Source organism: Coregonus clupeaformis, chromosome 9 (assembly GCF_020615455.1).
Source record: "Coregonus clupeaformis isolate EN_2021a chromosome 9, ASM2061545v1, whole genome shotgun sequence".
NCBI classification, from domain to species: domain Eukaryota; kingdom Metazoa; phylum Chordata; class Actinopteri; order Salmoniformes; family Salmonidae; genus Coregonus; species Coregonus clupeaformis.
This window is the reverse complement of record NC_059200.1, coordinates 147643-218922: the sequence shown is the minus strand read 5'-3', so window position 1 is coordinate 218922 and position 71280 is coordinate 147643. Positions and strand designations below refer to the sequence as shown.

Genomic DNA, 71280 nt, shown 5'->3' with positions numbered 1-71280 from the left:
CTTTTTAAGTTACATCTCAATCCACTGCACACACACACACACACACACACGTGACGGGTGTACACACACACACACCCTACTTCCCTGCTCAAGTTGAACGAGCATGTTTCTTTTGAAACTCAGGCAGAGCTCTTAATTCACGGAGCAAATGAGTGGCCTTCTCCCACACAAAGAGGTTAGTGTAAAATGAACGTCAGCTCAGGGGCTGATGAAGTGCTTTGGGATGGGTCTCTGCAGTGGCGTGTGGTTTTAAAAGAAGGAGAAGGAATCCATGTTCTCAGTCTTTCAGCATCTCTGGCTGATAGAAGGGTCTATTATTCTGTGTATATACAGTATTTATACCCCCTCCAAGATCTTTCTTTCTTTCTTTCTCCCTCTCTCTGTGTCTCTCTCTCTCCCTCCCCTCTCTCTCCATTCTATTGTCTTCTCTGTGGAGGCTGAAGCATTCCTTCCTCTCCCATCAGTTCTAATAATAACTCCAATCTGTCTAACAGTAAGGTCTCCCATGGTTCAGTAAGACTCACAGACAGAGACACAAGGGGCCAGGTTGGGACACTGTCACCAACATCAAATAATCCCCTGTGGATTGTTGTGTTACACTCTTTCTTGCAAAACACAAATACGTATTTCCTCCTTGTCTCCTATCACTAGGGCCCTGTGTTTGGACTATCATGTCACATGACCTGGATTTTAACCTTTATTTGAAGCCTTTTCCAGAAATGTGAATTACACCAAAAATGAAAGCAATTGTCTGAGGATGGTGCTGGACCAATTGACATCAAAAGAAAAGGGGTACCATTTGATGAAAAAGCTTTAAATAAAGGTTCAAATCCAGGTCATCATCACTTCTAATCAAGGATCATATCCATTTTATGACTTAATCTGATGGCTGATAAAAAACCAAGGGACCCAATCAAACAATGTTATTTTGTTTATGCCTTCCCCCCCCCCCCATCATAATACCAATATGTTATATCTTAGCAATAAAATTGGTTATTGCAAAGTATTCAAATATATATTATGACTACAAAATGATGTCTATGCAGAGAAAGCAGGACCCACCTGGGCTGGCTTGTTCTGCATGCTGATCCTGGGGTCCAGGTGGGGTAGCACCAGCAGCATAGCTGTAGCTTCCTGCTATACTTCCTTTACTCTGGCCCTCTGTACTGTAGAAGCTGGCGGGCTGGGACAGGCTCTGGTCCCGGCTCTGGTCCGCCCAGGTCTCCCCCAAGGAGAAGGAGCTTCCCTTGGCTGAGAAGAAGGAGGAGGTGGGGTCCTCCATGGAGGTGGTGGTCTGGATAGTGTCCTGGGTTGAGGCCTTCATAGCAGGGCTGCCGTAGTGGCTGGCCCTGGCAGAGGAAGGGCCTTCCATGGTGGGGTCCTAAAAACAGAGGGAGATGTATTGACCCTATGGCGGGGCCTGAAAGCTGATTGATTGATTACCCTAGACTTTAAAAACATGTTCATCATACATCAACATATTTAAATAAATCTTAAAAGACATTAAAATCCCAAACCTTGTTGCCCGGGTGACTGGGTAGAGGTGTATCCCTGTGGTTGAAGGTAAAGTGTCGGTCAGTCCCATCTTGCCCTGGGGAACCATGGACGGGCGTATGGACGGGCGTACTGGTGGAGGGAGCTAATTGGCCAGCCAGCTGGACCACATGATCACTACCACACTCAGGACAGATGACAGTACTTCCTGAAGTAACAGAAAATAAATACATTTAGTGTCAAAAAAAGTGTTATACTTCAGTGTGAATTCATACGTATTGGTAAATTAATGTATTTTGTAATAGGTTTTTTACACAAAAGGCTTGTTTTAAAAGGCAAAATTCTGTCCATAATCTTTTATCTATCACTCTTTAAAACAGAGTTAATGACTAGGCACTTCAGCCTTTCCTTGGTGTAGATGTCATAGTCAGCATATGAAGGCATATGGCTAACTACACTCCAACTAGAAGGTACAACTGCCAAAAGCCATAGACATCTGTAGAACAAACTCTCCCTGAGCTCTGGGCATGTCAGAGCATGTTGTCATTTCAGCTCTGGGTTGTTGAGGACCGGGAGAGGAGGGCTAAGCTGATAGCCTGAAGCCATCTGTATCTGTCTCCGCTAATTATAGTGGTTAGTTAGTCGTCTGTGGGACAAACAGCCAAGCGTTAAAAGACAAATAGGACTGAAAAGCTCAATTTGGCCTGTTCAAATGTTTCTTTTCAGCGATTTTCTGGTCAATTAGTACTTGAGAAAGAGAGTTGATTAAAAGAGTTGATAGAAGAACCTCACAAGCACCTTCGACAAAGTTATGACAACCAATTTAGAAGGGAAAAATATGTTTGGTCGCTTGGACCATAGCCGTTATATCTGTTGCCATGGTAACTTCAAGAGGTTTTAGAACAACTCGTCATCGGAGCTCCGCCCACATCCGTGTGACGTCTGTCAAGGCATGATCCTGCACGCTCCCAGCAGAGCCCTGTCCTTAAGATCTCTATCAGAGGGATGGAGATGACTGAACATGAACAAAGTAAAGGAAACACCCACATAAAGTGTCTTAATAGGGCGTTGGGCCACCGCGATGCGCCAGAACAGCTTCAAAGCGCCTTGGCATAGATTCTACAACTGTCTGGAACTCTATTGGAGGAATGTGACACAATTCTTCCACGAGAAATGGCATAATTTGGTGTTTTATTGAAGGTGGTAGAGAACGCTGTCTCAGGCGCTGCTCCAGAATCTCCCATAAGTGTAGGCCTGGGCGATATGGCCTAAAAATCATATCTCAATTTTTTCAAACTTATGGGCTGATTTACCATATATAGCTCAATGTTTTTTTTTTTATAGATGTTCTCTAAATAAGCTTTTTGTACAATTAAAGGTCAAATACACTGCATTTCAAACAGTCCCTTTTTTCTGCAATAATCACTGATCTGGTGTCCAAGTCTGTCTATTAAAATGTCATTTTTGTTAAAATGTTTACCAGAACTATGCATTATGCACATTCACTAATAATGACTAACTTCTTGTAGCAGTCATTATAGAACTCAGGTCTCATACAGTAAGCAATCTCTCAAGCACAAGCCCACATGCTAATGAGTAGCCAGCTAGTCTTTACATTTGATGTTTAACCAACTTGGATCGATTTGCTAGACAACAAGGCAGAATAGTTTAATTGTTATGAACACACCCTTCTGTCCATCTCCAACTGTTTGATCAGCATGCTACCTGGTCCACTTTGTTCAGGTTGAAATCAAGTGGCCTATCTTATTTCTCAGAATGAGAACGAGTTGCCAATTCCTTGTGTAATTGTGCTTTATGCTTATTGCACATTTATAAAACAGACTAGAGAGCTAGTATAACGGTCTTTGGCTAAAATGCTGGTACCAAACTGAGCAAACAGCATTAATTTTCCAGAAACAATGTTCATTGATACTCCTGTTTTAGTAGGGTCTGCTCTGCACGCAATTTGAGGAGTTGACACAGGTTAACTTCTCCTCTATTACAGTAAAATAATGTCTCAATGTGTTTCGGTGTCCATATGACCGATTCTGTTGGACTAAACCTGCGTTTCTATGGGCTTATTTTGGACTTAAGCTTGTCGCCTGCCTTCCCGACTTTGGGACAACGACTCCCATTGTTAGGGCGGAGACATGAGCATCTCGTCATTATATACAGATCTCTGGTGTAAATAGGAAGGTGCACAGCACAGAGGAGCGAAGGAGACGAGACCAAAAACACATGAGAACAAGCAGACATAAACGCTCATAAAAACTAAAATAAAAACTGGATTCTTGCGACACAGGCATTTGGAATATCCTGCAAAAACATACATTTGAATTAATCAAATTAATTCAATATAAATCGCCCTACATAAGTGTTCGATTGGGTTGAGATTTGGTGACAGACACAGACACCCTTTAAAACCCCCTATGCTCCTTTGAGACACCTCTTTCAAAGTCACTGAGATCTCTTCTTCTAGCCATGGTAGCCAAAATAATGGGCAACTGGGCATTTTTATACATGACCCTAAGCATGATGGGATATTTTAATTGCTTAATTAACTCAGGAACCACACCTGTGTGGAAGCACCTGCTTTCAATATACTTTGTATCCCTCATTTACTTAAGTGTTTCCTTTATTTTGGCAGTTACCTGTATGTATGTATGTATGTATGTATGTATGCATGTATGCATGCATGATTGTATGTACACTACTGTTAAAAAGTTTGGGGTCACTTAGAAATGTCCTTGTTTTCGAAAGAAAAGCAATTTTTTGGTCCATTAAAATAACATCAAATTGATCAGAAATACAGGATGCTGACCTTCAGAGTTGCAAAGAAAAAGCCATATCTCAGACTGGCCAATAAAAAGAAAAGATTAAGATGGGCAAAAGAACACAGACACTATACTTTTTTTCTTTGCAACTCTGCCTAGAAGGTCAGCATCCCGGAGTCGCCTCTTCACTGTTGACGTTGAGACTGGTGTTTTGCGGGTACTATTTAATGAAGCTGCCAGTTGAGGACCTGTGTGGCGTCTGTTTCTCAAACTAGACACTAATGTATTTGTCCTCTTGCTCAGTTGTGCACCGGGGCCTCCCACTCCTCTTTCTATTCTGGTTAGAGCCAGTTTGCGCTGTTCTGTGAAGGGAGTAGTACAGCGTCGTACGAGATCTACAGTTTCTTGGCAATTTCTCGCATGGAATAGCCTTCATTTCTCAGAACAAGAATAGACTGAGTTCTTTGTTTCTGGCCATTTTGAGCCTGTAATCGAACCCACAATTGCTGATGCTCCAGATACTCAACTAGTCTCAAGAAGGCCAGTTTTATTGCTTCTTTAAATCAGCACAACAGTTTTTAGCTGTGCTAACATAACTGCAAAAGGGTTTTCTAATGATCAATTAGCCTTTTAAAATGATAAACTTGGATTAGCAAACACAACGTGCCATTGGAACACAGGACTGATGGTTGCTAATAATGGGCCTCTGTACGCCTATGTAGATATTCCATAAATAAATCAGCTGTTTCCAGCTACAATAGCCATTTACAACATTAACAATGTCTACACTGTATTTCTGATCAATTTGATGTTATTTTAATAGACAAGGACATTTCTAAGCGACCCCAAACTTTTGAACGGTAGTGTATATATGTATGTGTGTGTGTCTATGTGTTAGGTATGGGCATTTTAAATGATTTCAGCATTCAAATAATATCATGATATTTTTTTCGGATATCCAGATAGTCGAAATACATGTTTTTGAAACTTCAACGGAGACTTGCTCGCGCGACGAGAGAGAGCTGCGCTCTGCTTGTTTCAAGGGGAGGAGCGAGAGCGAATCAGGGGCCAGTGTGTGTGATGGTCTGTCTGTGTGGCACGGAGGGAAAGAGAAGAAAAAATGAATAATCTCCCAAGCAATCGAATACTGAAATCCGTTTGGATATTAGAATATTCGAATAACCGTGCCCATCCCTAGCATGCATGTACGTGTGCTCCTGTACGAGTGTGCCTCTCTCACCCACTCCATCTTCTCTGCACTCATTCTTCCCCTCCTCCTCATCCTGCTCTTCCAGTCCTGTCCATCCTCTCAATCTCCCTCCGTCCTCCTGCTCCTTCCCTCTCCGCTGTGTGAACTCTGACCCACAGCGTAGACACTGCAGGCGGACACAGCTGGGACGACCCTCCATGACCCGGCGCTCGTTCTCCTCCACCACCCGCGACAGGACCTCTGCCAGTGCCTAGCAACAACACAACACCCGCCGTATTTACAATCATGTATTTTCCCAGACATTCTTTGAAACTTTAAGAACAGTCCTTCTATTTTCTGATAGAACAGTTATGTTGTATGATGACTGGCTACTTCAAATTTGTATTGTACCCACATACAAGCCCAAACAAGAAAACAGAACATTCAGAATACAGAACATTCAGAAAACAGAACATTCAGAATACAGAACATTCAGAATACAGAACATTCCGAATACAGAACATTCCAATGGCTGCTTACGCAAAACACACAAACTACAAGAAAACGATAGATATCATTGGGCCTAATGAGCAAGACCAGAGCTGTTGGACTGATGGCAACATCAGTCCAACAGCCTGGTGGACATTTTGCAACTGTTTGGACTAATGATTACACCTCTGCTCTTTCTCTTCGCTAATGATGCAAGTGTGTGTTCAGTCTTCGGTCTGTTCCGTGTAGAACATCCTAGCCTATTCATTGATAATAGGCCCTGCTTTACTGAAGTTGCAAGCCAAGAAATTGTGAGATACAGCATTCCATTGAGAGATACAGCTTTTCATTGCCGATAGATAGGCCTAGTGCACGGTTCTGACTCCGTCTGCCTGGTGGCTGACCTGCCTATACTGATAGATAGGGCACGGTTCTGACTCCGTCTGCCTGGTGGCTGACCTGCCTATACTGATAGATAGGGCACGGTTCTGACTCCGTCTGCCTGGTGGCTGACCTGCCTATACTGTGCCCCTCCCCTCTCTCTCCGTCCCTCGCTAGCTCGCTATGAAATATGCAAGAGTTTGTGTTATAATAATAATAATAATATGCCATTTAGCAGACACTTTTATCCAAAGCGACTTACAGTCATGCGTGCATACATTTTTGTGTATGGGTGGTCCTGGGGATCGAACCCACTACCCTGGCTTACAAGCGCCGTGCTCCGCTGAGCTACGAAGTACGGCACAATCGTCTTCCGTTCCAAGTATTAATCTTAAGTCAATCTTGACACTCAGAAATGGGAGTCGACGCAGAGAGTCGACAGGCAAGTAGTCGAGGTACCAATTCTATTGGAGTCGACACTCTCCACCACTACGTCATCAACAGTTTGCATGTGACAGCAGCGTAGTCCTGTATGGTAATACTTTGAGAAGTTAAATGAGAAGGAAATACAAACTTTGCGAGGTGGAATTGAGGTACAGTAACGGTAGTACAGGTGCAATGCTTAACCATCTGAAAGGGACGTACCGTGATGAGACCCAAACCGTTGCTGGCAGCAGCGTAGCTGCATTGTGAATTCACGTGGAATTCATGTGGAGTTTTAATGGAAAACTTTATTTTTATGTCTGTTACCTGCAGTGCCTCCTGGGGGTCATCATCCAGCATTACATAGCGTCTCCTCCTCCTCTCTCTGCTGATGTAACGGAAGTGAAGCTCTACGGCAGGAAGAATCCGCTCCACCTCCTAGAGAGAGAAAGAGAGAGAGAGAACTATCTTTAGAACAAATATAAAACATATACTTCTTTCATTTCAGGCAACAACAAAAAAAAAATCCCCCCTTCCTCTCACCATGATTTCCCTCCACCTGCCCCACCATTCCTCCCCTCCCCTCCCTCTCTACATCATTCCCCTCTGCATCCTCCCTCCCTCCCCCACATACCTCCTCCCCTCCCTCTCTACATCATTCCCCTCTCCTCCCTCCCTCGCCCACCTTCCCTCCTCCCCTCCCTCTCTACATCATTCCCCTCTCCTCCCTCCCTCGCCCACCTTCCCTCCTCCCCTCCCTCTCTACATCATTCCCCTCTCCTCCCTCCCTCCCCCACATCTCCTCCCCCTCCCTCTCTACATCATTCCCCTCTCCTCCCTCCCTCCCCCACATCTCCTCCCCCTCCCTCTCTACATCATTCCCCTCTCCTCCCTCCCTCACATCTCCTCCCCTCCCTCTCTACATCATTCCCCTCTCCTCCCTCCCCCACCATCCCTCTCTACATCATTCCCTTCTCCTCCCTCCCTCCCCCCACATACCTCCTCCCCTCCCTCTCTACATCATTCCCCTCTCCTCCCTCCCTCCCCCCACATCCCTCCTCCCCTCCCTCTCTACATCATTCCCCTCTCCTCCCTCCCTCCCCCCACCATCCCTCCCCCTCTTTCCTTCCTTCCTCCCTCCCCCTCCCCCTCCTCACCCTCTCAGTCCAGGTGGCCTGGGACATGGTGAAACTCCCCAGACTGTCCAACTCTAGCCGGGCCTGCAACTGACCCCTGCTCATGTCCACCTCCAGGATGTGGCCTGGCTTGACCCTCAGGAACACTGGACACTTGGCCCTGCTCTTCCTCCTCAGCCCACCCTCCTCCTCCTCTTCTGATGATGATGATAGTACTCCCACAAGCAGGGGGTGACACAGGTCAACTAGAGACAGAAGACAGAGAGAGGTCAAAGGTTGGCTCAGCATTGCCCAATCAGTTCCTTTGGAACACCCCAGTCGTTGGTTGTATTCCAGCTCTTGCACAGCTGGTTGGACTAGTTGAGGGCTGGATCATTAGTTGGCTACTTGAAATCAGGTGTGCTACTGCTAGTTCTGAAGTGCTCCTACCTCCCAAGTCCTCCTCCTCTTCTTCTCTGGTGTCTGTGGGTGTCGCCGGTGACCCCTCTATCCCCTGACCCAGTCCCTGTCCCTCTGCCATAGTAGTCTCCAGGGTGGACTCTGTGTGCCCGAGGCTGTGGTCAGGCCACTGGAGGGTGGACTCGGTCTCCAGATCTGCATCCCAGTCTGAGGCCTCCTCCTTGGGCTCAGACGAGAGCAGTGGTGGGGGTAGAACCTCTGGGACTTCCAGCGCTGGAGATGGGGGCTCAAAGGTGGCGGGGCTGGCCTGGACAGGGCTGGGGTTGGGTGGGGAGGGGGTGCCACGGAGACCGTTAGTGAGGTGTTGAGGAGCTGGCTTGTCTAGGGTGGCAATTGGCGCCCCCTCTAGGTGATGTTGGTAGCGCAGCCAATCCTCGCCCAGTTGGTCCCTGAAACTGTCCATGCGTTCAATCTCCTTCTGGTGAGGGAGAACGATGTCTGAGGGGAGAGAGGAGGTTTCTTTAGACACACACACACACACACACACACACACTCACACAGACACACACTCACACAGACACACACTCACACAGACACACTGTAATAGTTTACCTTGTACAGAGGACTGTGGTCTGGGTTCATAGTCATAGTCACTGGGCTCTGAGATGCTAGCCCGTCTCACTCTCACCTTACTCTGAAACAACATAGACGGATATTATATAACACACACACACACACACACACGCCACACACAACATTCCAGAAACGTGTTCCTTCTTCTCTGCCTGTATTGATTTGTCAATTCCAAATGGACCCCTAGCCCCTTATCCCCATAGCCCCCTTACCCCGTAGTCACTTCTATAGATCTTGATCCTATCAGAGGGTTATTTCAAGCTATTAACATGTATTGCTTATACCTAGCCAGTATTTTAAGATGTACACAGCGAGGCTAGGGGGTGGGACAGAACCCCCCAGCCACTCAGTGAGGTGTGTAGCTGACTTACTTTGGTTTTCTTCTTGCGTTGTCGCGTCACTCCCACCTCACTGACCGACAGGCTGTCACTCAAATCCCCGCCCCCGCTGGACACTACTTCCTGGTTACCCCGCTCTGGAGCCCTGGTGACCAAGGGCGAGGCCTGGGACTGGAACTGGCCAATCAGCTGTCCCAGTTTGGGTAGCACCTGTGAAGGGGGGGCGGTCCCATGTTAGACTATCTGGTACAAAAGTGGTGAATCCCACGAATGGACTTGAAGTGCACATCAACAAGTGACCCAACAAGACTAGAGAAGTGTAGAGTATATGCCTGCTGACCCATACAGGACTGGCCTACTCACTGACAACTCTGAGGAGGAGAGAGGGCTGCTGTCCAGTCTGAGCTAGGGGGGAGAGAGGGGGAGAGACAATATTAAACTCAAAGAGAAGACAGAGAAATCATGAAAAAAAGACTGGGTCCAAATTCAGCTTTCCGCTTTTCTCCTCCTCCCTCCCTCCCTCCCTCCCTCCCTCCCTCCCTCCCTCCTCCTCTCACTCACTCACTCTGAGGTAGGCAGCCTTGGGGGAGAGGTGGCGGACAGTGCATGTTCTGTGGGTCTTCTGGAAGAACAGTGGGTTGCCCTCCAGATTCAGCTAAAAAAAGAGAGAGAGGCTACAGGTCAGTGGGTCTGGGATAACACAGAGGCTATGTCACACAGTAAACTCCTGAAACTCTCTCCCTCCCTCACCGTGTTGAGACTGTGCAGCATAGACAGAGGAGCCAGCTGGGAGTGATCCAGTAGTAGGTTGTAGGCCAAGTCCAGGTGCTGTAGGGATGACAACTGCTCCACTCCTGCATAGGATCACACACACACACACACACACACACACACACCACACAGTCTCAGGTGTCACCCAAGGTAAACCAGTAACCACCAAATCAGACATCTAGGTATCTCATACTGAGACAGAGACAGACAGTCAGCCAACCACACTGCACAATAGGGAGGGAGATGGGCAGATAGGCAGTACTGGCAAAGAAACTACACAGGCTTACCAAACAATAAGCATTGTAGAGTTGGAGTATGCCAGTATATTAATATATTCCTAGCTTCCTGTTTATCTATAGCCCCCAACTGTTTGTGGACACAAGGCGGTAAACAGATCCAAGGCTTTGATTGGCTGATATCCCTGTCTTGTCCAAGGCTTTGATTGGCTGAAGTCCCTCTCTGTTCCAATACTGAGAGGTCAGTTCAAGGGGTCGTGCATAACAGGTAGTCTTGAGGGAGTCTGCAGATGGAATACTATTGCTAACTATTTGGTATTGATGATTTTTGGCATACGTTTAGGGATAATATCAATATGGGAGAAAAAAAAGAAAAGAAAAAAAAATCAGTAGAGAAACCATCATACTATCATCCATTCTAGCATGACCAGATGGTGTCTATCAGAGGCGAGGTGTTACGGTACCGTTGATGGTCTCCAGCTCATTGTTTCTGAGGATGAGAGTGAGGAGCTTGGCTCTGGAGCTCAGGCCCAGCGTTGGTGCTCTCTGGAGGTTGTTATAGCCCAGGTTGAGGTGCTCTAGTTCACTCAGAGGCTGAGAGAGAGGGGAGAGAGGAGGAGAGAGACAGTAGATATGGAGATAGCCCAGTACAGTAAGTTACTGCCTCTCCCTGCTGTATGTCTCCAACTCTGAACCCTTCTCAACACACAGACACAAAACCTAGCCAGAAATAGAATATTGTAAGTCATGCCACCCTACCTTGAGAAAGTCAGCACACTCCTGGATTTTATTGTGACTAAGATCCAGAGACTTCAGAACATTCAGTAAACTCTAAAAAAGGCAGAGTGACTCACATTAAAACATGGCCAAAAAAAGTGATTAACATTATTATTAAAAACATGGCCAAAAAAAGCGACTCACATTAAAATCGACAAAAAAAGTGATTCACATTAAAAACATGACAAAAAAGTGATTCACATTCAAAACAAATGTCAGTCAGTGAATAAATAAACCAGTAAGCAGCAGCATGTGTGAGTGTCTTACCAGTGACTCATCCAGGCAGACTATAGTGTTGTAGCTGAAGTTGAGGGTGTGCAGCTCCAGCCAGGGCAGTGCAGAGCTGAGGTCTCCTCCACACAGAGACAGTAGCTCCTGTAACAATAACACTGGCTCAAACTCCAACACAAAGGGGTCTGTTATTGAGAAAGACAAAAATGTGATGTGTGTGTGTGTTACCTCCAGGGAGCTGAGGCTCTTGGAGCAGGTGAAGACCTCTAACTGAGAATAGACTCCCCTCAGGTCCTCCAGACAGTGAGGGGGGATACGCTTCAACTTGGAGACAGAAAAACAGGCCCAGAGTAAGCCATCAGACTCATCTATATTGATATTCATACTGTTTTGTTACAAAGGAGAAGCGGACACATTTTCATCCCATACCTCTAAGGACTTGAGAGACTTGAAAGGAAAGATCTTGACCACTGACTGAAGCCTCGACCCAGGTGGGTTGATGAGCTAGGAATGAAAAACCAAAGGCCAAAGAACATTATACAGAATGCTATAGCTCCACCTAGTGGCTCAATGAAATTCCCTCAGACGTCCACATAATTCACAGTTTTCCTTGGAACATTTTGTGTTTATGCAGTGCTGAGTAAGTTATGCATACATCTACCACAAAACTGTTTACAAATACAGCAGGACACACACACACACACAAACAGACCTTGAGGGAGACGGTCTTCTGCAGCACGTCGAACAGGAACTGGAGCTGCAGTAGGGAGGTGGTGTCAGCAGGGTGTGAGGGCAGAGCCAGGAAGCCATGTTGGTGAGTCCTGGAGAGGAGGTACTGCTCAAACAGACGACCTAGGTGCTGCAGAGAGTCTGACTGTAGAGTCAGGGTACTGCTGCCGTCCAGCACAGAGGCACCTGGAGAGAGAGGAGAGACAATGGTCACACACCACTTAAAACCAACAGTTACAATGCAATATAACATGTATTAAGCATGTAGCTACAGTATAGCTATGAGCCCCTAATAATTTCCAACAACCTCAAAAGGTCTGATCACAATTTAGGAGAGGGAACAGATTAGCAGGTCTGGGATAACACAGGGGCTATGTCTAGAATATGTTTTGGGAGACAGACGGTGGTGATGTTACTATACCATGATTCCGAAGCAGAGTGGCTAAGCTGTTGACAAGGGTGGATTGGCCACTGTGACATCCAGCCATCCTGCAGGTAAACAAAGCAGGATAAAATAGATGAGGAGACCGAGACAGATGATGCTGGGGAAATGTGACACATGCAGACAACCCAAACAATACCCCAAATTGTTAAAATAAAAATACGTTCTCAACTTACAGTATAGAGATGATGGAAGCTAACATGCAGGATACTAGTTAAATACCACCTAGCTAGTTATGTAGAGTAAATTGCAATGCAGGACCTGCAGTTGTTTGTGAACTTTAAACTGGGCTACTCACAAAGCCAACACGAATCTCTAGCTAGCTAGCTGTTGTAGCTTGTCTTGGATAGCATTCCACAGACTATTTCTTGAGACAGCAACATACCTTAGCTATCTTATGTGACAGTCAAGCAGTGGTCAACATCGACATTCCCTTCTGATTGCCAGCAATACGATAAAAGCATCAGTCAAATAACTTCAAGTGTACTCAGTGGTTGATGTTGACATCTTCACTTGGACTGATATCACGTGAGGAAGTTTCGAAAAAAATATACAGTGGCCCGGAGATACCAAATTTAAAAAAGACGAAACAGGCGTTTTCGTAACTTGTGCCAGTCAATATATATTGAAATATTATAGATTAGCAATACATCTCTAAACAATGAGTGTGCCTGTACAAAATATGATTCAAATGTCAGATTCAGTCTGATTTCTTGGCCATAGCCAACACTAGATGGCTCCCTACCCCAAGAAGCAGGATCAAATCATTGGGGATCAACTATATTTACTTTAAGGTTTATGACAGTGACAACGCATTGGGGCATTTCCAATTTGCTCATCTTTATCAAGTGCATTCTGAGAACACTCAGCACATCTTTCTGGTATGCTTTATCAACCTTTTATAATTTTCTGGATGTTATCTTTACAATGGAGTGGAAATTCAATGCACAGTTTTCAACACTGCAAGAGGTAGCTAGATGTAACTATGCAGCGCACACAAAGTAATATCGTTTAGCCTACTAAAGACTTTTATCAAATCTGTAATTGTGAGTAAGTAAGTAAAGTAAGCATTTTTATAAATAGGTTTACTACCAATACTTTTGGGGGGATACATTAAGTTTCCACCTTTTATACCAAATGTCCAAAACTAAGTGGTTTCTCTAATTAAGCCTGTACACATTCATGTCTTGTTGCTAGGTAACACACACACGTACACGCACACACAAGACAATCTTTTTCCATTCGGGACTGGGGATGTTTCCATGTAAGGATTTATGTACGGTAATTTGGTAAACATTTCCATCCACTGAGATGCTGAACGAGCAGCACTGCTCTGGCAGGAAAGGTTCTCTGCAGACCAGCATACACTGAAAGCATGTTGCGACTGTTTCAAATCCTCTGATCTTTGGGATTGCATTAAAATCAAGCAACATTATTTATGTTATGGAAAACATGGACCAACTAAACAATGTGGATTAGTTGGTTGCATTTTTATGGGGGAAATGTCTTCTAAAAAAATCTATAATTGTGTGACCTTGATTTTCCATTTCAGTTCTTCTGTTTGGGATTCTCAATGTCCGAACATATGGTTACATAAGTAAACAAAAACACAATGCTTAGGTTATGTTTAGATGTTTAGATGTCTTTGCATGTATGAATTGAAGGATTATGTTTATATGGGCCCATAGATCTGAGAATAAAAAGTTTTCCACAATCCCCACCATTTCTCTATTTATCCAATCAGTGACTCAGTCAAAGGAAAGTCAATTAAGTCTTATCAACACACTAAATAAACCATGTGCTCTTTCACTGTCCAAATCCTGCCCTCAAAATGGAAGAGCAATACTTGAACATGCCCCAACAAGCACAGGGAACCTAGCCTAGAACCTAGCCTGGAACCTAGCCTGGAACCTAGCCTGAAACCTAGCCTGGAACTTTGCCTGGAACCTAACCTAGTCCCACATCTGTTTGGGCTATTTTTTGGCGTGACATTGACCAAAAGAGTTGGCAAGACAGCACAAACAGATCTGGGACCAGGCTACAGGAATCCTCCTCCTTTGTGGCCTTTTGCACAAGTCAGAGCCTTACAGCACAGTAGGCTACATGTAAATACAATATGGTTGTAAAATGATTCCTCTTTTGGCTCATAATTGGCAGAGAACGGAGGGATGATTCGGGATCGGGACATGTCAAGTCAAGGCTTTTCTTCTTCCAGAACAAGGTCAAAGGAGCGCCTAAGAACACTATATCACTGTCCCTTTTGCCTTCACTGTGTTCAAAGGGCTTGTTTTCATTGTTGCAGGTGAACCAGCACTGTTTACTTTTAGCCCTGAACAAAGCAGGCCTGTTAGAAGGCTTTGGTAGGTTGGATTAAACCCTTTCTTGGTTCTGTGATTCAGCGTACTGTACTGTATGTCAAAGAGAGAGAGAGAGAGAGAGAGAGAGAGAGAGAGAGAGAGAGAGAGAAACCTCACTAGTAAAATATATCATGTGAGTCAGTAAACTTCTCAGGTCACAGTTCATCCCAATACAAACACAGGGTCTGCCTCGGGATCAGGCCAGGATACTGTTCTAGTACATTATAGTCATTATAGCCAGGATACTGTTCTAATACATTATAGTCATTATAGCCAGGATACTGTTCTAATACATTATAGTCATTATAGCCAGGATACTGTTCTAATACATTATAGTCATTATAGCCAGGATACTGTTCTAATACATTATAGTCATTATAGCCAGGATACTGTTCTAAAACATTATAGTCATTATAGCCAGGATACTGTTCTAATGCATTATAGTCATTATAGCCAGGATACTGTTCTAATACATTATAGTCATTATAGCCAGGATACTGTTCTAATACATTATAGTCATTAAAGCCAGGATACTATTCTAATACATTATAGTCATTATAGCCAGGATACTGTTCTAATACATTATAGTCATTATAGCCAGGATACTGTTCTAATACATTATAGTCATTATGCCAGGATACTGTTCTAATACATTATAGTCATTATAGCCAGGATACTGTTCTAATACATTATAGTCATTATAGCCAGGATACTGTTCTAATACATTATAGTCATTATAGCCAGGATACTGTTCTAATACATTATAGTCATTATAGCCAGGATACTGTTCTAATACATTATAGTCATTATAGCCAGGATACTGTTCTAATACATTATAGTCATTAAAGCCAGGATACTATTCTAATACATTATAGTCATTATAGCCAGGATACTGTTGTAATACATTATAGTCATTATAGCCAGGATACTGTTCTAATACATTATAGTCATTATAGCCAGGATACTGTTGTAATACATTATAGTCATTATAGCCAGGATACTGTTCTAATACATTATAGTCATTATAGCCAGGATACTGTTCTAATACATTATAGTCATTAAAGCCAGGATACTGTTGTAATACATTATAGTCATTATAGCCAGGATACTGTCTAATACATACAAATATAAACAGGTCATCCAACTGTGCTAGGCCCATATCTGAAATATGCCCTTTTATAATCAAGGGGAATTCTGCTCAGTGTTGTAATGTTGCACTTCAAATCAATCAAATCAAATGTTATTTGTCACATGCTTCGTAAACAACAGGTGTGGACTAACAGTGAAATGCCTACTTACACATATTGAAATGAACTGTAGCTCTCTTTACATATGCATAGGAACAGATAATGTATGCATTCACTGCATTAGGAGATCTCACCCAGCGCTCGCTATCAATGTGGACCTGTGCTTTATCTAGTGTGTATATTGACTTAATTCTGGGGGGAATGTTAGGTAGCTGAACTTGATGGGAATGGCATTGCAATAACCGCTGGCCAGATATTGTGGCCTGTTACTCCGTTACCTGGTGGCCATCCCCAGACACTGGGCAAACTCTAGCCCCAGGCCTTGTTTATAAACCAGGCCTTCTCTGCTTCTCCTCCCCAATGTTGCTTTTTATAAAATGACATATGAGGTTCTACGCAAACACCCCCAGCATCATCCAGATGCCCCCGAGATACTGGCCCCTTCAGAAGGGCCCTTTCTCCTCGCGACCGCCCCCAAGGCAAGCCGGGATGCCGACCGTAAATAGGTGAAATACCATGAAATCAGAGGGCACCCACAAAACAAAATAATCCACATTTATATCTGTGACTCCCTGCCTGGCTGGAGAGTATGGTTACAGTATATATGCAATGTCTATTTCTGTGCCCTTAAATAAACAGCAATTAGTCTCACCACACTCACTGGACGGGTTAATGGGAGCTTGTTTGGTATGTAAGCACAACACCTCAGCGCCTGGCTCCAGCTGATCAATAGGCAACATACACAGTGCCCACCAGGTAGGGTACGGCATGCAGCCTCGGGGCAGGTCTTTCATTAAGTGTCAATGGACATGGCAGGAACGTTGCAGCGTTCCATGAAAGGAACACTTTTTGTTTATGTTTGTTTATTTATTTATTTTCGGGGAGAGGGTGCATGCTGATAAAAATAAACATGCTAGAGTATGTAATATTGCCTCTCTCAGTCTCAGGCCCAGCCAAGGGAATGATGCCTCGTTTTCCTCCATTGAGTTGCATGATACTACCACATAAAACACTGTATCCTTGCCTTTCCCTATTCTAGCATGTACAGTGTCTTTTTTGCACATTTGCAACAATAGTAGTATTAGAAATAGGCTACATAGCCTATAATGAGGATAGTATTTAGAACTTACATTTCATAGTTTCCATTGCTCAGAATAATTGTAAAAATAACGTTTATAGGGTATTGCTTCAGTGTAGCCTATGTGTGTTTGGGTTTGTCTGACAGTTATTTCTGCTTGTTGTAATAAATCATCAGATCTATCTATATACAGGCCTCATCAACATCAACAGTTGGCCAGAGACACCTGGCTGTGTCCCATAATGTAAGTTGATTACAAAATAACAAGTCATTTGGACTGGTCTTAGGTATACTTGTGCATGAAAACTTGAGATGCTATACAATATTTGGTCATAGCACAAAATTGCCTGTTGGGCTTGCCTGCTGCTCTGCCATACGCACCACTGGTCTGACGAGCTGTCAGTAAATCCTGCCGTTGGTAGGACCCTGCAGAAATCAACCCAGCAGCTGGCTTCACCTGTTAGCATGCGCAGTTATTTTACCTGGAGTTGCGTTCCATCGCTCCACTAAATGACAAGAAGTTCCATGCCGAGAATGATATCGTATTTAAGCTGCAGCTTGCTGCTGCTTTCGGTGGCTTTCGTGGGCGCTTCACTCGCGGAGATGGTCTTCCGTTGCCCGAGTTGCACCGCCGAACGTCAGGCTGCGTGCCCGAAGCTCACCGAGACCTGTGCGGAGATAGTGCGCGAACCGGGCTGCGGTTGCTGCCCCGTTTGCGCCCGGCAAGAGGGTGAGTTATGCGGCGTGTACACCCCGAGATGCTCCAGCGGGCTCCGCTGTTACCCGAAGCCGGACTCCGATCTGCCTCTCGAGCAGCTGGTCCAGGGGCTGGGGCTGTGCGGACACAAAGTGGTCACCGAGCCCACGGGGAGCCAGGAGCACCGGGAGCAACTTAGCGGTCAGTTTCAACAAGCCTGATATACTTACAATGTTATAATGGAACAGAGGATGTTTGGGAAGTATGCTCATTAGTAGTCGTAAATTAATAATTACACTGTCATTGGGATGGCTTATAGCCCTTAGCATGTACCGTATTGTGATTTATTTAATTCGCAGCAGTCTAAGCTAATGATTTTTGCGTCCATTTGCTCATAGAAACATAGAAACTGTAAATTAACCCTGCTCTAAAACCCCTATTTATTGGAATTATTTGTTATTACACAGTTGTAACACTTTTATAACACCATTTTTACAAGGTACTTTTGCCTTTAATATGTACCGAATTGAACTGCAAATATGCTATAAGCCTATATTTGGCTTTGGGCTATATGTCCTAATCACAAATGAAAGAAACGTTTGCAGGTAGTATCATCCAACAGAAACAACCAGAAATACACTGGACTAGTTTGACTTATTGATCTCCATGTGTTGACTTATTGGGCCCTTGCTGGAATACAATAGGCTCCCTTACCTAACAATATTATTCCTGTATAACATATCTTACACTGTATAAGCAAGCGTATACTGTAAGACATACTGTATGCTTGCTTATACCCAGAAATAATATTCAGAACGTGTATTTTACACAGAAATCCCAAATACATTCCTCTTTAATTGGATAAAATGAGAGAGGAGAGAGAAGTAAAATAATGCCACATTGATTGGCAATTTGGACTTTGTCCTTTGACCCCAACCACTGTAAACTAGTCATGGAGTGTGTGTTGAAGCTTGTTCAGTATGGTGTGATTTCTACTAAACCTAATGTCAATGTCCCCATCTGCCAAATGTATCGTTTGATTCGATTATAAAGGAGAACCTGTGATTCCTGAAAAGATCAAATGGATTAGGGCCAGGACAACACAGACAGTAGGACTATAAATGCACGTGGAGTAGCCTACACATGCACATGTAGCCAGAGATAAGTTGGGAATTAGGAGGTAGTGGAACTCTTAAATAGTGTTCTAATACTATTTGTATGGTGGAACTCTTCCTGAAATAGCTACTTGCAGTATGCTTTGCTACAGCCAGATTCCACAGTCCTATCCTACAGTACAGTGAATTGCCATGACGCCATCCTATATTTCTCTGCTCAAACTGTTTCTCATCTACTCTGACTGTTTCTATGTATCCACAGCCTGGCATATAAGGGATGGGTTACACAGTACTATTATGTACACCTGGGTTACACATTACTATTATGTACACCTGGATTACATGGTACTATTATGTACACCTGGGTTACACATTACTATTATGTACACCTGGATTACATGGTACTATTATGTACACCTGGGTTACACAGTACTATTATGTAAACCTGAGTTACACAGTACTATTATGTACACATGGGTTACACAGTACTATTATGTACACATGGGTTACACAGTACTATTATGTACACATGGGTTACACAGTACTGTTGTGTACACCTGGGTTACAAAGTACTGTTATGTACACCTGGGTTACACAGTACTATTATGTACACATGGGTTACACAGTATTATTATATACACATGGGGTTACACAGTACTAATATGTACACCGGGGTTACACAGTACTATTATGTACACATGGGTTACACAGTACTATTATGTACACATGGGTTACACAGTACTATTATGTACATCTGGGTTACACAGTATTGTTATGTACACCTGGGTTACACAGTACTATTATGTACACCTGGGTTACACAGTACTATTATGTACACCTGAATTACATGGTACTATTATGTACACATGGGTTACACAGTATTGTTATGTACACCTGGGTTACACAGTACTATTATGTACACCTGGGTTACACAGTACTATTATGTACACCTGAGTTACACAGTACTATTATGTACACCTGGGTTACACAGTACTATTATGTACACCTGAATTACATGGTACTATTATGTACACATGGGTTACACAGTACTATTATGTACACCTGGATTACATGGGACTATTATGTACACCTAGATTACACAGTACTATTATGTACACCTGGATTACATGGGACTATTATGTACACCTAGATTACACAGTACTATTATGTACTTCAGACAGAATTCCCTGTATATTACCTTAAAAAAGAAAGAAAAAGGAGGCAATGTTTACATGACCCCCTTTCAAACAGTCCCTTATTAACCACTTTCTTGCAGGTATACCCCCTTTTAAACATCCCAGTATACGGAGTGATATACACAGATTATACAAAAAGCAGCCCTGGTTACACACGTTTCCTACACATTGTCATTGTCTAAATAGGCCGACGTGCTAAACCACTATCTATAACAACCAGATGAGACAACTCAGACCATGGTAGCCTAGCTACATCACATATCCTGTTTGTTGAAACAGAGTAAACCTTAGGATAATTAATAGCAGTAACACTAATGAAGGTATAGTTTACAAAGGGCTTGTTTAATAAAGGCTTTGTAGGGAGTTTATAGGATCAGTTTATAAGTCAAACTAAAATGCATTGGTTAGCAGTCACATCCGCTCATGTATCAAAATAATAATCACTTAACTTACCTGTCTTTCTCGTCCGGCGGAACACTCATAATACGTACAAAATGTAATGAGTTATCGCATAAAGCTTACTTCTTACTATTATTATGTGAACACACGTTATAACCAAGGAAAAATTGGTCTGCATTCTCCAAGATTGTAATTGCACTGGGAAAAGTAGAGCACCCTATATGCATTCCTTCATGCTACTCATCTCATGCTATACAGGCCTTGATGGATGACTAGCATGTAGCCTTTCATCAATGGAAGACTTGATAAGAAAACCCTCCAAAATGTCTGTGGTGCACCCGTGTCTCCTCATTATCTGAACCCTGTGGTGGATGGGCATCTTTATCAGCCCTTAATACCAGCCTACAGCTAGACAGTAACCCCCTCATTGACAATATCAACTGGACAACTACAGTCCATTTACTGTGACACGTCAGAGAATTATGTAAATAGAGATGTTGGTGTGAGATTGATTCCACAAAAGGCAGAAGGGGTGTATATCATATTATATAATATTAGTATGTAAAGACACATCATAGTCAATAATACATCATGCTAATGCAAAAACATACTAATAAAAATATTTAAGAGAAGGGTTGCTTCCCAAATGGTACACTATAATGGTCCCTGGTCAAAAGTAGTGCACTCCCTTGCAAAAGAGCCCCTGCTAAAATTAAGGGAATAGGGTGCCATTTGAGACACGACCGAGGTTCATCACTCATCCTGCCAGCAGGGTCACATCGTTGGGCTGCCACTTATCCAACAAAGAGAGGGTTACCCAACCCCCAACCCAACAAAAGACTCCCAAAAAAACTCTCAAAGCTTTACAAGGAAAACAGATCCTGACCATCTGGCTGCATCTGGGCGGTGAAATAACACGGCTCCCTAACGAGGGGCATTCATCTGTACCTGCCTGGGTCCACTGCCAGGGTGCCCAGCCCTCTAGACGGTGCCCGCGGGCCCGAAATAGCCCCAGATAATCCCCACTGCTTCTCTAAAACACAGGCATCGCTGCCTTCCACCCCTGGGGCTGCAACTTCACCCAAAGCCATGCTAAGAATCTCAGCGTGCCTCAGACGCTTTCCAGAATAAACTTCTCCCTTTCTCTTTCTCTCTCTCCCTTTCTCTCTCACTCTGCTTTTCTCTCTCTCTCTTTCTTTCTTTCTCTCTCTCTTTCTTTCTTTCTTTCTTTCTTTCTTTCTTTCTTTCTTTCTTTCTTTCTTTCTTTCTTTCTTTCTTTCTTTCTTTCTTTCTTTCTTTCTTTCTTTCTTTCTCTCTCCCTCTCTCTCCCTGGGCTTCGGTGCTTGGAGAAAACACAAACTATGTCTGAAATGTTACTGAGCTGAGTGGGGTGGAAGGGGACCTGTGAAAGGGCTTTGCAGGGGATAGGGCTGGCTTCGCCAGATGGTTTGATGTTTCTTCACGGAAGATAATGGAGTTGAAGGGGATTTGAGTGTTGCGTATGTGTGTACAGACTGAGGCCTATGCATTTGGCTGCTGCAATCACCCAAGATCTGTTGTTCATGGCTAGCCCGATGGCTGCAGGCAGAGCTACTGTCTTAGGAATTGATCCTTGTATGGTGGTGGTCTGTGTATCAAGGCCAGTTGACTTGTTACGTTGGTGCCATGACTTGGATCACATGTCTGGTGTAGGGTTGCAAAATTCCTTTAACTTTCAATAAATTCCCTGGTTTTCCAGAAATCCTGGTTGGAGGATTCCGGATTTCCTGCTTATTCCCCCCTGATTCTGGGGTCCTCCAACCGGGATTTCAGGAAAGCCAGAGAAAGTATTGAACGTTAAAGGAATTTTGCAACCCTAGTCTGGTGTCCTATCATCTCTGTTAATAAAGGAGCTATGGAACATCTTCACTCTTCTCAGATGACTCCAAAATCAAAGTTAATCGGGTCTTTTCAGACCTCAAATGTGGTCTAATGTCAAGGCCACCTCTACATGCCTCAATCCCAAATGAATGGGAAAGATGGGCACCATCTCTCCTCTCTCTCTCTATTCTCTGTATGTGTGTGCTGTAATTGTCCGTGCTGCTCTGCAGGTTTGATGGGCTCCGGCTTGCCTCCGTCTCCCTGTCTCTCTGTCCTCCAGAGCCAGGTGTGTACCAAATGGCAAAATATTCCCTTTTCCCTATATAGTGCACTACTTTTGGCCAGAGTCATATAGGGATATGTAGGGGATACAGTGTCGTTTGGGACATATCCAGAGTGCCAGGTTTAGCCTGCAGTCAGTCAGTTCAGTGGTGGATAGATGCCTGGCTGGGTGCAGTCAGTGTCTACTTGTCAGGACCTGCCCAGCCCCAGCTAGCTGCACACTGTGGAGGAGCCTCTCAGGCCAGATAGCCTGGCTGTGAGGTAAACACACTTGCTCTGTGCTGACTGTGTGATTCTAGGAGGAGAGTCCTAGCAGGCCTTGTAAAGGATAATGGGAAGCAGTTATGAAGCTGGCTCTTTTTAACTACAGCTCCCCAAAGTGCTTTACTGTACAATCAATTGTGAAGGAGATACATTATGTATACACATAAACACAGTAAAATACAGTATCGTTGTCACTATACTGGCCCTAGATTGAGGTAATATTCATTTATTACACAAGAAGTCACATTGAGATTAAAGGGACAGTTAAAGGGATGAATTTAACCATAAATGTGTGTTGGTTGGACCTATCCAGTCTCCCATTCTCCATCCATGGGCCATCTGATCAGTTGACTGGAGTCTAGACTGTCAGACATGAACCTTCTCTCCTTTGTGCTGTTCTGGGAATTTGACAAGCATCAGCTATTAAAAAAGCAAAGAAGCCACTCGTCCCTTTTGTCTGCTGTATTAATTCAAGCAGTGGACCGGACAAAAAAAACAACAATGGGGCTGCAGCTCTGTTGACGTTGCAAAGCCCAGGTCCACCTCTGTGGATCGGTGGAACAGAGTGTACTGGAGGAACGGGGCCCTCTTAGAGTGGGGTCCTGACCCTGTCCGTGTGTGTCTGTGTGTGTGTGTCTCTCTCTGTGTGTGTGTGTGTGTGTCTGTGTGTTTTAATAGACTCAGACCTTCTCAGGTTTCTTCCATGAAGCTGGAATCAGTATATTACAGTTGGAGACAGTGGGGATTATCTAATAGATGAAAACAAAACAGTGTGTGTGCCTGTCTGTCTGTGTGTGTGTGTTTGAGTATGTAAGTGTGTATAAGTGTGTGTGTGTGTGTCTCACACCTGATTCCAGTTGACTTCTGCCCTCTGTTCTGCAACTCTGTCTTCAAAGGAAACTGAGAGCACAATACCTTTTCATGAGGAGAGCTGAAGTTAGATGTCTAGATCTGATAGTTTCATGAGGAGAGCTGAAGTTAGATGTTTAGATCTGATAGTTTCATGAGGAGAGCTGAAGTTAGATGTTTAGATCTGAGTTTCATGAGGAGAGCTGAAGTTAGATGTTTAGATCTGATAGTTTCATGAGGAGAGCTGAAGTTAGATGTTTAGATCTGAGTTTCATGAGGAGAGCTGAAGTTATATGTCTAGATCTGATAGTTTCATGAGGAGAGCTGAAGTTAGATGTTTAGATCTGATAGTTTCATGAGGAGAGCTGAAGTTAGATGTCTAGATCTGATAGTTTCATGAGGAGAGCTGAAGTTAGATGTTTAGATCTGAGTTTCATGAGGAGAGCTGAAGCTAGATGTCTAGATCTGATAGTTTCATGAGGAGAGCTGAAGTTAGATGTTTAGATCTGAGTTTCATGAGGAGAGCTGAAGTTATATGTCTAGATCTGATAGTTTCATGAGGAGAGCTGAAGTTAGATGTTTAGATCTGATAGTTTCATGAGGAGAGCTGAAGTTAGATGTCTAGATCTGATAGTTTCATGAGGAGAGCTGAAGTTAGATGTTTAGATCTGAGTTTCATGAGGAGAGCTGAAGCTAGATGTCTAGATCTGATAGTTTCATGAGGAGAGCTGAAGCTAGATGTCTAGATCTGATAGTTTCATGAGGAGAGCTGAAGTTAGATGTCTAGATCTGATAGTTTCATGAGGAGAGCTGAAGTTAGATGTCTAGATCTGATAGTTTCATGAGGAGAGCTGAAGTTAGATGTTTAGATCTGATAGTTTCATGAGGAGAGCTGAAGTTAGATGTTTAGATCTGAGTTTCATGAGGAGAGCTGAAGTTAGATGTCTAGATCTGATAGTTGCCTTTCCCCCTCTCCTTCTCCGTTCAGTCTTTTGTCATCATATTCTATGTCTACTGGATTGTAAACGTCAGAGGGACCCCTCTTGCTCCTTCCTTAGTGTAGAATACACTTCACTTAAGGGCCGGCCAACCCTGTTATATCTTATTTCTATCTTATAACCTATCCCTCCTCTGTCGTTAATAGTGGTATGTCACTGGATAGCCTGACAGGACAGAGAGAGTGTAAACAATACATTACTCTGAAATGTTATTAATCTAAGATTTCCTCAAAGCAAAGTCCAGCCAACTGTTTCCTCCGCCCCTGCTGTTTCTGTTATTCTGACCATTTTGATGGTCCCAGAGCCCTGGGAGAGCTGCTAGTGGGCCCTCAGCCTCCACTCTGTCTGTTGTCAAGAATAGCATGGACAGCTAGTGGATTCGCAGAGCCAGGTCCCCTGCATTGTTTGTTCTCATATCTGTGTGGAAAGTGGCTTTCAGAGGTTGATGTTTAACCACGCGTTATCTGGTCAAACTGCTGAGGACTTCTCCCTCCCTTCCCCAGATAGTGTGGTGTGTCAGTTCTGGGTTGTTGCTGTTCGAACTTTCGTTCTAAGCAGTCGAACAGGAAAGTGAGCTAGAGCCCTTTCATGACATGCCGTGACTTTGGAGGTGAGGAGGACACTCGTCATAACGGGTGAAGGTGCCCCATAGTTAACTAAATCTGCAGTGTACACAGACATAAGCATGTGTTCACTATTGGTTATCATCATTCTTGGAAGTTAAAATGGAAAAAACAATCCCAAAAATTATAAGTAACAATATTTCACAATATTTTGGCGTTTATGGAAGTTTGAAAGTATTATTATTATTATTATTTTTTTAAAGGAAAGGTCCAAAATCATAACTAAAATATTACACCTTTAAAGATGTATCTATCTATTTCCGCTGAAGAATTCACCATGTATGCCATTGCCAACTGTACGAAAGCCAAGCTGCTGGCCCTACCATTTCTCATTTCATGGAGGAATGTGCAGTATACTTAATCATTAAAATGGGTTGAGCGTTTCTGTGATGTAATGACAATATAACGACAATGTTATGACAGTGTCGTAATGAGCGATCAATTACTTTAGTGCATCTGGTTTCCATAGAGCTGTTTTGACTGTGTTTGTGTATGTGTGTGTGTGTGTATGTGCATGTGTGTGAATCTGTGCATGCGTCTGTGTGTGCGTGCGTGTTTGTCCCTCAGGGGAGGTGGTCGACCTCCTGGACACGGGCCTGACGGAGATCCCCCCGGTGAGGAAGGCCACTAAGGACAGCCCGTGGCTGGGGCCCAAGGAGAGTGCCATGCGTCAGCACCGACAGGAGATGAAGACCAAGATGAAGAGTAACAAGGCGGAGGATCCCAAAACACCCCGCGCCAAGCAGGTTAGTAAACACCTAGTAGTAAACAGTTAGGCCACACCCCTTATCCCTTTATATGGGCCCTGATTTAAAAGTAGTGCATTATATAGGGAATAGGGTGCCATTTGGGATGCAGCCTTAGTAAACCGTGACCATTGGTGGGTCACCTCTCTTAGTAAACAGTTAGTGAACCTGGGATCATGATTGGCAGTGGCCATGTCCCTTTAGGAAGGTGAGAGTCAGTCTTAACATAACCTAGTGCACTGCTGCCATCTTCTGGAGCGTACCTGATGGTGTCAAGCAACTAACAATGTCTTACTGCCAATTTGGACAATTAAGGCCAAGGCCAGCGTTTTCAAGCGGAAAATGTAGATAAGCATTTCTATTGGACAAGATAGCACCTTCGTTTGACAACGTTTGCCCTCATTTGAGGCTTATTGAACGTGACCATGGGAAGATGTAAATGTTTCACATGACAGTTCAAGACCCTACTGTTGAAAATTCGGTATTGTTTCCTTGAAGTCGAGCCTGGTGTCCCGTTGTTGACTGACCTAGGAAAATACTTTGGTAGCACTTTATAATAACACCTTGTAATAAAGCATTTATAATGGATTAGTAAATAATTTATTCATCATTACTCCCACATTTGTAAATGTTATTAAGACAGGTATTCACACATTTATGAATAACTATGTCATAATAATTAATAAGATCGTTGGTAAGACGTTTAATATCGGTCCTTATAAACCATTTACTAATCATTAGTTAAGTATTTTTGTGTGGCCTCATTTAAAGTAAGGGCTATTTATACTTTATAAATGCTTTATAAATGTTTTGAGTGACAGTGTAATTTCTCACAAAATGATGGACATGCCATTGGTAGACATTCCAGCAGTACCTGAATAAACGATTTACTAATCTATTATAAATGCTTTTATTACAAGGTGTTATTATAAACTGCTACCAGTACTTATTTTCCCACATTTAGTGATTTTCCTTGAGGATAATGATTTTGGCATTTCACGGATGCCAAGTTTAAAATAGAACAATTTGCCCTGGATATTAGCTAGTCTTGGTGACAATCAGGTGCTTTGGCAATAATCCATAAATGGTATTAGTAATGAAAATATAATTTATTTTCAGTTATACCCTTTCTGAGTTATTCTCAGAAACATTATTCATTTTCATGTGAATTAATAATAGTATTTTATCTTTTGGTAGTGCTGTTCATTTAATTTCCTATGGATTATTATTCCTCAGAGAATCCAGCTCCCAACCTTTGGAGATCATTTTGGAGCATGTTATCTTCATTTTATCAACCAGTGGTCTGTAGGCATTGCTGGGTCATTAATCATGTAGTCTCCCTCGGCAGACGGTTTGCCTCCCACAATGTATCCGATGTTCCAGCGCACACGTCTGCTGACAATACCAGCGTTGGTTGGACAGGAGGCGGAAATGGGTCTCGCGCAGGAAATCAGTCCAGAGCCTTTCCGTACATGTCCTGCCGCAAACATTAGCCTACCACCGGACTCAAAATTGGTATCTTAGCTAGATATTTTCAATGAGTGTATTTGCAAATAAGTTGTTTGCTTGTGCCATGACAGCTAACGTTAGCGTTACAAGTTTACAATGTTATTTTTCACGAGCACAATTGCCGTCTGCATTTTAAGCCAAGTCAAACCAAACTTGTGAATTATTCTGAGAGTTATCTGTCTGAAGAGCACCCTCCCCGGAATTGAGGTAGATATGTACATATAGGTAGAAATAAGGTAACAGATAGTAAACAGTAGCAGCAGTGTATGTGGTCCTCTGTAGCTCAGCTGGTAGAGCACGGTGCTTGTAACGCCAAGGTAGTGGGTTCGATCCCCGGGACCACCCATACACAAAAAAAAAAATTATGCACGCATGACTGTAAGTCGCTTTGGATAAAAGCGTCTGCTAAATGGCATATTATATTATTATTATTAAAAAAGTTTGTGCAAAAAAGGTCAATGCAGGTAGTCTGGGTAGCTATTTGGTTAACTGTTTAACTAATTATTTAGCAGTCTTATGACTTGGGGGTAGAAGCTGTTCAGGGTCCTGTTGATTCCAGACTTGGTGCATCGGTACTACTTGCCATGTGGTAGCAGAGAGAACAGTCTATGACTTGGGTGGCTGGAGTCTGACAATTTTTAGGGCCTTCCTCTGACGCCGCCTGGTATAAGGTCCTGGATGGCAGGGAGCTCGGCCCCAGTGTAATAGTCAGACTATTAATCATGTGAATGGTGTTGCTGTTGCTCCAAGGTCTGAGGTTTCCTAGACTATTAATCATGTGAACGGTGTTGCCTGTTGCTCCAAGGTCTGAGATTTCGGAGCCTATAAATCATGTGAATGGTGTTGCCTGTTGCTCCAAGGTCTGAGGTTTCCTAGACTATTAATCATGTGAATGGTGTTGCCTGTTGCTCCAAGGTCTGAGATTTCCCAGACTATTAATCATGTGAATGGTGTTGCCTGTTGTTTACTGTAGACTCAGTGTCAGCAGGAGCTGGACCAGGTGCTGGAGAGGATATCTAAGATGCCCTTCAGAGATAACCGAGGCCCACTGGAAGACCTGTACGCCCTGCACATCCCCAACTGTGACAAGAGGGGGCAGTATAACCTCAAACAGGTGACTAAACCCTGCACATCCCCAACTGTGACAAGAGGGGGCAGTATAACCTCAAACAGGTGACTACACCCTGCACATCTCCAACTGTGACAAGAGGGGGCAGTATAACCTCAAACAGGTAACTACTCACTCTTACTCCATGGCCCAGGAGCATCCACATAGGTGCCCACACACACACACACACACACACATGCACACACACACGCACACACACACACACACACATACATACACACACACTAACATGTTCTTTCTGCGTTTCAGTGTAAGATGTCTCTGCACGGCCAGAGGGGGGAGTGCTGGTGCGTCAACCCACACACCGGTCGGCCCATCCCATCAGCCCCCACCGTGAGGGGAGACCCAAACTGCAGCCAGTATGTAAGAGGACCAGAGATGGACACTCCCGCCTCAACCCAGAAATAGTACGGCCCTGATTCTCCCTTTGATCGGCCTGAGTCTTAAAAGACAACAGGAAGCAGTATTCTAAACACTTAAGTAAGCTATCAAAATGTCTGTGTGTCTGTTTCTGTTTCTGTGTATAGTTTTGTTTGGTATTACAATCAATTCTCAGCGATATTGTTCAATGTAACCACCATAATGTGTCTTGGCTTGAGAACAAACTCCACTGTAAGGGCATAGGATGTAACAGGCGACAAAGATTCAACCCATTCTTCTTTGCAATTTCAAAGGAAGTCAGTGTTTGACTGGTATTTTCATTGATCTCTCTCTCTTTCTCTCCCTCTCTCTCTCTCTCCTTCCCCCCATAGCTTTTCTGTGGTGAACAAAGTCTAATGAGAAGAATGTTTACTATGGGCTGAATTCTAACTAGAAATCTGTGTCCATCTCAGACTTTTGTGTAAAAATCAAGCATTGATGTCAATGGGCGATTTGCATGGAAATTCCAAGTATATGCACATTTGGTAATTAGTATTCGGCCTCTATGAACCTCTTGTATTCAATGTATCTGTAGTAGGGAATCTAGAGAAATGTTGTCGTGGAAAACGTGATTTGACTTATATGAAAGAGAATATGCTAAGCAAAAAACAAAACGGCGAATTGACACTTTAAGGGATTAGTGTCTTACTTAACCCTTAAAGTGTTTGTATGGCTGTGTTTACACTGGTAGCCCAATTCTGATCTTTTGCCACTAATTCGTCTTTCGACCAATCAGATCTTTTGCCCATAATTGGGCAAAATATCAGAATTGGGCTACCTGTGTAAACGCAGCTCAAGTGTCTTACCTTCTGGTGCTGGAAAGTGAACATGTCAAATGTTTGGTGGTTGTGTACTCAACTCAACCTACCGTTTGTTTGTATTACAGTGTTCTATGCCTTCAGGTTGGTAGGCTACTATGACTGTGATACCTACCTTCTATAGCCTTTGGAATACACATACGTCTTCTATACACTGTAGGAAAACCACATAGACAACGTCTTGTTACGAACACAAATACACGTTTTAGATTTCCTCGTTAATAGGAACACAAATAGAAATGTAGATTGTTTTTGTGATAAAGAACGTCTTGTTATAAGATGAAGTACATGATTAAATGGATGGTAACTTCCTGTAAGTTGATTGTGTATTCATTTGGGCATATGCCCTGGTATCTTGTGTCTCATTTTCTTATTGGAGGTCTACAGTGGCTTGCGAAAGTATTCACCCCCCTTGGCATTTTTTCTATTTTGTTGCCTTACAACCTGGAATTAAAATTGATTTTTTGCGGGGTTTGTATCATTTGATTTACACAATATGCCTACCACTTTGAAGATGCAAAATATGTTTTATTGTGAAACAAACAAGAAATAAGACAAAAAAACAGAAAACTTGAGCGTGCATAACTATTCACCCCCCCCCCCCAAGTCAATACTTTGTAGAGCCACACCTTTTGCAGCAATTACAGCTGCAAGTCTCTTGGGGTATGTCTCTATAAGCTTGGCACATCTAGCCACTGGGACTTTTTGCCCATTCTTCAAGGCAAAACTGCTCCAGCTCCTTCAAGTTGGATGGGTTCCGCTGGTGTACAGCAATCTTTAAGTCATACCACAGATTCTCAATTGGATTGAGGTCTGGGCTTTGACTAGGCCATTCCAAGACATTTAAATGTTTCCCTTTAAACCACTTGAGTGTTGCTTTAGCAGTATGCTTAGGGTCATTGTCCTGCTGGCAGGTGAACCTCCGTCCCAGTCTCAAATCTCTGGAAGAATGAAACAGGTTTCCCTCAAGGATTTCCCTGTATTTAGCACCATCCATCATTCCTTCAATTCTGACCAGTTTCCCAGTCCCTGCCGATGAATAACATCCCCACAGCATGATGCTGCCACTACCATGTTTTACTGTGGGGATGATGTTCTTGGGGTGATGAGGTGTGTTGGGTTGGCGCCAGACATAGCGTTTTCCTTGATGGCCAAAAAGCTCAAATTTAGTCTTATCTGACCAGAGTACCTTCCATGTGTTTGCTTATTTTTTTCTTTAAGCAATGGCTTTTTTCTGGCCACTCTTCCGTAAAGGCCAGCTCTTGTTGAGTGTACGGCTTAAAGTGGTCCTATGGACAGATACTCCAATCCCTGCTGTGGAGCTTTGTAGCTCCTTCAGGGTAATCTTTGGTCTCTTTGTTGCCTCTGATTAATGCCCTCCTTGCCTGGTCCATGAGTTTTGGTGGGAGGCCCTCTCTTGGCAGGTTTGTTGTAGTGCCATATTCTTTCCATTTTTTATAATGGATTGAATGGTGCTCCGTGGGATGATCAAAGTTTCTGATATTTTTTTATAACCCAACCCTGATCTGTACTTCTCCACAACTTTATCCCTGACCTGTTTGGAGAGCTCCTTGGTCTTCATGGTGCCGCTTGCTTGGTGGTGCCCCTTGCTTAGTGGTGTTGCAGACTCTGGGGCCTTTCAGAACAGGTGTATATATACTGAGATCATGTGACACTTAGGTTGCACACAGGTGGACTTTATTTAACTAATTATGTGACTTCTGAAGGTAATTGGTTGCACCAGATTTTATTTAGGGGCTTCATAGCAAAGGGGGTGAATACATATGCACACACCACTTTTCCATTATTATTTTTTTTGAATTTTTTTAAACAAGTATTTTTTTTAATTTCACTTCACCAATTTGGACTATTTTGTGTATGTCCATTACATGAAATCCAAATAAAAATCCATTTAAATTACAGGTTGTAATGCAACAAAATAGGAAAAACGCCAAGGGGGATGAATAAATTTGCAAGGCACTGTAGGTGTAAATAAGCCATCGTATTTCATGGTACAGTACAACCCATTTCGTTATGAGCTCACAAGGCAAAACCCACATGATTGCCTATGTTCAGGTGTTTTATGATGGTTGGCAGACAGTGCTTTGTATGGAAGGAAATTCTTCTACGTTTCTTTATGGGGTATGGTAGCTATGGTAATTGGATCTTCTGGTAGACAATAATGTGAAGCCAGCAGCAGGTGTATAGGAAACATGCATAAAGGATTACAAATTTGTAGAAATCTGGTAACCTTCCCCAAATTCCCAGGTTTTCCAGAAATCCTCATTGGAGGATTCCGGATTTCCTGCTTATTCCCTCCTGAATCAGGGAATCTTCCAACTGGGATTCCTGGAAAATCTGGGAATTTGGGGAAAGTTACCGGGATTTTTGCAACCCTACTTCCACAGTATAGAGCAAACAAAATGCATAAAAAACCTTCCCATACATGAATACATCACTTTATTAAAATAAATGCTTTGTCATTACAAAAAAGACAAGGTTAAAGTACATCAATTACACAGTGAATAAATATGACATATTTGTGATATTCACATAGATTTGTTAGTAACACTTCACTTAATGCCAACAGGTATAATACATCGTAAGACTTGTCATAAGCATGTATGACCCGCTTATAACGTCTTACCATCGTCTCTGATGGACACTGACTAAACGGCTGTTATCAGCTTGTTAAAAAATTGCAGCATAGAAGCATTATACCGGTTGGCTTTGAGTAAACTGTTACCCATTTGTTTCCTATATGCTTTTTTATCACGAGTATGGAATGTTTGAGATTTCATGGTCTTTCATACAAGCAAGCTTAAGACTGAGTTGAGAAACCTTTCCAAGTCTCCTATGCATTCTAGTGGGAGGCATAGACTGTACACAGAGCCCCTGTCAAAGCTATCGTCATGCTACCATACCCTGAAAACAGGGCTGTCTATGTCAAGGAATGTCAACTAAATGTTTTGAGCTTCAATAAAATCAGTAGACGTCTGATTTAAGATCATGTTCACAAACGGGACGTAGGATCAAAAAGTATCATCATGGTCTTATATCGTGTAGACTTATATCTTCACACTCGTCAACTCATGGGTCTCTAGCAACCAATCTCCAAATCCACATTCTGCTAAAATGTCCTCGCTCAACGACAAGGCCTGTTAATCTGTATGTAAATCTGGATTCAAAGTCATGAGAGAGAGAAGGCACTGAGATTTACATAGAAACCCAAAGAGCCACACCTTTCCAGGGGTCATATAGTAGAGTCCTAGGCAGAAGACTGTGTTGTGGTCAGACAGGAGGCTACGAGACGTCAATAGAAACTACGTGCAAGATTTGCATGCAATTTGAGTCTGTGTTGGACTTTTCAAAGCACCTGTACTTTCTACTTTCTTGGCTGTCGTTTATAAATGACCAAACAAGCAAATTACTGTTATGATGTGTTTTTGAGATGACCTTTAAAAAATATATACTTCACTGAAGGTAAGGCTTAAGAGACACAATACAGACTACTAAAGGAGAAAGTTAAGGAGGCACTCTCACACACACACACACACACACACACACACACACACACACACACACACACACACATAATAATTTTATACAGTCACCCCTATGAAAATATACTGAGATAAAACCCATCAGAAGTAGCAGTTGATGGGTTTATTAAGATAGCTACTGTAACTACTCTGTAACAACCCAACAGAAGTAGCAGTTGATGGGCTTATTAAGATAGCTACTGTAACTACTCTGTAACAACCCATCAGAAGTAGCAGTTGATGTGCTTATTAAGATAGCTACTGTAACTACTCTGTAACAACCTATTGTACATTTTATATGAGCAGTTAATAGTTCTTAAGACCCTCAACTCAGAACAATCTGTGAGACAAAGTGGAAGAAGGGCCGGACTGAAAAAAAAGCTATTCTCATCTCATTGCACTCAGAAGGAAATATAAGGACATAGGCCCAAACTCAGACAGTAAAGTACTTTAAGTCACTGAGGTTCTCTTGTAGGGAAGTGCTCTGATGGGACAAACATTTGGATGAAGAGAACAGAGTTACGTTTAAATACGACCCCAGATCACTGTGCTCCTCAGTAAAGAGTTCCTGTCAACATCTTAAAACTTTGTTTAAACAGAATCTAATATAATTTGGACCTCTGACTGTGGCTTCTGTTGTATCAATCTATTATCAACACAATTTAAGTCAGAGAACATTGTTATATGTGCTTTAAAGGGAGGTTATAGGTAATCTCAGTATAGGTGGATGTATAGTTTAAAACTGCGTGTATGTACTGTATCTGTGCCCTGCTTTCCTGATTTGATTGGCTTTTGCATATTTTGCATGTACACGTGATTGGCAGGAGGAGGGGTGAAGGGAGGCGGGCCTTGGCTCATGACAGGTGACCACATTGGCCATCTCTCATTGGTTTTTGTTGCTGTTGCTCTCCGGGTCTTTGCACTGGATGTCCCCTCCACTGTAGTCAGTTCCGGGGAGCTGCACTCCGAAGCGGTCCACACACCAACAGATCCCCCGCTTCCGCCCACGTGATGGCTTACACTGCAGGAGGAGAGGAAGGGAATAAGATGGAATACAATGAAATTAAATAGAATAGGATAGGATAGAATAGGATAGAATCAAATAGAACATAATAGCATAGAATAGGATAGAATCAAATAGAACATAATAGCATAGAATAGGATAGAATAGGATAGAATAGGATAGGATAGAATAGGATAGGATAGGATATAATACAATAGAATAGGATAGGAATACAATGAAATGAAATATAATAGGACAGAATAGGATAGGATAGGATAGGATAGAATAGGATAGAATAGAATGGAATAGGATAGAATAGTATTGGATATAATAGTATAAGATAGAATGGAATAGGATAGAATAGTATTGGATATAATAGTATAAGATAGAATGGAATAGGATATAATAGGATAGAATGAATAGAATACGATAGAATAGAATACGATAGAATAGTGTAGGATAGAATAGTCCATGGGTACCTGCTTGTGCTTGAAGAATCCCTTCTTGTCACAGTTGGGGAGGTATAGGGAGAGAGCCAGGACTCTAGATGTGTTTTTCATCCTCTGAATGATCCCGTCCAGCTTTCTCCTGCAGGATCCCTACACACACATACAGGGTCATAGTTTAGGGCAAGTATGGCGTGTGTGTGTGCGCGTATGTCTGCATGTGTGTTTGCCTGCGTGTGTGTGTGTCTGCATGTATGTCTGCGTATACACTGAATATATGTTGAACTTACAAACTCAGGCTGCAGTTTGTCCAGGGCATGGGTTGAGTGGTCGAGGCCTCTGACAAAGTGGAGCTTGGCCTGCTGTCTCTTGCGGTCTTTAGCCTGTCTCATGGCCTGAGCCTTGCGGCTGCTGATGTGGTCTCTGCCCCCGTACAGAGGCACCTTGGCCTGGGGCAGCAGGGACTCTGGAACCTCTGCTAACATAGCTTCCTCTGGAGAATAACCGTCTGGGGAGACAGAGAGACAGAGAGGATGATGATGGTGGTTGCGGTGGTGGCGAGGAAGAGGAAGGATGGATGGATGGAGGATGATGCATGAGCTCCACCTGAGACTCACAGTCAGAGAGTGAGAGAGACAGATGAGGAAGAGGAGGAGGAGGAGGATGTAGGAAGAGTGGGACACTGTCAAGGTCTTTCACATCGGTGCAGATGAAGGAAAAGAGATGAATAGAGGAAGCAGGTTTAGACTCAGAGCCTTTCCTAACACTAGAGGGACACCTTGCGGTTTTCCCAATCAAGAAATCCAGCCCAGAGTCATTTCACAGCTCTCCAGCTGACTCATACAATATTGGCCTACTTCTCACATGGTCAGCCAGTGGTTGAGGGAGTTGTTCGCCACGGTCCATTTACAAGCATTTCTCCTTCTAATCCTTTTCTCTCTTTCCCCCACCCAGTGGTGGAAAAAGTACCCAATTGTCATACTTGAGTACTCAAGTAAAAGTGAAAGTCACCCAGTAAAATACTACTTGAGTAAAAGTCTAAAATGATTTGGTTTTAAATATGCTTAAGTATTAAAAGTAAATGTAATTGCTAAAATATAAAGTATTTTATATTTAGAGTATAAATCGTTTAAAATTCCTTATATTAAGCAAACCAGACGACACCATTTTCTTGTTTATATAATTTACGGATAGCCAGGAGCACACTCCAACACGCAGACATCATTCGCAAACGAAGCATGTGTGTTTAGTGAGTCCACCAGGTCAGAGGCAGGAGGAATGACAGGGATGTTCTCTTGAGAAGTGCGTGAATTGAACCATTTTCCAGTCCTGCTAAGCATTCTAAATATTAGATGAAGAGTACTTTTGGGTGTCAGGGAAAATGTATTGAGTAAAAAGTACATGATTTTCTTTAGGAACGTAGCGAAGTAAAAGTATAAGTTGTCAAAAATATATAAATAGTAAAGTACAGATACCCCAAAAAACTACTTAAGTAGTACTTTAAAGTATTTTTACTTAAGTATTTTATACCACTGCCCCCACCCTCTATCTCGCTCTCTCCTGCCTCTCCTCCAACACTACCGCTCTCTCTCTCATTTTAAACTGGACAACTACAAATCTTGTGTACATATTTACTAATTTATGGCGTTGAATTGACTCCATATAATATATGGAGTGATGAATGCCATGAATGCCATAAATCAGTTAATATGTATACAAGATTTGTACAGTGGAGTTATTGCATGCGAGGTGGAGATTTCCTTTTGCAGTGTCCCTGGCTTGTAGCTGGGGCTAAAAGGGAGCAGAATGTAAACTGTGACATAGCTGGATTAGGGCCAAGAGAGTGGTGTGGTCTATCATGTCAATGCAACGGTCCTCTCAAGTCAATGCTTGGCACATGCAATCTCAAGTCAATACTTGGCACATGCAATCTCAAGTCAATACTTGGCACATGCAAAGGAAGTCATGAGTTTTAAACTGGGTCATCCAATGAACATACAGCATTCTACTCTCTCTCTCTCTCTCTCTCTCTCTCTCTCTCTCTCTCTCTCTCTCTCTCTCTCTTTATCCTTCCTCCTTCCCTGCATCCACTCCTCCCCCTCTCGCTCTCTCATTCTCCTCCCCTATCTCCCTTTCTCCTCTCTCTCTCTACCCCTTAGATGTGAATGACAAATGCGAACAGCTCCTATAAAACTGTCAGGAATCTCTGTGTCTTGCCAAATCCAAATGTCCACATCTCTACATGAATATTTCAGCAACCCACTTCACCTGTCATAAAGATATTAACACTGACTAAAGAGAGACCATATGCAGCAGGGGCATATCTATAAGCATAAGGAATGTTTCATTACAACAAGATGATTTCTTGCAGTTACTGGCCAAGATACAGTATCTCTCAATCTGGGAACATGAAAAAACAGTACCAGAGCATTACTGAGCCAAAGTGTCAGGGAATAGCTGAAGTTGCCTCAAATCACTGATCTCACAATATTAATGTTAGGATTTGGGGATGGTAAGCTGATCCTAGATCAGTGTGTTTCCATACACTGAGTATACAAAACATTAAGAACACAAGCAGGTGTTCTTTCCATGACCTAGACTGACCAGGTGAATCCAGGTGAAAGCTATGATCCCTTATGGATGTCACTTGTTAAATCCACTTCAATCAGTGTAGATGAAGGGGAGGAGACAGATTAAACAAGGATTTTTAAGCCTTGAGACAATTGAGACATGGATTTTGTATGTGTGCCATTCAGAGGGTGAATGGGCAAGACAAAACATTTAAGTGCCTTTGAACAGGGTATGGTAGTAGGTGCGAGGCGAACCGGTTTGTGTCAAAAACTGCTATGCTGTAGGGTTTTTCACGTTCAACAGTTTCCCGTGTGTATCAAGAATGTTCCACCACCCAAAGGACTTCTAGACAACTTGACACGACTGTGGGAAGCATTGGACTCAACATGGGCCAGCATCCCTGTGGAACGCTTTCAATACCTTGTAGAGTCCATGCCCTGACGAATTGAGGCTTTTCTGGTTCCACTAAATATTAGGAAGGTGTTCTTAATGTTTGGTGTACTCAGTGAATAGTGTAACTGCTATCTATCTATCCAGTGTCACACAGTTCACAGCCCACACACACACACACACACACACACACACATACACACAAACACACACACACACCCCTCTAAAGATCTAATTTAACTGTACTGTATATAACAATATGTATATATGAATAGTGTGTAAATAGTATTGTTTGTTGTCTCTTGGTGTCTTTCCTATATATGACTCTTATTTTTTGTATTTTATTTTATTTTGAATGTAATGTAATATCTTCTGTTGTTCTTGTCTATTACTGTTCTGTACTTTGTCATGTATTTTATGTGTTTCATGTGGACCCCAGGAAGAGTAGCTGCTGCAAGTGCAGTAGCTAATGGGGATCCTAATAAACTAAACTATACCTCACTAAGCAGGCGATAGAGTGGTAGGTCACTGGAGATGAGAATATCTCTTGTGACATCATCGCTCCCGTCATCCTTCCTAGATTATTCTCAGAAAAGAGAATTCCCTCCTCGGTCCTCCGGTTCCGCTGACACAATTTCTCCCCCGAAGCTGGAGCGTAGGCAGCATAGCCCAGCCGGCGTATAAAACCCAATCAAGTCCTCACTTCCTAATCTGTCCCTCTCTAATCTTGCCAGTGCTGACTGAGGGATTCAGAGGGTTGTGATGCATTTCCTGATCTGGGCGAATTTGATGCTCTCGAAATCCCACAGATTTAGTTGTAACGAAAAGACTCCTTATCCACTTCCTCTCTCTCTCTCAGTCTTTATCTCTCTACCTCCCTCCCTCCCTCTCTCTCTGTCTATCTCTCTCTCTCTCTCTCTCTCTCTCTCTCTCTCTCTCTCTCTCTCTCTCTCTCTCTCTCTCTCTCTCTCTCTCTCTCTGCTCTCTCTCTCTCTCTCTCTCTCTTTATCTCTCTCTCTTTCTCTCTCTCTCTTTCTCTCACTCGCTCTCTGTCTCACTCTGTCTTTATCTCTCTCTCTCTCCCTCTCTCTCTTCCCTCTTGCCCTCTGTCCTCTCTTAATTCTCACACGCTGCAGGAAATGAGAAGAGGTGGTAAATCTTATCCAGCAGCAGGCTGGCAGTCAGAGAGACGCGCTCGGCTAACATTCTGCTGAATCACTGCACAGCTTAAAGATGATGACGGAGGGAGAGATGGAAAGAGGGAGAGGGGAAAGGAAGGAAAGAAGGAGGGGGGATTTAGAGGAGAGAGAGATAGAGAAAGGATATTGGTGAAGGAGAGCAGGAGAAAGAGGTGAGAAAGAGTGGGAGGATGAAATCTAGCCAGAGATAGATGAAGAGATGACTTACTGCAGGGGAGGCTGAGGGAAGGGGGGAAGGGGGGGAGACATGGAAATGGAGAGGGGGAAGGTTGAGGGGGAGGAGGGAAAAGCGCTGATCCCTCTCTCTTCAACAAATTTCAGGAGAGAAAATTAAAACTAGGGCTTAGGGGAAAACTGCTGTGAAAGAACGTGACACTTGAGAAACCCTCTGACTAAGTTTTAATGTGTCAGACACAGTGACTGTCCCTCAGATGGCCCTCTAAAGAGCTGAGGCTCTAAAATGTTTGGAATCTTCTTCAGGTTTCATGTACTCATGTTGCCCAAGGCACTTCGTCACTCATGCCAAGAAGATGCCCTTGAAAACCCCTGATTTTCAGCTCTCAGCTGTGTGTTATCAATCAAAAAATCTTAGCAATACATGGTGGATTTGGAATACATTACAGGGTGTGGTGTTTTTATGTGTGTGTGTGTGTGTGTGTGTGTGTGTGTGTGTGTGTGTGTGTGTGTGTGTGTGTGTGTGTGTGTGTGTGTGTGTGTGTGTGTGTGTGTGTGTGTGTGTATCCATGTCTAACAAATTGGATAATCTGCCGATGTAGTCCACATATTGTAAATGTTAAATAAATAAACATTTGAATATATTATAAATCAATGCATATTAATGAAGAGTCATATTTACCCCTGCCTGGATGCAGCGGCTTGTACATATTCTCGTTGGCGCACACTCCTCTCCCGTGGAGGAGCGCGTGCAGCGGTTTCTCCTCCCCGCTCTTCGGCAGGCACCGGAGCCCGTGCGTGCAAGTTCCCGTGTACACGCCGCACGACTGGCCCTCGGGGAGTGCGCAAGTCAGGCAGCAACCACAGCCAGGCTCCTTCACCAGCTGGCATCCCACCGGTACTGGCGGACACATCGACAGAACCTTCTGGTCACACGGTTCGCACGGTACGAACGAGCCCAAACAACCCGACTCGCTTAAGAGAAGCGTTGCCAGGAGTGAAAAACTAACCAGCATATTGTTTCAAATTAAAATGATTACAAACATAAAACAACTATAATCAACTACTATTTGTATTGCATGGAACGCTTTGCTTTTGATCATCGGGGTTTTGGAGCAAAAGTCCTTGAAAGAGTCACCATCCACAGGTGCCCACTGCCTGCGTGCGTAAGTGCGTAAAAGTCCCTTAACCACTGTATCGGATGCTTAGGTTCCACTCTTCACTCGCGCGAAGTGGCTGAGTTGTATTTATTGTGTTAAAGTCCAAGTATATTCGAGTTTAGATTGTCGACCGCGAAACAGCCCGAGTCTTCTACTTTTGGGCTTTCAAATGTCCTTTTACATCAATTGTCTCCAAATGAAGAAGAAAAACAGCAGGGATTCTCTCTGTCTTGTAGAAGAACCAATCTCTGTAGGCTGCCCTCCCCGCACGGTTTCTGCACATACAGTATAATATGTGGCTTTGAGTTTGCCTTTTTAAAAACTGCCAGAGGCGAATCCTGTAAAGATGGGTATATGTCAAACGACGTTGATGGGGGAGGGCGCACTTGTCAACTACGTGCGGTGCTGTTGATTGTACAGGGCGGGTCCTGGCAAGTCCCTTGACTTCTACTGCTGAGGGCAAAAAAAAAAAAAAAAAAAATGACTGAGACCACAATGTTTTGGGGTGGATCTGTAAGTGCTGGATGTCCTCTGTATTAATCATGGACATTGACAGGGAATAAATACAGTGAGGGAAAAAAAGTATTTGATCCCCTGCTGATTTTGTAGGTTTGCCCACTGACAGAGAAACGATCAGTCTATAATTTTAATGGTAGGTTTATTTGAACAGTGAGAGACAGAATAACAATAAAAAAATCCAGAAAAACGCAGGTCAAAAATTTTATACATTGATTTGCATTTTAATGAGGGAAATAAGTATTTGACCCCCTCTCAATCAGAAAGATTTCTGGCTCCCAGGTGTCTTTTATACAGGTAACGAGCTGAGATTAGGAGCACACTCTTAAAGGGAGTGCTCCTAATCTCAGCTTTTTACCTGTATAAAAGACACCTGTCCACAGAAGCAATCAATCAATCATATTCCAAACTCTCCACCATGGCCAAGACCAAAGAGCTCTCCAAAGATGTCAGGGACAAGACTGTAGACCTACACAAGGCTGGAATGGGCTACAAGACCATCGCCAAGCAGCTTGGTGAGAAGGTGACAACAGCTGGTGTGATTATTCGCAAATGGAAGAAACACAAAATAACTGTCAATCTCCCTCGGCCTGGGGCTCCATGCAAGATCTCACCTCGTGGAGTTGCAATGATCATGAGAACGGTGAGGAATCAGCCCAGAACTACACGGGAGGATCTTGTCAATGATCTCAAGGCAGCTGGGACCATAGTCACCAAGAAAACAATTGGTAACACACCAAGCCGTGAAGGACTGAAATCCTGCAGTGCCCGCAAGGTCCCCCTGCTCAAGAAAGCACATATACAGGCCCGTCTGAAGTTTGCTAATGAACATCTGAATGATTCAGAGGAGAACTGGGTGAAAGTGTTGTGGTCAGATGAGACCAAAATCGAGCTCTTTGGCATCAACTCAACTCGCCGTGTTTGGAGGAGGAGGAATGTTGCCTATGACCCCAAGAACACCATCCCCACCGTCAAACATGGAGGTGGAAACATTATGCTTTGGGGGGACAGGACAACTTCACTGCATCAAAGGGACGATGGACGTGGCCATGTACCGTCAAATCTTGGGTGAGAACCTCCTTCCCTCAGCCAGGGCATTGAACATGGGTTGTGGATGGGTATTCCAGCATGACAATGACCCAAAACACACGGCCAAGGCAACAAAGGAGTGGTTCAAGAAGAAGCACATTAAGGCCATGGAGTGGCCTAGCCAGTCTCCAGACCTTTTAATCCCATAGAAAATTTGTGGAGGGAGCTGAAGTTTCGAGTTGCTAAACGTCAACCTCGAAACCTTAATGACTTGGAGAAGATCTGCAAAGAGGAGTGGGACAAAATCCCTCCTGAGATGTGTGCAAACCTGGTGGCCAACTACAAGAAACGTCTGACCTCTGTGATTGCCAACAAGGGTTTTGCCACCAAGTACTAAGTAATGTTTTGCAGAGGGGTCAAATACTTATTTCCCTCATTAAAATGCAAATCAATTTATAACATTTTTGACATGCGTTTTTCTGGATTTTTTTGTTGTCATTCTGTCTCTGTTCAAATAAACCTACCATTAAAATTAAAGACTGATCATTTCTTTGTCAGTGGGCAAACGTACAAAATCAGCAGGGGATCAAATACTTTTTTCCCTCAGCGCCGGAGAAGATGGCTGCCGTTTTACAGCCCTCTAACCAATTGTACTATTATGTGTGTTTTTCCGCGTTATTTGTAATTTATTTTGTACATAATGTTTCTGCCATCGTCTCTTATAACCAAAAAGAGCTTCTGGATATCAGGACAGCGATTACTCACCTCGTATTGGACGAAGATTTTTTCTTCAACGAGGCGGCCACGAAGGATATCATACAGACACCCGACAAGGCCCAAATCCCCGTCATTCGCGTGAGGAAGAGACGGAGATATCGTGGACGTAGATCGGGGTGCCTTGTAAGGATCCGACGGCGAGCGAGTAAACTGCCTCTTCCATCAATCCTATTAGCCAACGTTCAATCATTTGAAAATAAATTGGATGACCTAAGATTACGGTTATCCTACCAACGGGACATTAAAAACTGTAATATCTTATGTTTCACCGAGTCGTGGCTGAACGACGACATGGATATCATACAGCTAGCGGGCTATACACTACATCGGCAGGATAGAACGGCTGACTCCGGTAAGACAAGGGGTGGCGGTCTGTGTATATTTGTAAACAACAGCTGGTGCACAAAATCAAATACTAAGGAAGTCTCGAGGTTTTGCTCGCCTGAGGTAGAGTATCTTATGATAAGCTGTAGACCACACTATTTACCAAGAGAGTTTTCATCTATATTTTTCATAGCTGTCTATTTACCACCACAAACCAATGCTGGCATTTAGATTGCACTGAATGAGATGTACAAGGCCATAAATCAACAGGAAAACGTTCATCCAGATGTAGCGCTCCTAGTGGCCGGGGACTTTAATGACGGGAAACTTAAATCCGTTCTACCTAATTTCTACCAGCATGTTAAATGTGCAACCAGAGGAAAAAAAACTCTAGACCACCTTTACTCCACACACAGAGACGCATACAAAGCTCTCCCTCGCCCTCCATTTGGCAAATCTGACCATAACTCTATCCTCCTGATTCCTGCTTATAATAATAATATGCCATTTAGCAGACGCTTTTATCCAAAGCGACTTACAGTCATGCGTGCATACATTTTTTGTGTATGGGTGGTCCCGGGGATCGAACCCACTACCTTGGCGTTACAAGCACTGTGCTCTACCGGCTGAGCTACAGAGGACCACAACTCTATCCTCCTGATTCCTGCTTATAAGCAAAAACGAAAGCAGGAAGCACCAGTGACTCGGTTAATAAAAAAGTGGTCAGATGACGCAGATGCTAAGCTACAGGACTGTTTTGCTAGCACAGACTGGAACATGTTCCGGGATTCTTCAGACAGCATTGAGGAGTACACCACATCAGTCACTGGCTTCATCAATAAGTGCATCGATGATGTCGTCCCCACAGTGACCGTACGTACATACCCCAACCAGAAGCCATGGATTACAGGAAACATCCGCACTGAGCTAAAGGGTAGAGCTGCCGCTTTCAAGGAACGGGACTCTAACCCGGACGCTTATAAGAAATCCCGCTATGACTTCCGACGAACCATCAAACAGGCAAAGAGTCAATACAGGACTAAGATTGAATCGTACTACACTGGCTCTGACGCTCGTCGGATGTGGCAGGGCTTGAAAACTATTACAGACTACAAAGGGAAGCACAGCCGCGAGCTGCCCAGTGACACAAGCCTACCAGACGAGCTAAACCACTTCTATGCTCGCCCGAGGCAAGCAACACTGAAGCATGCATGAGAGCACCAGCTGTTCCGGATGACTATGTGATCACGCTCTCCGTAGCCGATGTGAGTAAGACTTTTCAGCAGGTCAACATTCACAAGGCCGCAGGGCCAGACGGATTACCAGGACGTGTACTCCGAGCATGTGCTGACCAACTGGCAAGTGTCTTCACTGACATTTTCAACATGTCCCTGACTGAGTCTGTAATACCAACATGTTTCAAGCAGACCACCATAGTCCCCGTGCCCAAGGACTCTAAGATAACCTGCCTAAATGACTACCGACCCGTAGCACTGACGTCTGTAGCCATGAAGTGCTTTGAAAGGCTGGTCATGGGTCACATCAACAGCATTATCCCAGAAACCCTAGACCCACTCCAATTTGCATACCGCCCCAACAGATCCACAGATGATGCAATCTCTATTGCACTCCACACTGCCCTTTCCCACCTGGACAAGAGGAACACCTACGTGAGAATGCTATTCATTGACTACAGCTCAGCATTCAACACCATAGTGCCCTCTAAGCTCATCACTAAGCTAAGGATCCTGGGACTAAACACCTCCCTCTGCAACTGGATCCTGGACTTCCTGACGGGCCGCCCCCAGGTGGTAAGGGTAGGTAACAACACATCTGCCACACTGATCCTCAACACGGGGGCCCCTCAGGGGTGCGTGCTCAGTCCCCTCCTGTACTCTCTGTTCACCCATGACTGCATGGCCAGGCACGACTCCAACACCATCATTAAGTTTGCCGACGACACAACAGTGGTAGGCCTGATCACCGACAACGATGAGACAGCCTATAGGGAGGAGGTCAGAGACCTGGCCGTGTGGTGCAAGGAGATGATTGTGGACTACAGGAAAAAAAAGAGGACTGAGCACACCCCCATTCTCATCGACGGGGCTGTAGTGGAACAGGTTGAGAGCTTCAAGTTCCTTGGTGTCCACATCACCAACGAACTATCATGGTCCAAACACACCAAGACAGTCGTGAAGAGGGCACGACAAAGCCTATTCCCCCTCAGGAGACTGAAAAGATTTGGCATGGGTCCTCAGATCCTCAAAAAATTCTACAGCTGCACCATCGAGAGCATCCTGACTGGTTGCATCACCGCCTGGTATGGCAACTGCTTGGCCTCCGACCGCAAGGCACTACAGAGGGTAATGCGTACGGCCCAGTACATCACTGGGGCCAAGCTTCCTGCCATCCAGGACCTCTATACCAGGCGGTGTCAGAGGAAGGCCCTCAAAATTGTCAAAGACTCCAGCCACCCTAGTCATAGACTGTTCTCTCTGCTACCGCATGGCAAGCAGTACCGGAGTGCCAAGTCTAGGTCCAAAAGACTTCTCAACAGCTTCTACCCCCAAGCCATAAGACTCCTGAACAGCTAATCATGGCTACCTGGACTATTTGCACTGCCCCCCCACCCCATCCTTTTTACGCTGCCGCTACTCTGTTAATTATTTATGCATAGTCACTTTAACTCTACTCACATGTACATATTACCTCAACTACCTCAACTAGCCGGTGCCCCCGCACATTGACTCTGCAACGGTACCCCCCCTGTATATATAGTCTCCCTACTGTTACTTTATTTTACTTCTGCTCTTTTTTTTTCTCAACACTTTTTTTGTTGTTGTTTAATTTTTACATTTTTTGTTTAAAATAAATGCACTGTTGGTTAAGGGCTGTAAGTAAGCATTTCACTGTAATGTCTGCACCTGTTGTATTCGGCGCATGTGACCAATACAATTTGATTTGATTTGATTTGATTTGATCTATTTGTAAGCTACAATTTCTCCTCGAAATACACTATTCTGGTGTATTTTCTGATGTTCTTTTTGTAATCAAGTGGGGAGGTGTTTAGTACTGACAGTGTTTTTTAAAATAAAGTAACAACAGTGATCTAGACTGTGTCTACATTACAAATGTTGTTTACCTCAAAACAACATCTGCAACTCTTTGAGGAGGAGATAAAAAGTTTACCAACTGAGGTTAAATATTTGGTGGATGATGTTAGCCCCACCACTGCAAATGTTTCCTGGAAGCTCTCCAGGCTAAACTGTGGTCACTCTGAGCTGTGGTTGTCTGTAATATGGCCGCATGGGGTCAAGATAAGCCAATGGTCAGTATAGTTCGCCAAGGTCGATGTGACCTTGAGTACATTGTGTAGTTGTAACCCAGTTTGTTATTGGAGTTGATTTGCCAATGTCCGATAATAACAAGTAGACTAGAGTGTACTTCAGCCAGAAAATGTTATGGCATCTTACTAATATTTGTACCATCGCCTGTGTGTGTGTGCATTCTCTTCTTTCTTTCTTTCTTTCTTTCTTTCTTTCTTTCTTTCTTTCTTTCTTTCTTTCTTTCTTTCTTTCTTTCTTTCTTTCTTTCTTTCTTTCTCTCTCTCTCTCTCTCTCTCTCTCTCTCTCTCTCTCTCTCTCTCTCTCTCTCTCTCTCTCTCTCTCTCTCTCTCTCTCTCTCTCTCTCTCTCTCTCTCTCTCTCTCTCTCTCTCTCTCTCTCTCTCTCTCTCTCTCTCTCTCTCTCTCTCTCTCTCTCTCTCTCCGTCAACACTGTAGACACTGCCAAACGTCTGTCTCTCTAGACGTCTGTCTCTCTAGACGTTTGTCTCCAAACGTCTGTCTCTCTAGACGTCTGTCTCTCTAGACGTCTGTCTCTAGACGTCTGTCTCTCTAGACGTCTGTCTCTCTAGACGTCTGTCTCTAGACGTCTATCTCTACACGTCTGTCTCTCTAGATGTCTGTCTCTCTAGACGTCTGTCTCTCTAGACGTCTGCCTCTCTAGACGTCTGCCTCTCTAGATGTCTGTCTCTCCAGACGTCTGTCTCTCTAGACGTCTGTCTCTAGACGTCTGTCTCTCTAGACGTCTGTCTCTAGACGTCTGTCTCTACACATCTGTCTCTCTAGATGTCTGTCTCTCTAGACGTCTGTCTCTAGACATCTGTCTCTCTAGACATCTGCCTCTCTAGACGTCTGTCTCTAGACATCTGTCTCTCTAGACATCTGTCTCTCTAGATGTCTGTCTCTCTAGACGTCTGTCTCTAGACGTCTGTCTCTCTAGACGTCTGTCTCTAGACGTCTGTCTCTACACATCTGTCTCTCTAGATGTCTGTCTCTCTAGACGTCTGTCTCTCTAGACGTCTGTCTCTCTAGACGTCTGCCTCTCTAGACGTCTGCCTCTCTAGACGTCTGTCTGTCTCTAAACGTCTGTCTCTCTAGACGTCTGTCTCTAGCCGTCTATCTCTACACATCTGTCTCTCTAGATGTCTGTCTCTCTAGACGTCTGTCTCCAAACGTCTGTCTCTCTAGACGTCTGCCTCTCTAGATGTCTGTCTCTCCAGACGTCTGTCTCTCTAGACGTCTGTCTCTAGACGTCTGTCTCTCTAGACGTCTGTCTCTCTAGAAGTCTGTCTCTAGACGTCTGTCTCTACACATCTGTCTCTCTAGATGTCTGTCTCTCTAGACGTCTGTCTCTAGACATCTGTCTCTCTAGACGTCTGCCTCTCTAGACGTCTGTCTCTAGACATCTGTCTCTCTAGACATCTGTCTCTCTAGATGTCTGTCTCTCTAGACGTCTGTCTCTAGACGTCTGTCTCTCTAGACGTCTGTCTCTAGACGTCTGTCTCTACACATCTGTCTCTCTAGATGTCTGTCTCTCTAGACGTCTGTCTCTCTAGACGTCTGTCTCTCTAGACGTCTGCCTCTCTAGACGTCTGCCTCTCTAGATGTCTGTCTGTCTCTAAACGTCTGTCTCTCTAGACGTCTCTCTCTAGACGTCTGTCTCTAGACGTCTCTCTCTAGATGTCTGTCTCTCCAGACGTCTGTCTCTAGACGTCTGTCTCTCTAGACGTCTGTCTCTAGACGTCTATCTCTACACGTCTGTCTCTCTAGATGTCTGTCTCTCTAGACGTCTGTCTCCAAACGTCTGTCTCTCTAGACGTCTGTCTCTCTACACGTCTGTCTCTCTAGATGTCTGTCTCTCTAGACGTCTGTCTCCAAACGTCTGTCTCTCTAGACGTCTGTCTCTCTAGACGTCTGTCTCTCTAGATGTCTGTCTCTCTAGACGTCTGTCTCCAAACGTCTGTCTCTCTAGACGTCTGTCTCTCTAGACGTCTGTCTCTCTAGATGTCTGTCTCTAGACGTCTGTCTCTCTAGACGTCTGTCTCTAGACGTCTATCTCTACACGTCTGTCTCTCTAGATGTCTGTCTCTCTAGACGTCTGTCTCCAAACGTCTGTCTCTCTAGACGTCTGTCTCTCTAGACGTCTGTCTCTCTAGACGTCTGTCTCTCTAGATGTCTGTCTCTCTAGATGTCTGTCTCTCTAGACGTCTGTCTCTCTACACGTCTGTCTCTACACATCTCTCTCTCTAGACGTCTGCCTCTCTAGACGTCTGTCTGTCTCTAAATGTCTGTCTCTCTAGACGTCTCTCTCTAGATGTCTGTTTCTAGACGTCTCTCTCTAGACGTCTGTTTCTCTAGACGTCTCTCTCTAGATGTCTGTCTCTCCAGACGTCTGTCTCTAGACGTCTGTCTCTCTAGACATCTGTCTCTCTAGACGTCTGCCTCTCTAGACGTCTGTCTCTAGACATCTGTCTCTCTAGACATCTGTCCTCTAGACGGCTGTCTCTAGACGTCTGTCTCTCTAGAAATCTGTCTCTAGATGTCTGTCTCTCTAGACGTCTATCTCTCTAGAAGTCTGTCTCTAGACGTCTGTCTCTCTAGACGTCTGTCTCTAGACATCTGTCTCTAGACATCTGTCTCTAGACATCTGTCTCTAGACGTCTGTCTCTCCAGACGTCTGTCTCTAGACGTCTGTCTCTAGACGTCTGTCTCTCTAGATGTCTGTCTCTAGACGTCTGTCTTTCTAGACATCTGTCCTCTAGACGACTGTCTCTAGACGTCTGTCTCTCTAGATGTCTGTCTCTAGACGTCTGTCTCTCCAGACATCTGTCTCTAGACGTTTATTTCTCTAGACGTCTGTCTCTCTAGACGTCTGTCTCTAGACGTCTGTCTCTAGACGTCTGTCTCTAGATGTCTGTCTCTCTAGACGTCTGTCTCTAGACGTCTCTCTCTCTAGACATCTCTCCCTCTAGACGTCTGTCTCTCTAGACGTCTGTCTTTAGACATCTGTCTCTAGACATCTGTCTCTAGACATCTGTCTCTAGACGTCTGTCTCTCCAGATGTCTGTCTCTAGACGTCTGTCTCTAGACGTCTGTCTCTCTAGATGTCTGTCTCTAGACGTCTGTCTTTCTAGACATCTGTCCTCTAGACAACTGTCTCTAGACGTCTGTCTCTCTAGATGTCTGTCTCTAGACGTCTGTCTCTCCAGACATCTGTCTCTAGACGTTTATTTCTCTAGACGTCTGTCTCTCTAGACGTCTGTCTCTACACATCTGTCTCTCTAGATGTCTGTCTCTCTAGACGTCTGTCTCTCTAGACGTCTGTCTCTCTAGACGTCTGCCTCTCTAGACGTCTGCCTCTCTAGACGTCTGTCTGTCTCTAAACGTCTGTCTCTCTAGACGTCTCTCTCTAGACGTCTGTCTCTAGACGTCTCTCTCTAGATGTCTGTCTCTCCAGACGTCTGTCTCTAGACGTCTGTCTCTCTAGACGTCTGTCTCTAGACGTCTATCTCTACACGTCTGTCTCTCTAGATGTCTGTCTCTCTAGACGTCTGTCTCTCTAGATGTCTGTCTCTCTAGACGTCTGTCTCCAAACGTCTGTCTCTCTAGACGTCTGTCTCTCTACACGTCTGTCTCTCTAGATGTCTGTCTCTCTAGACGTCTGACTCCAAACGTCTGTCTCTCTAGACGTCTGTCTCTCTAGACGTCTGTCTCTCTAGATGTCTGTCTCTCTAGACGTCTGTCTCCAAACGTCTGTCTCTCTAGACGTCTGTCTCTCTAGACGTCTGTCTCTCTACATGTCTGTCTCTAGACGTCTGTCTCTCTAGACGTCTGTCTCTAGACGTCTATCTCTACACGTCTGTCTCTCTAGATGTCTGTCTCTCTAGACGTCTGTCTCCAAACGTCTGTCTCTCTAGACGTCTGTCTCTCTAGACGTCTGTCTCTCTAGACGTCTGTCTCTCTAGACGTCTGTCTCTCTAGATGTCTGTCTCTCTAGACGTCTGTCTCTCTACACGTCTGTCTCTACACATCTCTCTCTCTAGACGTCTGCCTCTCTAGACGTCTGTCCGTCTCTAAACGTCTGTCTCTCTAGACGTCTCTCTCTCTAGATGTCTGTTTCTAGACGTCTCTCTCTAGACGTCTGTTTCTCTAGACGTCTCTCTCTAGATGTCTTTCTCTCCAGACGTCTGTCTCTAGACGTCTGTCTCTCTAGACATCTGTCTCTCTAGACGTCTGCCTCTCTAGACGTCTGTCTCTAGACATCTGTCTCTCTAGACATCTGTCCTCTAGACGGCTGTCTCTAGACGTCTGTCTCTCTAGAAATCTGTCTCTAGATGTCTGTCTCTCTAGACGTCTATCTCTCTAGAAGTCTGTCTCTAGACGTCTGTCTCTCTAGACGTCTGTCTCTAGACATCTGTCTCTAGACATCTGTCTCTAGACGTCTGTCTCTCCAGACGTCTGTCTCTAGACGTCTGTCTCTCTAGATGTCTGTCTCTAGACGTCTGTCTTTCTAGACATCTGTCCTCTAGACGACTGTCTCTAGACGTCTGTCTCTCTAGATGTCTGTCTCTAGACGTCTGTCTCTCCAGACATCTGTCTCTAGACGTTTATTTCTCTAGACGTCTGTCTCTCTAGACGTCTGTCTCTAGACGTCTGTCTCTAGACGTCTGTCTCTAGATGTCTGTCTCTCTAGACGTCTGTCTCTAGACGTCTCTCTCTCTAGACATCTCTCCCTCTAGACGTCTGTCTCTCTAGACGTCTGTCTCTAGACATCTGTCTCTAGACATCTGTCTCTAGACATCTGTCTCTAGACGTCTGTCTCTCCAGACGTCTGTCTCTAGACGTCTGTCTCTAGACGTCTGTCTCTCTAGATGTCTGTCTCTAGACGTCTGTCTTTCTAGACATCTGTCCTCTAGACGACTGTCTCTAGACGTCTGTCTCTCTAGATGTCTGTCTCTAGACGTCTGTCTCTCCAGACATCTGTCTCTAGACATTTATTTCTCTAGACGTCTGTCTCTCTAGACGTCTGTCTCTAGACGTCTGTCTCTAGATGTCTGTCTCTCTAGACGTCTGTCTCTAGACGTCTCTCTCTCTAGACATCTCTCCCTCTAGACGTCTGTCTCTCTAGATGTCTGTCTCTCTAGATGTCTGTCTCTATAGACGTCTGTCTCTCTAGACGTCTGTCTCTAGACGTCTGTCTCTCTAGAAATCTGTCTCTCTAGACGTCTGTCTCTAGACATCTGTCTCCAAACAGTTTCTCTAGACGTCTGTCTCTCTAGATGTCTGTCTCTAGACGTCTGTGTCTAGACGTCTGTCTCTCTAGACGTCTGTCTCTAGACATCTGTCTCTAGATATCTGTCTCTCTAGATGTCTGTCTGTCTCTAGACATTTCTCTCTAGAAGTCTGTCTCTAGGCATCTGTCTCTCTACACGTCTGTTTCTACACGTCTGTCTCTACACATCTGTCTCTCTAGACGTCTGTCTCTCTAGACGTCTGTCTCCAAACGTCTGTCTCTCTAGACGTCTGTCTCTCTAGACGTCTGTCTCCAAACGTCTGTCTCTCAAGACGTCTGTCTCTCTAGAAGTCTGTCACTCTCTAAACGTCTGTCTCTCTAGACGTTTGTTTCTCTAGACGTCTGTCTCTCTAGATGTCTGTCTCTAGACGTCTGTCTCGTGACGTCTGTCTTTTTAGACGTCTGTCTCTCTAGAAGTCTGTCTCTAGACGTCTGTCTCTCTAGACGACTGTCTCTAGACGTCTGTCTCTCCAGACATCTGTCTCTAGATGTCTGTCTCTAGACGTCTGTCTCTCTAGACGTCTGTCTCGCTAGACATCTGTCCTCTAGACGTCTGTCTCTAGATGTCTGTCTCTCCAGACGTCTGTCTCTAGACGTTTGTTTCTCTAGACGTCTGTGTCTAGACGTCTGTCTCTAGACGTCTGTCTCTAGACGTCTGTGTCTAGACGTCTGTCTCTCTAGACGTCTGTCTCTAGACGTCTGTCTCTCTAGACGTCTGTCTCTCTAGACGTCTGTCTCTAGATGTCTGTGTCTAGACGTCTGTCTCTCTAGACGTCTGTCTCTAGACATCTGTCTCTAGATATCTGTCTCTCTAGATGTCTGTCTGTCTCTAGACATTTCTCTCTAGAAGTCTGTCTCTAGGCATCTGTCTCTCTAGACGTCTGTTTCTAGACGTCTGTCTCTCTAGACGTCTGTCTCTCTAGACGTCTGTCTCTAGACGTCTGTCTCTCTAGACGTCTCTCTCTCTAGACGTCTGTCTCTCTAGACGTCTGTCTCTCTAGATGTCTGTCTCTCTAGACATCTGTCTCTCTAGATGTCTGTCTCTAGACGTCTCTCTCTCTAGACGTCTGTCTCTAGATGTCTGTCTCTCTAGACGTCTGTCTCTAGACATCTGTCTCTCTAGACGTCTCTCTCTAGACGTCTGTCTCTAGACGTCTCTCTCTAGATGTCTGTCTCTCCAGACGTCTGTCTCTAGACGTCTGTCTCTCTAGACGTCTGTCTCTAGACGTCTATCTCTACACGTCTGTCTCTCTAGATGTCTGTCTCTCTAGACGTCTGTCTCCAAACGTCTGTCTCTCTAGACGTCTGTCTCTCTACACGTCTGTCTCTCTAGATGTCTGTCTCTCTAGACGTCTGTCTCCAAACGTCTGTCTCTCTAGACGTCTGTCTCTCTAGACGTCTGTCTCTCTAGATGTCTGTCTCTCTAGACGTCTGTCTCCAAACGTCTGTCTCTCTAGACGTCTGTCTCTCTAGACGTCTGTCTCTCTAGATGTCTGTCTCTAGACGTCTGTCTCTCTAGACGTCTGTCTCTCGACGTCTATCTCTACACGTCTGTCTCTCTAGATGTCTGTCTCTCTAGACGTCTGTCTCCAAACGTCTGTCTCTCTAGACGTCTGTCTCTCTAGACGTCTGTCTCTCTAGACGTCTGTCTCTCTAGATGTCTGTCTCTCTAGACGTCTGTCTCTCTACACGTCTGTCTCTACACATCTCTCTCTCTAGACGTCTGCCTCTCTAGACGTCTGTCTGTCTCTAAATGTCTGTCTCTCTAGACGTCTCTCTCTAGATGTCTGTTTCTAGACGTCTCTCTCTAGACGTCTGTTTCTCTAGACGTCTCTCTCTAGATGTCTGTCTCTCCAGACGTCTGTCTCTAGACGTCTGTCTCTCTAGACATCTGTCTCTCTAGACGTCTGCCTCTCTAGACGTCTGTCTCTAGACATCTGTCTCTCTAGACATCTGTCCTCTAGACGGCTGTCTCTAGACGTCTGTCTCTCTAGAAATCTGTCTCTAGATGTCTGTCTCTCTAGACGTCTATCTCTCTAGAAGTCTGTCTCTAGACGTCTGTCTCTCTAGACGTCTGTCTCTAGACATCTGTCTCTAGACATCTGTCTCTAGACGTCTGTCTCTCTAGACGTTTATTTCTCTAGACGTCTGTCTCTCTAGACGTCTGTCTCTAGACGTCTGTCTCTAGACGTCTGTCTCTAGATGTCTGTCTCTCTAGACGTCTGTCTCTAGACGTCTCTCTCTCTAGACATCTCTCCCTCTAGACGTCTGTCTCTCTAGACGTCTGTCTCTAGACATCTGTCTCTAGACATCTGTCTCTAGACATCTGTCTCTAGACGTCTGTCTCTCCAGATGTCTGTCTCTAGACGTCTGTCTCTAGACGTCTGTCTCTCTAGATGTCTGTCTCTAGACGTCTGTCTTTCTAGACATCTGTCCTCTAGACAACTGTCTCTAGACGTCTGTCTCTCTAGATGTCTGTCTCTAGACGTCTGTCTCTCCAGACATCTGTCTCTAGACGTTTATTTCTCTAGACGTCTGTCTCTCTAGACGTCTGTCTCTACACATCTGTCTCTCTAGATGTCTGTCTCTCTAGACGTCTGTCTCTCTAGACGTCTGTCTCTCTAGACGTCTGCCTCTCTAGACGTCTGCCTCTCTAGACGTCTGTCTGTCTCTAAACGTCTGTCTCTCTAGACGTCTCTCTCTAGACGTCTGTCTCTAGACGTCTCTCTCTAGATGTCTGTCTCTCCAGACGTCTGTCTCTAGACGTCTGTCTCTCTAGACGTCTGTCTCTAGACGTCTATCTCTACACGTCTGTCTCTCTAGATGTCTGTCTCTCTAGACGTCTGTCTCCAAACGTCTGTCTCTCTAGACGTCTGTCTCTCTACACGTCTGTCTCTCTAGATGTCTGTCTCTCTAGACGTCTGACTCCAAACGTCTGTCTCTCTAGACGTCTGTCTCTCTAGACGACTGTCTCTCTAGATGTCTGTCTCTCTAGACGTCTGTCTCCAAACGTCTGTCTCTCTAGACGTCTGTCTCTCTAGACGTCTGTTTCTCTAGATGTCTGTCTCTAGACGTCTGTCTCTCTAGACGTCTGTCTCTAGACGTCTATCTCTACACGTCTGTCTCTCTAGATGTCTGTCTCTCTAGACGTCTGTCTCCAAACGTCTGTCTCTCTAGACGTCTGTCTCTCTAGACGTCTGTCTCTCTAGACGTCTGTCTCTCTAGATGTCTGTCTCTCTAGATGTCTGTCTCTCTAGACGTCTGTCTCTCTACACGTCTGTCTCTACACATCTCTCTCTCTAGACGTCTGCCTCTCTAGACGTCTGTCCGTCTCTAAACGTCTGTCTCTCTAGACGTCTCTCTCTCTAGATGTCTGTTTCTAGACGTCTCTCTCTAGACGTCTGTTTCTCTAGACGTCTCTCTCTAGATGTCTTTCTCTCCAGACGTCTGTCTCTAGACGTCTGTCTCTCTAGACATCTGTCTCTCTAGACGTCTGCCTCTCTAGACGTCTGTCTCTAGACATCTGTCTCTCTAGACATCTGTCCTCTAGACGGCTGTCTCTAGACGTCTGTCTCTCTAGAAATCTGTCTCTAGATGTCTGTCTCTCTAGACGTCTATCTCTCTAGAAGTCTGTCTCTAGACGTCTGTCTCTCTAGACGTCTGTCTCTAGACATCTGTCTGTAGACATCTGTCTCTAGACATCTGTCTCTAGACGTCTGTCTCTCCAGACGTCTGTCTCTAGACGTCTGTCTCTCTAGATGTCTGTCTCTAGACGTCTGTCTTTCTAGACATCTGTCCTCTAGACGACTATCTCTAGACGTCTGTCTCTCTAGATGTCTGTCTCTAGACGTCTGTCTCTCCAGACATCTGTCTCTAGACGTTTATTTCTCTAGACGTCTGTCTCTAGACGTCTGTCTCTAGACGTCTGTCTCTAGACGTCTGTCTCTAGATGTCTGTCTCTCTAGACGTCTGTCTCTAGACGTCTCTCTCTCTAGACATCTCTCCCTCTAGACGTCTGTCTCTCTAGACGTCTGTCTCTAGACATCTGTCTCTAGACATCTGTCTCTAGACATCTGTCTCTAGACGTCTGTCTCTCCAGACGTCTGTCTCTAGACGTCTGTCTCTAGACGTCTGTCTCTCTAGATGTCTGTCTCTAGACGTCTGTCTTTCTAGACATCTGTCCTCTAGACGACTGTCTCTAGACGTCTGTCTCTCTAGATGTCTGTCTCTAGACGTCTGTCTCTCCAGACATCTGTCTCTAGACATTTATTTCTCTAGACGTCTGTCTCTCTAGACGTCTGTCTCTAGACGTCTGTCTCTAGATGTCTGTCTCTCTAGACGTCTGTCTCTAGACGTCTCTCTCTCTAGACATCTCTCCCTCTAGACGTCTGTCTCTCTAGATGTCTGTCTCTCTAGATGTCTGTCTCTATAGACGTCTGTCTCTCTAGACGTCTGTCTCTAGACGTCTGTCTCTCTAGAAATCTGTCTCTCTAGACGTCTGTCTCTAGACATCTGTCTCCAAACAGTTTCTCTAGACGTCTGTCTCTCTAGATGTCTGTCTCTAGACGTCTGTGTCTAGACGTCTGTCTCTCTAGACGTCTGTCTCTAGACATCTGTCTCTAGATATCTGTCTCTCTAGATGTCTGTCTGTCTCTAGACATTTCTCTCTAGAAGTCTGTCTCTAGGCATCTGTCTCTCTACACGTCTGTTTCTACACGTCTGTCTCTACACATCTGTCTCTCTAGACGTCTGTCTCTCTAGACGTCTGTCTCCAAACGTCTGTCTCTCTAGACGTCTGTCTCTCTAGACGTCTGTCTCCAAACGTCTGTCTCTCAAGACGTCTGTCTCTCTAGAAGTCTGTCACTCTCTAAACGTCTGTCTCTCTAGACGTTTGTTTCTCTAGACGTCTGTCTCTCTAGATGTCTGTCTCTAGACGTCTGTCTCGTGACGTCTGTCTTTTTAGACGTCTGTCTCTCTAGAAGTCTGTCTCTAGACGTCTGTCTCTCTAGACGACTGTCTCTAGACGTCTGTCTCTCCAGACATCTGTCTCTAGACGTCTGTCTCTAGACGTCTGTCTCTCTAGACGTCTGTCTCGCTAGACATCTGTCCTCTAGACGTCTGTCTCTAGATGTCTGTCTCTCCAGACGTCTGTCTCTAGACGTTTGTTTCTCTAGACGTCTGTGTCTAGACGTCTGTCTCTAGACGTCTGTCTCTAGACGTCTGTGTCTAGACGTCTGTCTCTCTAGACGTCTGTCTCTAGACGTCTGTCTCTCTAGACGTCTGTCTCTCTAGACGTCTGTCTCTAGATGTCTGTGTCTAGACGTCTGTCTCTCTAGACGTCTGTCTCTAGACATCTGTCTCTAGATATCTGTCTCTCTAGATGTCTGTCTGTCTCTAGACATTTCTCTCTAGAAGTCTGTCTCTAGGCATCTGTCTCTCTAGACGTCTGTTTCTAGATGTCTGTCTCTCTAGACGTCTGTCTCTCTAGAAGTCTGTTTCTAGACATCTGTCTCTACACGTCTGTCTCTACACGTCTGTCTCTACACATCTGTCTCTCTAGACGTCTGTCTCCAAACGTCTGTCTCTCTAGACGTCTGTCTCTCTAGACGTCTGTCTCCAAACGTCTGTCTCTCTAGACGTCTGTCTCTCTAGACGTCTGTCTCTAGATGTCTGTCTCTCTAGACATCTGTCTCTCTAGACGTCTGTCTCTAGACGTCTCTCTCTTTAGACGTCTGTCTCTAGATGTCTGTCTCTCTAGATGTCTATCTCTAGATGTATGTCTCTCTAGACGTTTGTCTCTCTAGACGTGTGTCTGTAGACGTCTGTCTCTCTAGACGTCTGTCTCTCCAGACGTCTGTCTCTAGACCTCTGTTTCTAGATGTCTGTCTCTCTAGACGTCTGTCTCTAGACGTCTGTCTCTAGACGTCTGTCTCTCTAGACGTCTGTCTCTCCTGACGTCTGTCTCTAGAGGTCTGTCTCTAGACGTCTGTCTCTAGATGTCAGTCTCCAGATGTATGTCTCTAGACGTCTGTCTCTCTAGATGTCAGTCTCTAGACGTCTTTCTCTAGATGTCAGTCTCCAGACGTATGTCTCTAGACGTCTGTCTGTCTAGATGTCTGTCTCTAGTCAACTGTCTCCAGCCAAAGTGTTAATTGTGCTCCACCAGACTCCTATGCAAAACATATTAGAGGTCAAAAAGGCCTGAAAGAAGTCCATATCTTCAGACAGCTAAAAGAAGTCCATTTATTCACCATATTTACATTTATGATTTACCCAGCTGCGGAGTTACTCCAGAGAATTCAATAGGGAGGACGCCGAGACAGCTTCTACCCCCAATCTATAAGACTGCTTAATAGCCATGACTGCTAAATCGTTATTTAAATGGTTAGCCGGACTATCTGCATTGACCCTATCTTGCACTGACTCTACGCACACTCACGCTCTGTGGTGTTTTCATGTCCTACTGTATCCCCTCAGTGTGTGTCAATGAGTTCATCATGGCCTCTCTTCATCAAGCCCAGAAGGGGGTTTCTGATGTATGTCTCCTCTCTGACACACTCAGCCCTTTCTGTAAACAACACTACCGGGATCTTAACCACTGAGAATGTGCTGAGACCCCAAAAAAATTGGTAGAGTATCAAAACTCGCTCTGACTGTGCATGCAAAGAGAATGGCCTGGAACTAATCTCAGAGTGTACTCACTAACTCATTAGGATGACTGTCCACTTTACTCATGATATAGTATATTTGTCGGAGACCGTACTAAGTTAGCCAATCTGGCAGCTACAATCCAGTAACTCTAACCTCCAATCAGCAGAGGAAGGCAGGGATCTGCACGCAAGTCCCAGGCAGGACAGCCAAGGAGAACACAGCAGGGGAAGAACCAGAAATCAGATCTGAACAGGAGATGAGAGGAGAGGGAAGAGAGGAGAGGAGAGGAGAGAGAGGAGAAAGAGGAGAGAGGAGAGGAGAGGAGAGAGAGAGAGAGAGAGAGAGAGAGAGAGAGAGAGAGAGAGAGAGAGAGAGAGAGAGAGAGAGAGAGAGAGAGAGAGAGAGAGAGAGAGAGAGAGAGAGAGCGAGAGAGCGAGAGAGAGAGAGAGAGAGGAGAGGAGAGGAGAGGAGAGGAGAGGAGAGGAGAGGAGAGGAGGAAGCAGAAACCAGATCTACAGTAAATAGGGCTGCTGAGTAGCACGTCTCAGTTCTGGTCATGGAATAGATTAGGGCATCACACAGTGTGACGGCTGGATGGCTGACTCACCAGGACTCTATCAGCACATCTGTCTGTGTGGCGCAGCTGGTGCTGGTGGCACCAAATAATGACACAAGACTGACAACGGGTCGAACAGAATATTGAGGCCGCATGTGAGAAAATCAATTCAACATGCTTTACCCAGAAATTGTAAATGGTATGCTTTGTGTCCAAACATGGCTCTATCTTGGAACTGCAAAAGTGTGGTGTAAATTTTTACTAAAAGTCAGGTGGCAGTGGTTTGGAATAGACTCTTGGAATACATTCAGAGTTTCTATTCACTTCCTATTTAAAAAATACTGCTTTCTCAGCATCGGCAGTACTGCATGCCTAGAGAGTATTCCAACGTCAAGAGATTTTCCAAGAAAATATGGATCCTGCTTGAAAGCCAAGCTCCTTGGCTGAGCCCATAATTTACTGCTCTGCTGGTTCTTTCTCTCTGGTTCTTTTTTTTCTGAACTTTGAACATGTGTCCTCGACTCCCATGTATTCCCATTGGTGGCGGTGCATGATGAGATGACTGATAGCTGAATTTGAGATTTGGGGTTAATACATGTTGGAAAGGCCAAACAAACATTGTCTCATTTCATACTATCTGTATCAGGCTGACTGAACCCGTTAGCCCCCCCAGCACCAACTCCAGTTTCATCTGGATGTAGGCAACATAGTATTATTATTTGTTTTGTAGTTCTGTAGTTTGGTGATGAATTTCAACATACAGAAACCTGGATTTTATACTTTTACTACTGTATACCTGAATAAATGTTATCCTGGAAATTGAACAGAAATCATAATATTTATTGTAGATAATCTTATAACAACAACTGGCTACCTCTACAGATGTAGAATCTTAATTTGATCACCTTGTTGCAAGAGAATGTTCAAATTTAAAACTTGTCCTTTTCACTTTGACATTTCAGATTTGTTTTTCCCTTGCGAAAAATATCCATTAATTATAATCCACATTTCCTGTTGCTGTAGGATTATTTTCCTGCTGTAGCAAACTGGCTCAAATTAAGATCCTACATCTGTAGAAAACCCTGGAGACTTTGTGCTGATTAAAATCCCTAAGGTAGTGCATGAGAACATGGGTGACTTGGTTTCAACCACCATGAAATGGCTTTCGGGCCAGATATGCCCTAATTACTGCAGACTCAACCTGCCGCTCAGAGCTACCCTGTGTGTGTGTGTGTGTGTGTGTGTGTGTGTGTGTGTGTGTGTGTGTGTGTGTGTGTGTGTGTGTGGTGTGTGTGCGTGCGTGCGTGTGTGTGCATGTGTGTGTGTTTGTGGACTTGTTTAACTATACTTGTGGGCAGCAAAAGTCCCCACAAGAATAGTAAACCAACAAGAATAGTAAACAAATGTTGTTAGTCCCCACAAGGTCAAATGCTATTTCTAGGGGGGTTAGGGTTAAGGTTAGAATTAGTGTTAGGGTTAGAATTAGGTTTAGGGTTAGGGTTAGGAGCTAGGGTTAGTTTTAGAGTTAGGAGCTAGGATTAGGAGTAAGGGTTAGGGTTAGGGTTAGGGTTAGGGTTAGGGTTAGGGGTTCAGGTTAGGGTTAGGGTTAAGGTTAGGGTTAGGGTTAGGGGTTAGGGAAAATAGGAGTTTGAATGGGACTGAATTGTGTGTCCCCACAAGGTTAGTTGTACAAGACTGTGTGTGTGTGTGTTTGTGCGTGCGTGCGTGCATGCGCATGTGTGTGTGTGTGTTTGCATGTAAAATATGCTGAGTTGTTCTCTCTCCATATGTTCCTCTTCTGCATTATCTTATCTCTCTCTCAACCATCCCCCACTCCATCCTCACCTGTTCCTGGTTGGTGGTACTGGTTCCAACTAGGTATAGCCAGGGTACTTCACATTTTGCAAAGAATGTGTTCGCATAACTGAAAGTCTAAGACGCTGCAATAAAAATTGAATTACATTTACATTTACATCATTTAGTAGACGCTCTTATCCAGAGCGACTTACAAATTGGAATGAACCTATTCTGGATACGTTTGACCCTGTCTTAATAAAACCACGTGTAACTTATTGGTTTACACATAAGCACTGAATTACATACTATCACATGTTAAACAAGCAACCATTGTATACCAGATTGCACCCTTTAATCACCCTTTAATCAAAACGATAAATATGTCAGAGGAGAAATCTCATAAAGTAACAGTACGTATTCAGTGGTATTTGACTGCAGCATAGTTTATAATGTTCAGGGTGAATCACCTTCCTTCAGGACATTTGGCCTCTGTCATCAGAAAGAATGTGCCTGGAACCAAAAGTATGTGATTAAAGTGGGGATGTGTACAGATGTAACACAGTGTCCTGGTATCACCTATTGATAAATATTTTTTATTTTATTTTTACGTCATTTAGCAGATGCTCTTATCCAGAGCGACTTACAGGAGCAATTAGGGTTAAGTGATTTGCACAAGGTCACATCGACAGATTTTTCACCTAGTCGGCTCGGGGATTAGAACCAGCGACCTTTCGGTTACTAGCACAACGCTCTTAACCACTAAGCTACCTGCCGCCCCGGTACAACAAACTGTCTTATCCATGAGATAACGTCTTATCCATGAGATATCATCTTATCTATGAGATAATGTCTTATCCAAGGACCTGCTGTTTCTCCTTCTCACGCACGTATGTCAGACGAGGCTGGTGGGAGGAGCTATAAGAGGACGGGCTCATTGTAATGGCTGCAATGGACTCAATGGAATGGAGTCAAACGTGGTTTCCATGTGTTTGATGGCGTTCCATTTATAATATTACAGTCTTTACAATGAGCCCGTCCTGCTATAGGTCCTCCCACCAGACTCCTCTACGCACGCGCACGCGCGCGCACACACACACACACACACACACACACACACACACACACACACACACACACACACACACACACACACACACACACACACACACACACACACACACACACAAATCAAATCAAATTGTATTTGTCACATACACGTGTTTAGCAGATGTTATTGCGGGTGTAGAGAAATGCTTGTGCTTCTAGCTCCGACAGTGCAGTAATTTCTAACAAGTAATATCTAACAATTTCACAACATATACCCAAAACACACAAATCTAGTAAGGAATGGAATTTCAGAATATATACATATATGGTCAAGCAATGACAGAGCAGCATGGACTAAGATACGGTAGAATATTATAGAAGAGAATACAGAATATACATATGAGTTGAGTAGTGCAAGATATGTAAACATTATTAAAGTGATTAGTGCCCCATTTCTTAAAGTGGCCAGTGATTTCAATAGGCAGCAGCAGCCTCTAATGTGCTAGTGATGGCAAAACACTTTCTGAGCTTATAATGTAAAAAATAATACATAAAAAAACAAAATACCGCAAAGTTTCCTAAGAGCTAGTTGCGAGGCCGCCATCTTCGTCGGCGCCAGGATTAATACACACACACACACATACACACACACACACACACACACACACACACACACACACACACACACACACACACACACACACACACACACACACACACACACACACACACACACACACTACACACACACAGACACACACACACACACTCCTCGCCATCATTAGAGTGACCTCTGCTGGTGACATTGTCCTCTGCATAGTGTGTGTGGGCTGGAATGTTCCACTCAGATGATTTCCTGACAGTGACCGTCTCTAGAGCTCAGTTGACGTTGAAAAGTGTCAGCAAACTGTCAGAGATACCGGATGTGAAGATTTAACAAGCTCCAAACAGTACAAACAATGTCAATGAGTCAGTCGTCAAAATCTCAGCATTTCAAGAGCTCCTACTCTGCCAGTGACCTTGAAAGTTCTCTATCTTGGCTGTGAGAAGGTACAGAGTGAGAAAACAAAGAAACAAAACAGGACAACAGTGAGGGATGAAAGGAGAAGATTCCACTGATGTGGCAGATCTGTATCTGAAGTGCTGAGCTCACCGATTCTGCAAGTTTGGACACAGGAAGGAGATTGGATAGATACAGTATAGTGTCACAGTTGACATTCTCCAACTACACACACACACACACACACACACACACACACACACACACACTCACACACACACACATTGTCAAACATCTTTGCCATATACACACTGTTCTGTATGTTCATGTAGTGCAACAAGGACTGTTGGATGGATTCCTTTTTCATAACCCAAGGGGTAAGCAGAGATGCCAGAGAGATGTCTAAGTCCCAGTAAAGGTAGACAGACAGACAGACAGACAGACAGACAGACAGACAGACAGACAGACAGACAGACATGATGATGACTTGAAGACAGGAGGCTCTTATCAGCTGCTGTTGAATCAGTGTTGTGTTGTGAATAGGACACCATAACAGAGATCACCTCTCTTCTCCTGCCGTCTGCCAGAGGAGCCTGTCATGTTGTGTTTTTAGACTGCACTGAGTGCCGGTGAGGCAGGAGTGTCGAGGCACTTAGAGGACATGGTGAGTGATGGGGTCAGACAGAACGGGGCTTGAATGAGGGAAAATCGCGACCTGATAAAAGTTTCTGAGACCTCCTCCACCGATGAATGTTTGTTTTTGGTTGCCAAGCAACAATCCATACATCTTTCCGTAAAGTACCTTTTGATCCTCAGTAGGTACTTGGTGTGTAAACTGAGGAGTAAAATAAAAAATGTGATATCCAAGTTTACAGTAATATCCGTAAAGTACAGCCATAGATGGGGCAATGTCTTGTAAACGTCTTCTAAATATTTACTGCATATACCTCTGTCACTGAGTTCAGACAGGCAGTCCTCCTCTCACTGAGTCATCAGTAACACATCTAACATCCAATCCAACAAGTCACTCTAGGCTTGATTTAATGCCATGTAATTAGTGCTGCCTGCTTCCCTCAGTTTGGCTCAAACACAGCCCCTTCAATCACAGTGCCACTGTGAGAGGTTGTTTTAAACATGTCTATGGATGGATACATAATCTCTCCACACTACAGTGTATACCTACAGGACTGTACCATCCTGGTATGACCTTCCAGTTGGCAGGAGGCAGCCCATCTGTCATGAAGGACATTAAATGTTTCCTCACTTGGCATATCACTCCTCTCTCACATAGTTTTTTCTGTACAGTAGAGATATTGATGTAGGCTACTGCTACAACTTCTTCTTGAAGGCTATATGAATTGCATTGTAACTGGACATTGCTTTGGTGAGTGGTGAACCAGTTACTTGGTTTTTGGACAAAATGACCTCACAGTGTGCAGCCTGCCAGCCTCTACCTTGTCTGTCTCAATAATGATGATTTGTGTTCTACTGTTACTTCACTCACTGCAGTCATCAATGATGTCATAAACTCCAACTTCTGTTATGTTGCTGTTGAGATAACACATTTTTGTGTTTCCATGGTGATATTCGGGCAATTTTCTCCTAGCAAGCTGGCAAACACTTTTACTTGGTTCTGAACAAATATGTGCTCCGTGAATGCAGCTTTTATTGAGTGGAAAACTGCTTGTCCTACTTCTTAATGCTTCCCATGAACCCCTGACCCAACATGAATGTCAGTTCCTATTACCAGGGATTTCCATTTAACTTCAGCCCTCCAAGCGTCTTTTCTCCCAGGAGGGCTTTACTAGGTGTTCAGTGCCAGTCTGTGCCAATCTGTGCCTGTGTGACTATAGGTTAGAACCTGGCAGGTCTTTGAACATGCAGTCTTCAGAACACAACTCCTGATGTCTGGCTGGCTACCACCTCAAAGCAGTGGTCAGCTGCCCTGCCACATGCACGGACGCATGCACGCACAGACGTACACACACACAGACACACACACACACACACTGGTCAGACAGTCATAACACTAGGGATAATCGCTCCTTTCGTGTTACTACAAAGGGAGGGCTGCCACAGAGTAGAGAAGGTAGAGCATTGAAGTGGTGACTTTAATGCTAACCGGACTATATTAGCCAAATGTTCCAAAATGTCAATCACAGTAACATGGGACAGTACAGTAACATTACAAAGTGTTCTGGTGCAGAGCCCGTGGTCTAGGTTAGGGCTCCCTGTTCAATCCCTGCAACCCCCTTACTGTTTCCCCCCTCTGTTTCCAACTGTCTAAATAAAGTGTCAAATGTAAAAATGATACATTTAAAAAAAGAGTAAAGAAGCCTGCATCCTCATCCTTTCTCCATTAAAGCCAGGGCATCCGCTGGAGACAAATACTACAGTGGCTGCTATTAATTACCAAGAAATATTAGCCTTTTGTGGGAGATACTCGATAGCAGTAGTATCCAAAGCAAATAGTGAATTGGCAGTAATGGTGCCCTGGTTTTTGGACAGGGCACCATTACTGTATGACAGATCCAGGCCCATGAGAGAGACCCAGAGAGAGCGAGAGAGAGGCAGAGAGAGCGAGAGAGAGAGAGAGAGAGAGAGAGAGAGAGAGAGAGAGAGAGAGAGAGAGAGAGAGAGAGAGAGAGAGAGAGAGAGAGAGAGAGAGAGAGAGAGAGAGAGAGAGAGAGAGAGAGAGAGAGAGAGAGAGAGAGAGAGAGAGAGGGAGAGAAAGAGTGTGTGAGAGTGTGTGAGAGAGAGAGAGAAAGAAAGAGTGTGTGTGAGAGAGAGAGAGAGAGAGAGAGAGAGAAGGCAGAGAAAGAGAGAGAGAGAGAGAGAGAGAGAGAGAGAGAGAGAGGGCAGAGAAAGAGAGAGAGAGAGAGAGAGAGAGAGAGAGAGAGAGAGAGAGTCATACACAACTTATTATTTGTTTAATATCTCCTCATCTCTTTATCTTAAGGCAGTGAGAGAGAGAGATAGAGAGAGATAGAGAGAGATTAAGAGTAATTTCTAATGGGTTATGTAAGCAGATTGGTGCGTGGGAGCCTGTCATATCTAACACACCTAACATTGTATAATGTATGCAATAACACATAGAGGAAGTGGAAGGAACTCACTGTCATCATCAGTATATAGGACTACATAACCTGAACCAAGATTAGACGTTTGTATTTTGACAGCCACAAAAAGGTTATGTCTTCACCCGTGCAGAGTGTGCAGAGGACTTGAGGAAGGAATGAGTTGAGGTTCTTCAGATAATTTGGGTGTGGTGCAAGAGACTGATTTGTGGTGAATTTACAAGTTTGGAAAGGATGACCATTAGCAGCAGGTGTCCATATATAACCAGTCATTTGCTCCCATCCCACACATATCCATTTTTTGTAGAAAAATATTTGGTTTAATGAGGGGTACCTCCAACAGCCAGGTCACCCATGATACAAGTCAGTGTTTGACGTCCATCCATGTCTGTGGACGTCGGGAGATGAAGTTGGAAAGCAGCCACTAGGGGCAACAGTGAACGCTGTTACCTTCAAGTAGGTTTCAGTTTTGCTTGGGCATTGTGGACGGGGATGGCGGATGGGTGTAAGCATCTGCCTCTGATTCCAAAGGTTGCAAGTTTGAATCCAGCGACGGAAAGTTATTTTTAAGATTTTTATTTTTAGCCTATCCCAAACCTTAACCCTTACCTTAACCATTCGGAGTTAATGCCTAAACTTAACCCTAACCTTAAAAATGTTGAGCTAATGCCTAAACTTAACCTTAAACACTTTGAAATTTGAAATTTGCAACAACTTCAAAATTGGACATTTGAGAAACATGCATGAACGTCTAATTCTGACGTGAGACTGTGAGAGCTAGTTGACCTCCAAAGCCCCAAACATTCAATTTACAGCTTAAAGCCCAAGACGGCTCTAAAAGACTACACATTACTGTACATAAACATTAGCCTTTGTGGTTTCCTATAAATAACCATTATACCTGGAACATTCACTGCAAACCAAAGAAAAGGACATCCTGTGTGTGTGTGTGTGTGTGCGTGTGTGCATGTGTGTGTGTAGAAAATGTGAAAGCTCAGTGGTGTAAAGTAACTAAGTAAAAATACTTTGAAGTATTACTTAGAGTAAGTATTTTTGGGGGGTATCTGTACTTTACTACTTACAGTATACGTCCATCAACAGGGCACTCCAGTCCACCCTAGTGTGGAAGACAAAGTTTCTCGACAGGAACCTCTTTCCCCCTTTGTGTAATTTTCTGTCCTGTCTGTGTCCCTCCACCTCACACATCGCACAGGAATTTATCAGCTTCTCTCCCTGGTGGAGAGGCAAACCCTGTCTTCCTTTCTTGAGATTTTTCCATGTCCTTCATATAAATGCTGTGGCCAAAACATCTGGCCTCTCAGAAACGGCAACAAACACTTCTCATCCCACTGAGCCCAGGGCTCGTTCAAACTCTCCTCCTCTTCACTCCCTCGTCAGACCTCGTGTCTAAATGTTGGTTTTAGTCGCCCTACCGTTCAACGTCTCCTAAATCAACATGGAAAACCTCCTGCTCTGAAAACAAACCCAGACTTTCGCTTTTTACTTTAAATCCTCTTTCATCTTCGTTGTTTGTTTCGCCAGTGCTTTGTTTAGTTGGTTTCTGTACCAGAGGAAGTGCATTTACAGCATAGTTACTGCCTCACGCGATGAGTTGCCTATCGTCTGAGACTAGGAAAGTCAGCTGTCACGTGATGAGTTGCCCATAATCTGAGACTTGGAGAGTCAACTGTCACATGATGAGTTGCCTATAGTCGGAGACTTGGAAAGTCAACTGTCACGTGATGAGTTGCCTATAGTCTGAGACTTGGAAAGTCAACTGTCACATGATGAGTTGCCTATAGTCAGAGACTTGGAAAGTCAACTGTCACGTGATGAGTTGCCTATAGTCTGAGACTTGGAAAGTCAACTGTCACATGATGAGTTTCCTATAGTTTGAGACTTGGAAAGTCAAATGTCGTCCCTAGACTGGAAGCAGCTGTTTGGTTAACATGTAAGTACAGTACTGACTCTGGAAGGCAGGTGCTGACAACCAGGGTTTGATACCATTTCATGTTAGGGCTAGAGTCCCAAATGGCACCTTATTTCATTCATAGTGCACTAATTTTAACCGAAAGTAGTGCACTTCATAAGGAATAGGGTGACATTTGGGACACAGCCTAGGACAAATGTCTTGATGTTTCGCCTCCTAAATCAAACAACTTGGTTGGGATCTCCATGGCTTGGCCCCTGAGGGCTGGACTAGAACCAGGCCAAAGGCCACTCCCTAAACAGTGCCAGGCTTTACAGCCCATTGATGTCCTGTAAGACCAATGTAATTATGGGAGGAGAAATGGCACGGCCCGCCAGGGAACACAAACAAAGAGCAACGCTGCAGCTACACACTTCCAACAGCACTCTGAAGGACTGGCCTCAAGAGTACTACTCTCTCTCTCCCTGTAAGGTTTCTGTGTACACTTCTCTAGAGGGTCTCTCTCAGTTGTAGGTTTGTTGAGGCCTTTTTCAGAGCTATTTTGAATGAAAAAGATTTGTACCTACACACTGAAAAAGGCTGCAAAGCCGAAACGTCTGTGTACGCTATCGCTTTACGCAAAAACAACCAAACTTCTGGGAGAGCGCGATGTTCCCCTTTTGAAGAGCTGTAGACATAAACTTAAATGTGCGTAGTTGATGATCACATCGTCAACAGGCAGACACCTTTATACAGAGCAACATTTTTACACTGTCACGATCGTTAGACGGAGTAGACCAATGCGCAGCGTTGAAAGCAAACATACTTTATTAATCGAACTAACACGAACAGTGAAACAAAACAACAAACGATACGTGACATCCAAAGGACAAACCTAACTAGTAACAAACCAACTGGAAACAAGATCCCACAACTATTGTGGGAAAACAGCCTCTATAAATATGGCTCCCAATCAGAGACAACCAGCAACAGCTGACACTCGTTGCCTCTGATTGGGAACCACTCTGGCCAACACAGAAATACACTACATAGAATATACACACCCTGGCTCAACATATAGAGTCCCCAGAGCCAGGGTGTGACAGTACCCCCCCCTAAAGGCGCGGACTGCGACCGCGCCTAAACATCAACAAACCAGGGAGGGCTGGGTGGGCATTCCTCCTCAGAGGCGGTTCCGGCTCCGGGCTAGACCACCACCCTTCAACCATCCCCCCGTGGCGCCCCTGGTCCGGTCTGGCCCCGCTGACCGGAGCTGGACTGGACATCGTAGAAGCGGATTGCTTCAGCTCCGGTGTGGAGCAGCTGACCGGTACCTGACCAGGCACCGGTGACCCAGGCACGGGTTGTGCCGGACTGACGACGCACACCCCTGGCCTGGTGCGTGGAGCAGGGACGGGCCGGACCGGGCTGACGATGCGCACCCCTGGCTTGGTGCGTGGAGCAGCTACGGGCCGGACCGGGCTGACGATGCGCACCCCTGGCTTGGTGCGTGGAGCCAGAACGGGCCGTACCGGGCTGACGATGCGCACCCCTGGCTTGGTGCGTGGAGCAGGAACGGGCCGGACCGGGCTGACGATGTGCACCCCTGGCTTGGTGCGTGGAACAGGAACGGGCCGGACCGGGCTGACGATGCGCACCCCTGGCTTGGTGCGTGGAGCAGGAACGGGCCGGACCGGGCTGACAACTCGCACCCCTGGCTTGGTGCGTGGAGCAGGAACGGGCCGGACTGGGCTGACGACGCGCACCGTAGGCTTGGTGCGAGGAGCAGGAACAGGCCGGGCCGGGCTGGCGACGCGCACCGTAGGCTTGGTGCGAGTGGCAGGAACAGGCCGGGCCGGGCTGGCGACGCGCACCGTAGGCTTGGTGCGAGGAGCAGGAACAGGCCGGGCCGGGCTGGCGACGCACACCGTAGGCTTGGTGCGAAGGGCAGGAACAGGCCGGGCCGGGCTGGTGACGCACACCGTAGGCTTGGTGCGAGGAGCAGGAACGGGCCGTACCGGACTGACGATGCGCACCTCTGGCTTGGTGCGTGGAGCAGGAACGGGCCGGACCGGGCTGACGACTCGCACCCCTGGCTTGGTGCGTGGAGCAGGAACGGGCCGTACCGGACTGACGATGCGCACCCCTGGCTTGGTGCGTGGAGCAGGAACGGGCCGGACCGGGCTGACGACTCGCACCCCTGGCTTGGTGCGTGGAGCAGGAACGGGCCGGACCGGGCTGACGACGCGCACCGTAGGCTTGGTGCGAGGAGCAGGAACAGGCCGGGCCGGGCTGGCGACGCGCACCGTAGGCTTGGTGCGAGTGGCAGGAACAGGCCGGGCCGGGCTGGCGACGCGCACCGTAGGCTTGGTGCGAGGAGCAGGAACAGGCCGGGCCGGGCTGGCGACGCACACCGTAGGCTTGGTGCGAAGGGCAGGAACAGGCCGGGCCGGGCTGTTGACGCACACCGTAGGCTTGGTGCGAGGAGCAGGAACCGGCCGGGCCGGGCTGGCGACGCGCACCGTAGGCTTGGTGCGAGTGGCAGGAACAGGCCGGGCCGGGCTGGCGACACGCACCGTAGGCTTGGTGCGAGGAGCAGGAACAGGCCGGGCCGGGCTGGCGACGCACACCGTAGGCTTGGTGCGAAGGGCAGGAACAGGCCGGGCCAGGCTGGCGACGCACACCGTAGGCTTGGTGCGAGGAGCAGGAACCGGCCGGGCCGGGCTGACGACTCGCACCGTAGGCTTGGTGCGAGGGGCAGGAACAGGCCGGGCCGGGCTGGCGACGCACACCGTAGGCTTGGTGCGAGGAGCAGGAACAGGCCGGGCCGGGCTGGCGACGCACACCGTAGGCTTGGTGCGAGGAACAGGAACAGGCCGGACCGTACTGGGAACACACACCACTGGCCTTAAACGGGGATCAGGAACGGGCCGGACCGGACTGGCAATACACCTCAGTACCTCTTGCCGTGCCTCTACAACTTCCTTCCCTCCTCTCACCAATGGCTCCCGTAACCCGGTGGCCTTCTCTCCTCATCTCCCATTTCGCCCTGTGGCAGCCTCCTGCTGCCCAGTCGCCCATGCCGTGTGCCCCCCCTTAAAAAATTTCTGGGGTTGCCTCTCGTCCGTCCGACGACGACACTGTTGACGCCGTTGCTCCTCTCTCGCCAGGGCCTTAATCTTAGCCCATGGCCCTTTGCCCCCGAGCATGTCCTCCCAGGACCACGATTTGCCCACCTGGGCCATCGCCAACCTCTCCAGCTCCTTTCCCGGCGCTTCCTCCCATGTCCAGGCCGCCTGCTCCTGGACACGCTGCTTGGTCCTGGTATGGTGGGATCTTCTGTCACGATCGTTAGACGGAGTAGACCAATGCGCAGCGTTGAAAGCAAACATACTTTATTAATCGAACTAACACGAACAGTGAAACAAAACAACAAACGATACGTGAC

General features: G+C 44.9%; 3 protein-coding genes across 5 annotated transcripts in view; 1 reads left to right on the top strand and 2 right to left on the bottom strand.

The window, feature by feature from the left end:
- The window catches only part of LOC121557984 (serine/threonine kinase 11 interacting protein), a 36791-nt gene extending 22825 nt beyond the window's left edge, over positions 1-13966 (bottom strand). For both annotated transcript variants that reach the window (XM_041871429.2, XM_045222423.1), the window contains exons 1-19: positions 12828-13966; positions 12422-12489; positions 11984-12186; positions 11701-11775; positions 11500-11595; positions 11308-11415; positions 11023-11094; positions 10728-10857; positions 10007-10110; positions 9822-9911; positions 9620-9661; positions 9290-9466; positions 8898-8979; positions 8316-8783; positions 7908-8131; positions 7078-7188; positions 5509-5728; positions 1518-1702; positions 1063-1381 (exon numbers count right to left, since the gene is read on the bottom strand). In XM_041871429.2, coding sequence (XP_041727363.2) covers positions 1063-1381; positions 1518-1702; positions 5509-5728; positions 7078-7188; positions 7908-8131; positions 8316-8783; positions 8898-8979; positions 9290-9466; positions 9620-9661; positions 9822-9911; positions 10007-10110; positions 10728-10857; positions 11023-11094; positions 11308-11415; positions 11500-11595; positions 11701-11775; positions 11984-12186; positions 12422-12488 — 2773 coding nt within the window. In that variant the 5' untranslated portion in view covers position 12489; positions 12828-13966. The remainder of the gene's footprint in view (positions 1-1062; positions 1382-1517; positions 1703-5508; positions 5729-7077; positions 7189-7907; positions 8132-8315; positions 8784-8897; positions 8980-9289; positions 9467-9619; positions 9662-9821; positions 9912-10006; positions 10111-10727; positions 10858-11022; positions 11095-11307; positions 11416-11499; positions 11596-11700; positions 11776-11983; positions 12187-12421; positions 12490-12827) is intronic.
- A 3561-nt stretch (positions 13967-17527) lies between these two features.
- On the top strand, positions 17528-30341 carry igfbp2a (insulin-like growth factor binding protein 2a). 2 transcript variants are annotated; one of them, XR_005998445.2, is made up of 5 exons: positions 17620-18022; positions 25975-26153; positions 28636-28776; positions 29041-29271; positions 29544-30341. XR_005998445.2 is itself a non-coding variant. In XM_041871416.2 (4 exons), exons 1-4 carry the CDS (start codon positions 17635-17637, stop codon positions 29197-29199), a joined length of 867 nt encoding a protein of 288 aa, XP_041727350.1. In that variant the 5' UTR covers positions 17528-17634; the 3' UTR covers positions 29200-30341. The 2 variants fall into 2 exon arrangements, 1 of the variants encoding a protein (XP_041727350.1); XM_041871416.2 differs by having other exon boundaries at positions 17528-18022; positions 29041-30341.
- A 2131-nt stretch (positions 30342-32472) lies between these two features.
- Positions 32473-40958, bottom strand: igfbp5a (insulin-like growth factor binding protein 5a). Its single transcript, XM_041871419.2, has 4 exons — positions 40037-40958; positions 35311-35528; positions 35054-35173; positions 32473-34592 (listed from the first exon to the last, which is right to left on the bottom strand). The coding sequence occupies exons 1-4, from the start codon at positions 40368-40370 to the stop codon at positions 34455-34457; spliced, it is 810 nt and encodes a 269-aa protein (XP_041727353.1). The 5' UTR covers positions 40371-40958; the 3' UTR covers positions 32473-34454.
- Positions 40959-71280: the final 30322 nt, after the last annotated feature.

Excerpts from the sequence above, each read along its gene's own strand:
- igfbp2a (XM_041871416.2), top strand. The coding sequence starts at position 17,635 with ATGACAAGAAGTTCCATGCCGAGAATGATATCGTATTTAAGCTGCAGC. Across the intron at positions 18,023-25,974 it reads GCACCGGGAGCAACTTAGCG|GGGAGGTGGTCGACCTCCTG; the intron begins GTCAGTTTCAAC and ends TTTGTCCCTCAG. Across the intron at positions 28,777-29,040 it reads GGCAGTATAACCTCAAACAG|TGTAAGATGTCTCTGCACGG; the intron begins GTGACTAAACCC and ends TCTGCGTTTCAG.
- igfbp5a (XM_041871419.2), bottom strand. The coding sequence starts at position 40,370 with ATGCTGGTTAGTTTTTCACTCCTGGCAACGCTTCTCTTAAGCGAGTCG. Across the intron at positions 35,529-40,036 it reads GCCGCTGCATCCAGGCAGGG|ACGGTTATTCTCCAGAGGAA; the intron begins GTAAATATGACT and ends CTGTCTCCCCAG. Across the intron at positions 35,174-35,310 it reads ACAAACTGCAGCCTGAGTTT|GGATCCTGCAGGAGAAAGCT; the intron begins GTAAGTTCAACA and ends ATGTGTGTGTAG.